Genomic DNA, 56982 nt, shown 5'->3' with positions numbered 1-56982 from the left:
GTGTTGGGGCATCCCGGTAACCGGGGCTTCCCGACGTCTCGGGGCATCCTGACCGTGGTCAGGGTAGGCGAACGAGCCGAGCTCGTCTGGTCAGAGAGGACCGCAACTCATAGTCGGGGAGCACGAGCCGAGCTTGACGGTGGAAGCCGATGGAGAACGAGCCGAGCTCGTCTGGTCATCTAAGACCGCACCTCGACGTCTCGGGCCATCCCGGTAACCGGGGCATCCCGACGTCTCGGGGCATCCTGACCAGGGTCATCATGGCCGTGGTCAGGGTAGGCGAACGAGCCGAGCTCGTCTGGTCAGAGAGGACCGCAACTCATCGTCGGGGAGCACGAGCCGATCTCGACGGTGGAAGCCGATGGAGAACGAGCCGAGCTCGTCTGGTCAGAGAGGACTGCAACTCATCTCGACGTCTCGAGCATCCCTTTAGCCGGGGCATCCCGACGTCTCGGGGCATCCCGGTAACCGGGGCATCCCGACGTCTCGGGGCATCCCGACGTCTCGGGGCATCCTGACCAGGGTCATCATGGTCGTGGTCAGGGTAGGCGAACGAGCCGAGCTCGTCTGGTCAGAGAGGACCGCAACTCATAGTCGGGGAGCACGAGCCGAGCTCGACGGTGGAAGCCGATGGAGAACGAGCCGAGCTCGTCTGGTCACTTAAGACCGCACCCCGACGTCTCGGGCCATCCCGACGGATCGGGGCATCCCGTTGTGGCAGGGCATCCCAATATATTGGGGCATCCTGACGTCTCGGGGCATCCCGACGTCTCGGGGCATCCTGACCGTGGTCAGGGTAGGCGAACGAGCCGAGCTCGTCTGGTCAGAGAGGACCGCAACTCATAGTCGGGGAGCACGAGCCGAGCTCGATGGTGGAAGCCGATGGAGAACGAGCCGAGCTCGTCTGGTCACTTAAGACCGCACCCCGACGTCTCGGGCCATCCCGACGGATCGGGGCATCCCGTTGTGGCAGGGCATCCCGACCGTGGTCAGGGTAGGAAGGCGAGCCGAGCTCGTTGGTCAATGGAGAGCGCACCACGAACTCACGTACATCTTCAGGGAGTCCACGCAGGTACTCTGTCATCCCGAAGCATCGGGGCATCCCAACCGTGGTCGGGGGAGGAGAAACCTGGCACCGAGAGATAATCAGAAAAATAGGTGAGCTTAAAATAGGTTCGTAAACCATAAGTTTATTAAAAGATGAAATCCATAGAATGAAATTCAATAATTGAATAATGAAGAACCCCTTGGGGTTTTATTGATGGTAGATGCGGAGATTTTCAGAGCTCCAGCTCCGCGGAATGAGGGTCCCGTCCAGAGACTCTAGCTGATATGTCCCGGGTCGGCGGATACGCGTGACTCGGTATGGTCCTTCCCAATTAGGGGCCAGCTTCCTTTGCTCAGTCGGTCGGGAGGCTTCAGCTCTTCTGAGGACAAGGTCTCCTGGTCTGAAGGATTTGACTTTGACCCTGGCGTTGTAGTACTGGGCTGTCTTTTGCTGGTACCTCGCCATACGAACTCGGGCGGCCTCCCTTGTTTCCTCGATCAAGTCGAGGTTGCTTCTGAGCTGCAAAGAGTTGGAGCTGGCGTCGTGGTGCTCGACTCTTGGAGAGGGAAGCCCGATTTCCAATGGGATGACGGCCTCTGTCCCATATGTCAGGTTGAAGGGAGTCTCGCCGGTTGGGACGCGGAACGTAGTCCGGTAAGCCCACAGGACATTGTATAGGTCTTCGACCCATTGTCCTTTGGATTTGTCGAGCCTGGCTTTGAGGCCCTGCAAAATAGTACGATTTGTTACCTCGGTTTCTCCGTTCGTCTGAGGATGTGCGACCGAGGTGAAGCGATGGTCAATGCCAAGCTCGAAGCAGAATTCTCTGAAGTGAGTGTTGTCGAACTGGCGGCCGTTGTCAGAGATGAGGATGCGGGGAAGCCCGAATCTGCAGATAATGGACTTCCAGACAAAATCCCGCATCTTTGCTCGGTGATCCGGGCGAGGGGCTCGGCTTCCACCCACTTGGTGAAGTAGTCGATGGAGACGACCAGGAACTTTCTTTGCCCGGTGGCCAGTGGGAACGGCCCCAGAATGTCAATCCCCCACTGGGCAAAAGGCCAAGGGGAGCTAATAGAAGTCAAAGGAGCCGAGGGCCGGCGCTGAACATTGGCGTTCCTTTGGCACCGGTCACATCTTTGGACGAAGTCCATAGCATCCTTCTGGAGTGTCGGCCAATAATATCCTTGTCGCAAAATTTTGTGGGTCAATGCTCGTCCTCCCAGATGATTTCCACAAACTCCTTCGTGGACCTCGCGCAGGGCATAATCAGCTTCCGTCGGGCGGAGGCATCTGAGGAGGGGAGAGGTGAAGGATTTCCGATAGAGCTTTCCCTCGTACAATATGTACCGGGTGGCGAGGCGCTTGACCCGGCGGGCCGCTCGTTCATCAGCGGGGAGGACTTCATCTTGTAGATAGCTGATGAGTTCGTCCATCCAGCTTGGCTCGAACTCGGTGCAGAGGGTCTGCTCGGGCTCGTCTGTACTGGGCTTTTGGAGATACTCCAATACTGCCTCCTTGGGAAGCTCACTCATGCGAGAGGACGCCAGCTTTGATAGCTGGTCGGCCCTGAGATTCTCCGCCCTGGCAACATGTTGGATGTGAAAAGAGTCGAGGGTCGAGGTGAGATCCCGCACCTTTTGGAGATACTTCTGCATGATCGGGTCTCTGGCTTCGAAGTCTCCCATAATTTGGTTGACGACGAGCTGAGAATCACTGAAGGCCTTCAAGTCCTTCACTCCTAGCTCCTTGGCTAGCTTGAGCCCGGCGACAAGTGCTTCATACTCCGCCATATTATTGGAAGCAGGGAATTCAAGGCGCAAGGCTTGCTCGGCGACCACCCCCTCCGGGCTGGTGAGAATGAGCCCTGCTCCGCTACCTCCCGAGTTTGAAGAGCCATCGACATGCAGAGTCCATGTCAAACTCGGGGTCTGCTCCACTGGTGGCTCAGGTTCAGGCTCGACCTCATCCGGTATAGTGCATTCGACTATAAAGTCTGCGAGCGCTTGTGCTTTGATCGCCGGTCTGGGTCGGTACTCGATGTCGAATTCTCCGAGTTCGATAGCCCAATTTGTGATTCGGCCCGCACGGTCTGATCTCTGCAGGATTTGCTTGACCGGCTGGTCGGTCAATACAGCCACTGTGTGGGCTTGGAAGTAGGGCCGGAGCCTCCGAGCCGAGATGACCAGAGCATAGGCGGTCTTCTCCAGCTTGGAGTATCGGGTCTCGGCGTCCCTCAAGACCCGGCTGGCATAATATACTGGCTTCTGGAGCTTGCCCTCCTCTCGGACCAGGACCGAGCTTACTGCAATAGGGGAGACGGCTAGGTACAGACAGAGGATCTCACCCTGTTGAGGCTTTGTGAGCAGGGGAGGGGAAGCCAGTAGATGCTTGAGCTCTTCAAAAGATTGTTGGCACTCGTCCGACCACACAAAGTTCTTCGGCTTCTTGAGGGCTGCAAAAAATGGAAGGCAGCGCTCGGCCGAGCGGGAGATGAATCTCCCGAGGGCTGCCACTCGGCCCGTGAGCCGCTGTACCTCCTTGACCGTCCTGAGAGGCGTCATCTCTTGGAGGGCCCGGATCTTCTCTGGATTGGCCTCAATTCCTCGCTGTGTAATGATGAAGCCGAGGAACTTGCCGGAGGTGACTCCGAATGCACATTTAGCTGGATTGAGCTTCATCCGGTACTTTCGGAGTGTGGAGAATGCTTCATTGAGGTCAGCTATGTGGTCTTGCGCTACCTTGCTTTTCACTAGCATGTCATCCACGTAGACCTCCATGTTTTGGCCTATTTGGTCTTTGAAGATCCGGCTGACCAGCCTTTGATAAGTTGCCCCGGCATTTTTCAAGCCGAATGGCATCACCTTGTAGCAGTAGGTTCCCCCGTCGGTGATAAAGGCTGTCTTCTCCTCATCCTCTGGCGCCATGCGGATCTGGTTGTATCCGGAGAAGGCGTCCATGAAGGCCAACAGCTCATGACCTGAGGTGGAGTCCACGAGCTGGTCGATGCTGGGAAGTGGAAAACTGTCCTTCGGGCAGGCTTTATTCAGGTCGGTGTAGTCCACGCACATACGCCACTTCCCGCTGGCTTTCTTGACGAGGACCACATTGGCGAGCCACTCCGGGTAGGCTATCTCCCGGATGAAGTCGGCTTCGAGGAGTTTGCTGACCTCCTCGGCTGCTGCTTGCTGTCGTTCAGGGGCTGCGCCTCGCTTCTTCTGCCGCACGGGCTTGCTGGTCGGCTTTACTTGGAGCCGGTGGACCATGATCTCAGGATCTATCCCCGGCATGTCAGGCTCTACCCGCTCTTTCCGTGGGTCGTTCCGTGCCTCCATAACCTCAGTCGAGGGCCGATCAGCTGCTGGGGCTGGTATCTCGGCTGGTCGCCTTGCCTCATGGGTCGCCAGGTAGCATCGCCTCGCCACCATTTGGTCCCCTCTAACTTCGCCGACTCCCTGACTAGTGGGGAATCGCATGAGCAGATGGTGGGTCGAGACTACTGCTCGGAGGGCGTTGAGTCCTGGCTTTCCAAGGATGGCATTGTAAGCCGAGGGCAAGCGTATCACAAGGAAGCTCATACCCACGGTGCTCTCTCGAGGGGCGAGCCCGGCTGTGACCAGAAGGTCAATCTCGTCCTCTACTGGGACTGAATCCCCAGTAAATCCAACTAACGGAGCGTTCATCCTCCGTAGCTGTTCTTTGGTCATCCCCATCTTACAATACGCACCAAAGTACAAAACATTTGCCGAGCTTCCATTATCAACTAAGATGCGTTTTACATCAAATTTGTTTATGATCATGGAGATGACCACGGCATCATCATGGGGAGTTTCAACTCCCTCGAGGTCGTCATCTGAGAAGGAGATGGCTTCAGAGGTGCGCAGGCGCTTCGAGGTTTCTCCTTCTGAAGCTTCTCCAGCCGAGGGCCTGCCTCGGATGGTGTTGATGACGCCGGCGATAGGCCTGTTGGCATTCGATCCTTCAGGCTGCGCCGCTCCTTCGGCCGGCTTCTTCCCTTCACGCCGGCCTTGTACAAACCGATCGAGCACCCCTCGGCGGATGAGTGCCTCGATCTCATTCCGGAGCTGGTGGCACTCCTCGGTATCATGGCCGTGGTCCCGATGGAAACGGCAATACTTCCGGGGATCACGCCGGATTCTGGTGTCTGGCTTCGGAGGTGAGAGCCGAATGTGATCCCGGCTCTCGATCTCCATGAGGATTTCGGCCCGAGGAGCATTGAGAGGAGTGTAACTTTCGTACCTCCTTTCGGGCGCGCCGGCCTGTAGTGGGTACCTCGGGCGGATTGGCGACCTTTGCTGTGGTGGTCCCCTCAACCGGGGTGGATCCTTAGCTCGTCGCGGAGACGGGCTTCTAGGCAGGCCGCGCTCCTCGCGGCGTCTCTTTTTGGGGTTCTGCTCGGCTCCGCCCCGCCTAGCTGCCACGGCCTCTTCCGCCTTGGCGTACTTCCGCGCCCGGGCGAACATTTCGGTGAGGTCCGTGGGGAAACTCTTCTCGATCGAGAAGAGGAATCTGTAGGACCGGGCTCCAGTCTTCAGTGCTGACATGGCGATGGACTGGTCAAGCTCCCGGACCTCCCACGTTGCGGCGGTAAACCGGTCCAAATACTCCTTGAAAGACTCCCCCTCCTTCTGCTTGAGGTCCAAGAGGGAGTCGGATGTCCGCCGCTGGGGCTAGCTGGCGGCAAAATTGCCAGCAAACTGTCTGCCGAGCTGCTCAAAGGAAGAGACAGTACTCGGCTTCAGCCCGGTAAACCAAAGCCGGGCCGGTCCTCGGAGTGTCGCCGGAAAGGCCTTGCACATCATGGCCTCCGAGGCTCCTTGCAGGGCCATTAGGACCCGGTAACTTTCCAGGTGGTCCAGGGGATCAGTCTTGCCGTTGTAAGGCTCCACCTGGGGCATCTTGAACCGTAGCGGGACCGGTTCATCTTCAATCTCCTGGGAGAAGGGTGACTTCGTATTGAACTCGAAGTCGCCGGTATGCCCCGACTTCCTTCCGTGGAGTGCCTGAATTTGGCGCTCCAACTTCTCGACTTTCCGGTCGAGTTCATGGTTCTGGAGGACTGCCGCCGCGGTTTGCTCGGGTGCTGGTTGTCCTGGAACCGACTCAGCTTCTGAAGGTTGGGGCCAGCCTTCATGACCTCTGGCCAGGTGCTCTCTCCAGAGGGAGGCCTGGACTCGAGAGTCCTGACCTCGAATGGGAAGCCCGCTTGTAGGAGGCTCCGGTTGGACTGGAGCCGGAGGAGACGGTGCTGCTGGAATGCCCCTGGGTTGCAAGCTTTGGACGGCGGTAGCCAACGCCTGCACTTGCTGCACCAGGGCATCAAATTGTTCCGGTCGAACTTGAGGTGCTGGCTCGACCGGAGGTGGTGAGTTCCGAACGGAACATTCTGGACTTGGTGGAGGACGTCGAGAGGCGTTAGAAGCCCCTTTGCTTCTTAGCTTCATGGCAGCGAACTCGGGCCCTTCCTCTAGCGCCAACTGTTGCTGGAAATTGGACCCGGGGGCCGCCACGGAGCCGGGGAAGGAGGAGCTCCGCTGCTACAGGGGGCGGACGGCGGTGCGCCGGCCGGCCGCGTCCTCCACTGGCGGGGCGCCGGTCCTGCAGGAAAAACCGGTGGCCGGGCTCTCCGGCACCGGCCCTCCGATGCTTAAGTCAGAGGGGGAATATCTGGAGAGAGCAGGGGGAGAGAGAGAGTATGTGGAGAAGACCGTGAACATGTGGATAAGGTGAAGAGATTTTATGTCATCAATTGTGTCTGTGCTATTTACTTCATGTGTTCTTCCTCCTCTTGGGTCCATCCCCCCCCGTTTCTTTCCCCCCAGGTTTCCTTTTATAGTGGGATTTTGTGTTACCTGGGAGGTAACGGGGAATTTGTCTCTTTTCGTCATAATTGGGCACGATTTGGCCTATCAATGGCGTAGTGGAAGATAAGGCCGGATCAGACCGGGGTCAGGGAACTGTCACGGTCGATCGGACCTATTGGAGTGGTTGAACCGCCGGCCGTAGTGGGCCTAGGGTTCATGGATGGTAAGTGCATTAATTGCTGAATGAACCGGCGGTCAGGGAGAGCCATACGCTCTGATGGTTCAGTGATCCGGAGATCGTCTTGAGCCGTGTTCATTAAATGCCTGAGTGCATCGGAGACTTGGGTAGGTCTCGTGCATTAATGACAGGTCGTGCCGAATGCCTGCGGAGATCTTATGCTTTGATGGCTTGAAGATAGCGGCAGGCTGAATACTTTTGAAGGCATCGGCTCGGCAGGGGTGCCGAGCCGAGCTGGTTGCCCGATAGGGCGCCCTGTGGCGGGGTTGCTTTTGGGTACTCCTGGTCGGTGCCCTTTGAACGAGCATCCTCTAGCCGAGCGCCTTTACTTGGCGCTGTCTCTAGAAAGCGCCTTCTATTCGAGCGCTTTTCTGGTCGGTGTCCTCTGGTCGGCTCTTTTTAGCCGAGCAGCTTTACTTTGGTGATTCTAATCGGGCGCCTCTCCCTGGCGCTCTTTCTGGTTGGCGCTCCTTAGTCGGACGCTCTCGGTCGGCACTTTCTAGCCGAGCGTCCGTTGGGTCGGCGCCCTTCGGCCGAGCGCCTCCCTGGTCGGCGCTCTTCGGCCGAGCACCTTCGTAGCAGTATGACTTGGGGTTTTTCCCCCAACACTAGTGATCTAAAACTATCTTAGTGATTCTATTTAGGTTGCCAAATGCTACCCGAAGAAAGATAGGTAAATATTGTCGCTCGAATAAAAATAAAGGTCAGTATATTCCGTGTCCTTTTAAGTTTACACATAAAAGATTTATATTTAGATTTGAGGCCACCTGTCCATAAACTCAAGCATTTGACCCCGATTACAAGCCGATGAATTATTAGCAAGTAGAAGAACTCATTGTCGTGAACTAAGACCCTATTTGAAAGAGGTATTGGCAGTAGAGTTTTTGAAAGTAGAACTGTTGAAAGTAGAGCTTTCTGAAGTAGAGTTTTTATAAAAAGCTGTTTGCTGTTTGGTAACTACATTTCTAAAATGCTGTGGCACTTTAACATGTGTTTGGTAAACAAACTGAGAAAGTACTTTTGTATGACAAAATTACCATAAAAGATATTGCATGGTAGTATACAATAGATCATAATAAAATATAACATTTATTAATATATAAATTATGATATAGTATAATATTACTATAATGTAATATAATATTATTATAATATAGTAATATAACATAGTATATTATAGCATAATAATATAATATAATATTAAATTATTTAACATAACATATCAATGTATTGTGATATAATGTAATATAATGTTATATTTATAGTATAATACAATAATAAAGGTATAAAATATTATACTTATTAGCGTACATTAATTTTTCATAATATAATATAATTTTAAATTATTTAACATAATATATTAATGTATTATGATATAATATAATATAATATTATATTTATAATATAATACAATAATAGGAAACAAGAATATTTTTTCTTGCAGGGAAAGGAGTCTGATCCACGGCTAGGGTTCTTTGTTACGGCTCCAGCAGATTTTTAGGTTTATAAAAGGACAAAATATGTAATTGCTATATTTTATTATTGGTATTTTAGTCCACAAAACAACTTTCCGACAAAATTTAAAATAGCTTTTTCGGAAAGCTTCAAAATGGAGCTTCTTCCAGAAAGCTGTTAGCTTTCTGGAAAAGCTAAAATAACTTTTTGAAATTTTTACCAAAAAACATATTTTTTCATCCAAAAATATTTTTGGAGGATTAAAAAGTACTTTTTGGTCCTTCCAAAGCTTTATTTTTTGGAGGGCGGAAAGCGTAATCATATACTCAAGGTTTGGGAACCTTCTTTAGGTTCGGTCCGCAACACAGCTAGGAAGTCTTATCTCCAATATAATAGTAAATAACACTTTTGGCAGGTGTAGGCGTGTAGCCCTCCCATTCAGTGTTTCAATTTCCAGCCAGCTGCAATAAGAGATCATCGCACTATTTCCATGGAGGTCATAATCTATTCGGCGAGGTATTGGGTGGTCCCCTCTGAGCTTGGCAAAGAGATGCCGATCAAACTCACCGAAGCCATCTCCAATATATATAGTAAATATATATATATTCTCTCTTTTTCCGTTTTAATCAAATTAATTCATATACATTATATATATATATATATATATATATATATATATATGAATGAATGATAGACAGAAAAAAAAATGTTTTAATTTGATTGAAGTTTTTTTTTTTTAAAAAAAGTAGCTTTAGAATTAAAAAAAATATGTGGGATATATAAAAAATTCAATTTCCCCCAAACAAAAATGAATATTTTTTTTCCGAAAATGCTCTTAAATTTTTAAATAAAATAATATTTTTTTCTTTATTAAAGACATAAATACTTGTACGCAATTTTCTGAAGAAAGCAGGTTCAACTAAATATAAATTATTTTAAAATATGTTATTTTTTATGAGCAATCAAATATATAAAAATGATCTGACATTAGTTTTTTGCGAAAAATATTTCAGTTTTTATTTTTTTGTGAGAACTGGTTCCACATTTTGCAGACGCAGGATGACAAAATCCACAATTTGAGAAAGCGGCTGTCAGGCTGGGTGGGTTTTTATTTTGCTTCTCGGTACAAAAGGCATAAAGAGGGGTCCCGATCTCTACTCCCTAGACTGCATATCACCAATGCGATCAGGTGCGGTCCAGCCTAAAGCACTTGTGATCGAAAATTTTGACTTACTGCTGACCCAATCTTCTGCTTTGATTTTGGATCTATTGTCACTAAGTTGCGTTTAAACTTAACATGGATATACCAAAGCCACTACAAACTATATGTCTGATTTGAGTTTCTACCAACGTGTTGGGCTTTTTTTTTTTTCCTTTTTTTTTCTGAACAGGATGATTAATACATTTCTAATATAAATACATCTATTAAAGTTAAAAAATAAAAGGTTCCGAAGCGCTCTAAACAGCTCGTCATCTCCAATCCACGGGGTGCCACCAAAATGACTAGCCACATACGAAGCCATCCAGTCTATGGTCCCATTCACCGCTATAAATATATGCCTGGTCCAACAGAGATTTTTGATTGCCCACAAAGTATTACCATTAGGGTGCGTCATTCAGCTATTTTGACTACTTCACGAGCAACTCGGAGGAAGTCAAACATATATACAAGATGTTTATCAAAAAAAAAAAAAAGTTTCTGATCATCTATTTTCTGTCTTCCTATTTCCTCTCTTATATTATATTAATTTCTTCTCTTAATAAGTCGGGTTGCATAATAGAATTGAGTACAAACTATATCTCTTCTTTGAAGCTCTTTTTTGTTAGACTCTTAGGCCCTATTGGGGGAGCTGTTAGTAGTAGAGCTTTTGAAAGTAGAGCTGTTATAAGTAGAGCTGTCTGAAGCAGAGCGTTTATAAAAAAACTGTTTGCTGTTTGGTAACTACATTTTTAAAGTGCTGTGGCACTTTAACATGTATTTGATAAACAAACTGAGAAAGTATTTTTGTGTGACAAAATGACCATAAAGGACATTACCAGTATTATACAACAGAGCATAATAAAATATAATACGTATTAATACATAAATATATGATATAATATAATATTAATGTAATATAATATAATATTATTATAATATAGTATTATATCATTATGTATTATAGAATAATAATTTAATATAATATTTAATATAATATTAAATTATTTAACATAACTATCAATGTATTATGATATAATGTAATATAATATTATATTTATAGTATAATACAATAATAAATATATAAAATATTATAATTATTTGTGTAAATTAATTTTTCATCCTTCTAATGACCATTTATCTTCTAACAAATTTTCTAGCTAGGTGATAAAATTGGTTAAATAATTACTAATATTTTTATTTATTTATTTATTTAGATCAAATTATTTGCCACTCACTCATTATTATTTTTTATTTATTTTATTTATTATTTTATTTTATTTTATTGAAATATAGAAGGGTCGCCGACCATGTGTAGTGGCCGGCATGGTGGCTGCCACCGTGGGTAGCCACGAGCTCCCAAAACAAAAAAAAAGAAAAAAAAAAGAAGAGGAAGAAGGAACAGAGGCGGCAACGTTGAGAGGAAGAAGAAGATAGAGAGGGAGAGGAAGAGGATGGGTGAGAGAGGAAGAGGTGAGATAAGGGTTTTGGGGAAAAAAGTAAAATTTAAATGGGGATATTTTGGTCCAAAAAATAACTTCTCGACAAAGCTGAAAACATTATTTTTGGAAAGCTTCAAATTGGAGCTTCTCTCTAAAATCTGTTTTTAGCTTTCAGCAAAAGCTGAAACAGCTTTCTGAAAATTTTATCAAATATTATTTTTATCTAAAAATATTTTTTGAGAAATAGAAAGTGTTTTTTGGCCCTTCAGAAGCACTTCGAAATAGGATCTGCCCTTGTTTGGGTTCAATTGGCACTTTTTATGGGCGTGCGCATGATAGTGATACAAGTCCCATAGCTGGGTCCGGCCCACGTGAATCGTACGATAAGATCATGACAGCCAGTGGAGGAATCACATGGTGGATCCCTGCCGAGCCGCTGCTGCTCGACGTCTAATGAGAACCCTATCGCTAAGGGAGCGTGCCTCCAAAGCTTTGTGGTACTTTCTCGTAGGCCGGAGCGGGATCATGGTTTTCTGCTACTTTATAGTAAGTGTTCGTGCCTCTGGATAAGATTACGAGAGCAAATGCGGGAATACCGACATACATGGGCATTGGCCAGTTGGCACGTGTACGGCATCTACTATTCGTATGCAAGGCCATCATCATGTGGAGCGCTTAGTAATCGTACTGTGCCGGACTGCACTGCCCATGGAGGAAGCCGAATTTACAAACGGAGTCACTTCGTCGCACCCTGCTTCAATTTGAATCATTTGATTGCCGCGTAGATATTTTAACAAAGGACATTTTATTTTATTTTATATTTTATTTTTGGTGAATCAGTTGCTCGTACTGCCCTAACGTGAGCACAGCCACTGCATTATAAGCAAAAAAACTACACAAAGCAGAAAAAAATGAGGACGGCTGAGTCCAAAAAAAGTCTTCTGAAGGTGAGCAGCAAACGAGACGACCTAATTAGCAGTTTTGTTCGCTTCTCGAAGGACATGTCTGATCTGAATAGCCCGGTACTCTCTCAACATCCATCGCATATCGTCTAGAAGCGGGTGCTCCACCTCCTTCCGCCCTTCCTCTCGAAGACGCGCGATCAACGAGCCCGAGTTTCCCTCCAGAATGATACAGCCAGCTTGCAGAATATGTGTCGCATAGGAAAGCCCCTCCAATGCTGCCTTGAGCTCCGTCCCAAAAGCAGAGGCTTCGAAAGAACGACACCCCCTACTACAAGCACCCTAGCAGCCTGATCTTTGATAACAAAAGTCGCTCCCGTCCAACCACCGCCAACAGGCAAGCTCCCATCAAAATTTATCTTTAGATGGCCAGAAGCTAGGGACTCCCAAAAAATAAGAATAAATTTAGGCGCTATGGAAGTGAAATGGGAGTTCCAGATGTCTCTAGCCATCGCAGTGAAAGGACATTTTGTTACGGGAAGGTCGTGCCAATGAACTAAATTCTGCGCTTCCCCACCCCGGCTACTGCCCGAAATCCTGCTTTGGTGGGCTTCCCCCAAAGTGACGTGGAAGGCCTACTCTCTTTCGTGCGCTCCTCACCTCCTCCATGGGAATGATCCACTGGATTCATTGTAACACCGCGAAGCCGAAGGACTAAACAATAAATATAATGAATTTCGTTTTTTTTTCAGTAAAGCGGATTTCTCCCCAAGCGGCGGGCGCGGGAGGAAGAAACCTAAGAGAAGACGCTCCTCTTAGGTCCCTTTTTCCAGTGAAACACACAAAAGCGCCCTCTTTTTGTCATCCCTGCAGCTTCCTTCCCATTTCCTGATCAAGAGTATGGTTGCCAGCACTCTCCTACTTTTCGCTCTTTTGAGATTTTTCAAAAGTGATTTGTGTTGCGTTTGCTTTGGAACTTCTCCGTGGCTTTTGGATATCTTATGATTTTTTTCCTCAAAAGAAAAGGCATTTATAAGTTTTTATTGCACAACTATGAAACTAGCCTTTAAAAATTAATTATAAATCATAGTTTATTAAAAAAAATTTATATTTATATGGTTTATTAAAAATTTCATGGGCATTTTCTAGATGATCTATTTTACAATCAGTTATGGTCGTGCTTCTCCTAACATACTGGTATCTCTTCTCCTTTCTAATCCTCCTTCACCACTGAATAAACCATCTGCATGATTCTTTTTTGGTGCAGTGGTATGTTTGTTACGTAGTCCACACTAACTTATAGATAAAACTAAAAGATAAAAAAAAAAGAATATCGAAACCAATCCATCTAAATGATGATCACAACCTAAGAGGAAGAATTGATATTCAGAATAAAACCATCTGCCACATTTATTTGAATAAAATATTTAATTTATCAAATATATCCAATCAAAAAATTATTTTAAATTATTTTTTTTTATTTTTTCATTCATTTCCGATGGATGTCTCTTTCTCTTAATTCCTTCCAGTGAATGATATGAATTATCTATTATAATTCTTAAATTTGAATTAAATAATTATTCTCTTCATACCAAAAAATCTAGCTCAAATAATTACTCAAACACTCACACCAAAAAATAGGAAATGCAAAAGTTTTTGATCAAAAGTTTGTCATGAAACCAAGAACTAATGAGATGGTGGATGTAGGTGAAAAAGCCAAGTAATGCATTATAGGGGCAATTTATCTGGTCAAAAGTTTGCTTTTTGGCTAGAAAACTCAACATGATGCTACCTGACTTTCTACCATAAAAAAAAGATGCTACTTGACTTTCAACCTTCAAAGCTCGAGCATATAAAAAGCCAAATAGGTAAACGAGTATAAAACGCGTTTTTCTCAAAATCAGCTCCGATGATGAAGGATGAGAAAAACACATATGCGCTCTTTTTCCCCTGTTCTCAGTGGCCCCATCGCCCGCAGGAGGCTAAACGCGGACACGAACAGAAGATACATTTTATCTATTCTACAAAATTTTGTAACCTATGTTTCATTTCTTGTACTAAATAAACAAATAATTTAATAATTTTTTAGGGGATAAAATGGATCGTTCAGCTCACAACAAAAGGAGCACCCAATTTCGGCCCAATAGACACCAACACCGACCAGATGTGTCCTCGATCCGGCCCAGAATCAACCCAACATCGAATTCCACCGAAAGCTCCTTCGACCTCGGATATTCGCCGACTCGCCCGACCAAGTTCGAGGCGCCTCCTGTATTCGCCGACTCGTCCAACCAAGTTCGGGGCACCTCCTGTATTCGCCGACTCGTCCGACCGAGCACGGGGCACCTCTTGTATTCGCCAACTTGCCCCAACCGAGCTCGAGGCGCCCTCTTCAGTAATACACTCCGACCCTCGAGCTTGGGGCGCTCCACCAAGCACACCTCGAAACCTGTGATGCTAGGCTGGCCTCAGCACCCGTCTAGCCGACCTCGCCAAATGCCTGATGTGACCTCTCGACGAGCTCGGCCTCGCCAGCGGCTGCACCCATGTGCATGCCTTCGTCCTCCTACGTGGCCGTATATTGCGACGCTACCACGACGTGCTACTCTGGCCATGCCCTGACACGGCTGTCAACGTCTTACCGTTCCCAAAACGGACTCCACCACACACCACAATCAAGCTCTAGCTGCACGCCACTTCCTTTCATGATGGAAATGGGCCAACCCTGTCACGGCTGTCAACATCTTACCGTTCTCAAGAACGGACTCCATCGCGCAATACAATCAGGCTCTGGCAGCGCGCCACTCCCACTCATGATGGGAATGGGCCATACCTCCGCCATCTAAGCGCTCCTATCGGAACCATAAAGAATCCTAGCAGGTGACGCCTAAGGGACTTTTGGCTGGACCTACTACCCTCCACTCTAACTTGATCGTCGGAGAGCCCTTACCGGAAACATCCGTGAGGCTTTGTGCAGGTATATCGCCGACTGCAGGAGATGGCTCTCATCCTCTTCCTCCACGCTCCAGCGGCTCCCCCGACTCCTCCAACATGGTCACCCCTAGGCCAGATTTGAACCACAACAATTTTATATAGATTTTTCCCTTTCTCGGAATAGATTCGAATACGAAGCAAGATCCAGACGGATATTATCCAATTCATCTTCATCCTTGACATTTAAGAAGGTAAAGCAGATGCAGCAGAGTTAAATTTTTTCAGCACGAAGCACATTAAAATCTGAGATATTTAGATAAGGGTAAAGTAGTTGTTTATTTTTCTTTGACGGATATGATATTAGTCGGATGTTTGAATTTTTATTTTTATCTGAATAAATTTGAATATGAAGCAAGATCCAGACAGATATTATCCAATTAATCTTCATCCTCGACATTTAAGAAGGTAAAGTAGATGCAACAGAGTTAAACTTTTTCAGCACGAGGCACATTAAAATATCAAATTCCAAGGGAAGAAGTTATACTCGAGTTTCCAATTTGAATATTATCCAACTGTTGAGCCTAGGTCTCTGGGGTTAATCACGCTAGTTGGATAATACTACAACCTCTTCTAGGTCTCAAACTTATTTCATTAGTTTCACATAGTTCATGCGAAATGCGCGGTTTTCCTTAAGCATATTCTCTATGTACCTCAAATCAACTGGCTGCTGCAGCCCATAAAAGACCAAAGACTACAAGAAACATCTTCATGACTCTGCGTGCATTTGATCTAGTTAATGCAACGTGCTATTTGCCATGGTCTTTCAGAAGGAAAAATAGGAAGTTCAGTCGCATCTCATTGGAGCACGGTTTAAAGCGTCACAGGGCTCTACGTGTGCAGGTTTGATCTGGTCCAAGTTTGGCGTGCATTGTGGCAGGACCTTCATGGGACTTTTTGAATGAAGTCATGAATACAAAAATTTCCAAAAAGGCATCCACCAAATGTAATAAGATTTCTCCGGGATCAATACCAACCAAGCACCCTCAATGCATTTAGAAGCCTAAGGCGGACTCACTAAGAGGGATCTTTTTTTCTTTCCGTTTTATTTTTGAAGCTTTTCCAGCACTGGGCCGGCCTAAAGTGAACTCTCTAGAGTAGGCCTTTTTTGGGCCGGGCCTTAGGCAACCGCCTCAATCACCTAAGGGTTGGATCGGCCCTGCCAAGCACTCAAAAACAAGCAGGTGGCTAACAGTTTGAACTTTTCTAAGTAATCACAGAAAAATGAGTATATTTCTAATGGACATGAATACATTGATTTTATATTTTTCTTCCCAGTGAAATTTTATTTGGAATATATCATTAATCAATGATAATAAAAAAAATGCAACGGATGGTTAACTCTGGGTCCTTGTAGCTGAGTACAAAGCCCAGCCCACTGGTGGAGATCTTTACAGCCCAAGCCTTCTTTAAAATGGGATGCATTGTTTAGGCTAAACGGCCTAGCCCACCAGTTTCCCTGGCAACTGTGATATGGTGAAAAAGAAGTTCAGGCGGTTGCTATTTCTATGTTGCAGCATAAGTGTAAAAATCTATGCAAACTCTAGTTGGCTCTCAACATTACTATCTATCAATCTGGATGTTTTTGGAAATTGTCTGAATAGAACCTCCAGCTCGATATATATAGAATCACAAATATTTGGTTTTATTTTTTCCAGTTTGTATGACCAAAGCGTCCTATACCTCTTATGTAGCCTAGCACATTTGATTAGTTAGGAATGTCTGAATTTTCAATAGTAGCATTCAGCCACCAATATTTATTTTGAAGAGGGCACTATCACCAACATCGGAGATCATTCATCTACCTAATGTTGGAGAATTTTTGACAACGAGGGATGCTTGGGACTCCTCTTTAGCAATAACTAAGCCCCAGATGCTCTTAATCGCTTAAGAGCCTCTACCTCCTAGCATCCTTCAGGTGAACTTCGATGACAGTTTTATTGATGGTGGTGGTAGAGATGGTGCATGGTTTGTGGTTAGAGATCTTGACTACAGATTCATTGTTGCTAGGTTTATGACATCTTTATCTCTAGAGTCGAGTCGAGAGAGGTATGGAAAGGTATTAGCTATGCAGAGTTCATTCTTAGCGTCGAATTCATTTAGCTTGAGAATAATTTAGGGGCAACGATGGAATAGGAAGACAGCACTCATGTTTATCCTGAAGCCAACATAGCTGTAGATTTGGTGCTCCTTTTTTTTTTTTTTTTTTGGTAAATCGGCCGCTCACACATGACGAGCGTGAAGCTGGCCTACAAAATCAGAAAACAAAATGCTACGCAAGGACGCAGGCACAGCATCGTGGCCTGTCCAAAGAAAATCTCCCGAATGATGAGCCGCGAAGGAAGCAACCCAGTCAGCCGCACCGTTTGCCTCCCGATATACGTGCGAGGCTTGGTAGGAGGCAGTCTCCCCCAACGCTCTACGAATATCGAGAAGCAGCGGCCGGTCGTCGACTGAGTACCCCCCTCCCCGGATCCACCCAACCACCGTGGTCGAGTCTCCCTCGAGAAGGAAGTGACCCTCACCAAGTACCCGCCTCGCATAGGAGACACCCTCCCAGGCCGCCTGAAGCTCTGCGGTCGCCACTGATGAGTCAAAAATCCTGCGTCCACCTGCCGCCACAAGTCTGGCATCATGATCCCTAATGATAAATCCCACACCTCCGCAGCTCCCATCCGCTGATACACTGCCATCAAAGTTCACCTTGAGAAAGCCAGGGGGTGGGGGCACCCAGGATACAAGTATCGTCCTGGACGCTGCAGTAGCAGGCGGAGCCCTTTGGAGGGATAATGTGACTATTTTTAATGATATATTTTATTTTTTGATTTTATGAGATGTATTCAAGCATACGGCTCTTTCCTCTCTTTTATTATTATTATTATTATTATTATTTTTTAACTGATGGGTGCGAGGCTACAGTTTAGATGTCCAACGACCTTGCAATGAAATAGGAAAGTAATGTTCCTCAAACGTCAACGACCGCCATCTCGTAACAAGAAGGTCGCCGATCGGACAGTCAATCTGGCCCACGATAGAAAACAAGAAAAAAAGTCTCCAACCTACGTGCGTTCAACTACTTCAGGGCACCAGGCAACCATTCCCCGCCTATTATTCAGCCGACGTTTCCGAATCCAAACGGTTTGCTTTTCTTGGTCAGCTCTCCATCCTTCGTCTTCTCCCTTCCTCTTGACTCTCATCTCCCTGCGATCGCAATGCTGCTGTTGTCCCGCGTGTCGATCTTTCGAAGACCTGGAATCCTACGGCCAAGGTTCGCTCTCCCGTTCTCCGTCGCCGCTAGAGCGGCCCACGGCGAGAAAGACAGCCGGCCGTCAAGCCGCGAACTCGGGGCCTTGGTGGCGGGGATCGTCGCCTTGGGCGGATCGGGCCTCGGGCTGTGGTTCCTCCCCTCGCCGTCTTCTCCTCTCGAATCCTCTGTCATCTTCGCCGACGCTGCTGCCTCGGGGCAGAGCGATCCGGAGCAGCAGTTCGTCTTCGAGGATTCGATTCAACAAAAGAAACCTAGGTACATCCTCGGAGGTAATTTCTCTCGTTTCTCTTTTTAATCTCTTTATTGTTATAATAATTTTGTTATTATTATCTTTCTTGGTCGTGTTTCTTTAAAATTTTTATTTTGTTTAATCAATTACTAATTAGTCTTAAAGATTGCTTCTTGATGGACAAGAAAAAGGTTAAAACGGTGGAAAATTTGGGAGAATGGGTTGGATATTTTCAGAGGTGTTGTGGTATTGAGCCGTATAGATACTGTTGGTTTAACATTGTGATTGTTACCATAGTGGATAGTGACCAACTTTTGTTTGGTTTATCTCCTTGAATGTCTATCCAACAGTTTCTTAAATCTTTTCTTAAAGCTAGCTTAGTTTTTATGCAGGTCTTTTTCTTTTTTTCCCTGCTTATGGAGAATCAGAATTAGTGCTAAAATCCCAAGTGCTCTAGATTTATGACCTAGCATTATCTGGTTTTGCACTTTAAGGGTCTGGTTATTCCTATATGATTAAGCTGAAAATCTTGTAGGATTCATGGATTAGGCTGTCCATTTAAGCATGGCCTCCTGTATCAACCAAACTCCACCCAGCCTATTGTGTGGGAAGACAAAAAAGATCTTCATAGGTCGTTATTTTCTTCCTGCAGTCCAAATGCTAGGGTCTGGGCTGGGTTTAGACAGGTTTTTAGAAAATAGAAGCTAGATGGGCCAACAGGCCCGATTTCTACAGGATTTTCACCCCCCGAGTAGTTTAATAATCTTAAGGTGCTTATGTCAAAAGTATATACTTTGAGCTGAAACTAGTATGCCCACCCACTCTAAGTTATGAACTTGGCTTGCTGGAAATCTTTAGTTGAACCTAAACTCCCAGGCTAGCTTAAGTTTCAAGATCAGCCTACAATGAGGTCTATTCGACAAGGAGTAGGGTATGAATATCAGGCATTGGACATGTGTCCAAGTATCAGACCGTTTGTAGATTTAGGAATTTGTCCTTATGAACTTATACCTGAGTGTCACTTGTTAAGCCCGATATGTATTGTTGACCCTTTCCTTATCAGCTTATGCTTTTTGGATCTAATTGTTGGTACTTATTGCTTGTCTAAAAGGTATGCTTATGTAGACTAAGGTAACGTCCACAGTAATATTTGGTCGTGTGTTGAATTTCCAGCTTAAACTGGACATACTTACTGTTAACAAAGGCTCCCAAAAGAGAAAGCACTCAGGTTCAAGAGCTAGGATGAACTAAGTGCTTAAGTCAGTATTTGGCCCTAAGGCTTCTTTGGAAGCAGAATAAGTTAGAAACTTTTGTAATCAAATGGTCGAGGAAGAGAAAATGGAGGAGGCAACAGTGAAATCTCTCTACCTTTCGAGGGAGAGAGTTAGGTTTTATAGTGCAGCTAATGTTGTAGGTGATCACCAAAATCTGTCATTATATACCAAGCATTGGGAGGCGCTGGTGCAGAGTTCTATAAACAACGCAAATTTGGGCGTAAACATTGTAGGATGGATCATCTTTCAGTGATCAAGTTATAGCTATATATTATAACATGTTTCTTCTGGCAATGGCGTGCCCGTACCTCTTGGAGAGTTTGTCCCGTAGGAAGTTGTATTCGTTATACTGCGCAGCTGCTATGACACACATGTAGTCCAGGCCATCTGCTTCAAAAAAGATGAGACTTCTTTGAAGGTAGCCATGTATAGGCCTTTTCCGAATGGGTCTTCGTAAGCTTCTATACAACCTTCTTTCTATGTTCACTATATCTGTAACTTCATTATATATCTTTTTCTCCAAGATCCAAATGGCAAATGAGCTGACGGGGATTATGAGTCCTCACCACAAAAGAGAAACAAAAAAAGAACCTCCCCTCCAATCATCATCACACACACACACACACTCACACAGTCTTTCCACATAGTTCAATATGCGATCACAGTTTTGACTAAGAAATATTATATCTCCACAATACACTGCAGTAATTGATTTTTCTGTTATCTCAGATTCATATCGAAGAAGGGTGTTCTTTAATTATGAGAAACGGATTAGGATGCAAAGTCCTCCTGAAAAGGTATTTTACTTTGTCAGACTTTTAGTTTCAAGTAAGGTTTGGGATATCCGTCAGTCTGTCATGACAGAAACAATAACATTTATTTGCCCAGTCAAATTTTATTTGATATTTTTAGAATTAAATAATTTCCATTGTTCGCAAATATTATGTGAAATACTAGAGAATAACAATAAAAAAATAACATATTTTCTCAAGTCAGCAGAGATGAAACCAAGAAATATTTGTAATTTTTCTGATGTTTATGATTTTGATAGAAATATTTTAAAAGTAATGTCTAAAGTGATATTAGTTGATGCAACTGGGCTATTCCTTTTTCTAATGATGGCATCGGTTCTTATAGAAGTTATTTCTTTAGTTGTTTTCAACAGAGTAGAATACATCTTTTTGAACTCGTATAGAAATTTGCTTTAAAACTAATCTTTAATCTGATGAACAGTGAGGTTATCAAATAATGGATGTTGCATTTTACGTCATCAGGACTTAGGAGATTTTCCAACTATGGCATCTTAATAAGTGGAGTGATGTTTTTTGTTGACTTTTAATTGAATGACCTTTTTTCTTAAGGAAATATCTGATAATGGTCTTTCATTTCCCTACATTTCGTGTTTATGAAATTTGTGTTTATAGGTTTTATGGTTATTTTCAGTTTTTCTTTTTCCTTGACTTGGATTATTTCTCCTTACTGATTGTTCAATCAATAGATATTATTATTTTTTGCGTTGATAAACTGTTTGTTACATGTTCTTTTTAGGCAGCGGTATTATTATCTGATTGTACCCATGTACTTGTTCAATTTCTTTTGTTTTAGATTTTTGAGTACTTCGCATCTTTCCAGAGTCCTGATGGGGAGATGTTCATGACACCGGCAGATTTAATGAGAGCAGTTGTTCCTGTATTTCCCCCATCCGAATCAGATAAGGTGAGGGAAGGAAATCTAAGAGGGGAGCACCATCGTGGCGATTTACATTGTGCACCATCAACTTTTTTTATGCTCTTTGATACTAATAATGATGGGCTTATATCATTCCCAGAGTAAGTGACCTATCTTTCCATCTTTTAGTCCAATCAATTCATAGATGTTGGGAATTCAAGTGATGCATCTATATATTTTTAAGATTATGTGTTTTACATCTCACTTTTAGAGTTTTCAAATCTTTGTGAACAAGATGTCTTTATTTTGCACTGTGACAGGTATATCTTCTTTGTAACATTGCTGAGCATTCCTGAATCAAGTTTCAGTGTGGCATTTAAAATGTTTGACATTGACAATAGTGGGTAGGTATTGTACTTAATTGCACAATCTCCATCTTATGATACATTTTCTTACTCAAGTTATGTTCATGTATTGACATGAATAATTTCACCCCTATGCATTTATATTAGGTCTTTTGGTTTCCCACTGATCATTTACCTTTTTGCCAGAAATATGCTTGTTTCACCTATGCTTGATGATTTTTTTTTTAAAGTTTATTGGCTTCAGATCACTTACTGAATATTATTGTTTTTGACCATTCTAATTGAAGCAATAAGATGTATGAAATTTATTCTGCAAATTCTACTGCATGTTTCCAATTCGTAAAATTTGGAAAAGCTTATAGTAATAGAGCATGTAGTCCTTAGTAGGAATAGATTGTGGAGAGGGAATATAAAACAAGTTCAAACTTTAATGGGCTTGTTTGTTATGGTCATTGTCTATTGAAATACCTGAGTTCTTCATTAGAATCACAGTCCGCTTATGTTGGCCGAAATGTTATGTTCAACTAGCACACACAGCATGAGAATTGCAATTTGAAGCACAAAAAAATCCTAAATTCTTTTGGCTGGGTATGAGTCATTACATCATGTTTTACGTCCTTGGGTAAGGTCAATTTTGTGTAAATCAGTTTTTTTCTGGCTTAAGTTTATCTGATTTGTTTTATTGCACATTCATGTGACACCAATTTTATTGTTATTTTAGTATGGAAAATGATCACATCAGGTTTATAAAATATATCAAATCATCAATGAAGAAAAAGGACGCCAATCTTTCTGAAGGCCATGGTCCATCATTGTATCTTGAATTCCAAATTCTTGAGAAAATGAGAACTCCCCATGTTACAACATGTTATCACAAGAAAATATAAATGAGCATGGCAGTGAAATGCACGAAGTGGCTTTCTTATCATTTTTGTCTTGAATGCTTTTTCTCTCCACATGAGGTATTGTGTTAGTGATTGTTGTTGGGTGATTGTTTTATTCACTCACCAAGATTTCTATGAATATGTTCTCTTTAATTTATTCTTGCAGATGAAACAAATATTTCTCACGTGTCTCTCCCCTTCTCTTCACTCTTTCACTCTGGCACTTGTTGGTCTTCAGCAACATAACTTAATATTTCTGTGCTTTATACAATTTGTCAGAAATTTGAGCCTCAGTGAATCATGGTTCATTCCATGACCATTTATTCAAGTCTGTAGAAATGTATCAGTTTCTAGATAAGGAACTGAATGAATTTAGTCAAAGGTGTAAGCCTGTCAGGGGATACAACATGAAATACCTCTTTACATGTGAAGGAATTCAACTTTGGGGCTGAGCGGTAGTGGATGTAGTTGAATTACAATGAATTGTTATGTGATGTTGGGCCTGTACTCAATCAGACTACTCAACTCTTTTGCATTCCCCATAGCTCAGCTGGTTTAACTCTTTGACATGTTCTTGTTTGCTTTTTCATTCAAATGCAGTTTGGTACTTCTAGCCCATATTAAGACCTGAGCCACATGAGCAGATACGGTCAACAATATTTATTAGTTGATGGTTGAAAGGGGTCCTGAAACTTTCTTTTAGGTTTTCTTTTATTTTGTCATTCCGTTGATATTTATTGTTCAATGTACCTGACAGAGAGATAGAAATGGAGGAATTTAAGAAGGTTATGGCGCTAATGCGGTCCTATAATAGGCAAGGAGCCAGTCATAGGGATGGACTACGTACTGGTCTTAAAGTCAGCAAGTCTGTGGAAGATGGGGGCCTTGTTGAATATTTTTTTGGCAAAGATGGCAACGGATGTCTTCAACATGATAAGTTTGTTCAATTTTTGAGAGACTTGCATGACGAGGTAGTTTTGTTGTCCTCTGACCGATTTACTTCTATAATTATCTTATGATTCTTATCATTGTTCTGTAGTTTAAAAGTTACATTCCTAATTGTGAATTTAATATAATGGGATCATAATCTAAAATGGTTTTGCATGCTTAATTCTCTCTCCTCAATCCTTAAGTTCAAGCTCTTACACATCCTTGAGGCTCATGGTTGTGGCTATGTAAATTTAGCTACGCATATAACTAAAAGAAGTTGCATATTTTGTATCCTGTTTTCAGCTTTTTATGGGGACAAACATACTAAAATTTAATTGTTTCTACTGTTGATTGAAAAGGTAAGATGGGTTCTTTGTTTACTTTTTATGGATGCTGTTTAAGGATGCAAACACAAAATTCAGTTATGGCAGGATATAATACCAAAATTCAGTCTTGGACATATGGTAGGATACATCAAAGATGCATTCTTCTTTCAGACCATGAAATTCTGAGGAACTTCATATTGTTCTTAACTTGTTATCATTTCTGCAGTCAAAATAGGCCTGTAAGTTGGTTCTCTGGTATGTCACTTATATCAATTGGAGTAATAAGAAGAAAACTTGTGCTATTGAATGGATCCTACCATTTTATGCATAACGACAGAGATGTGAACTGGGTATTTGATTATCTGATGGTGAAGCAACCACCATATGCTTCTTCCCTCAGTAACCAGACTTAAAACAAGATTTTCGAAGTCAGCAACAAAAGTTGCAAACCTGAGTCTTTCTTACCTAATCTAGATTCTACTATTTGTCAGAGCCGCAAAGATTGGGCTTAAAGGGTCTCAATTAAATAATTTTAGGGGAAGAAGTGAGTGACTCACAGGTGTTAACACAATCAGTACTAATATGTGCTGTATTTCTCTAGTTTAGATGAACTTTAGAAGACCCATCCAAATACTATTCATAATAAAAAAATCACTTTAACGGATAGATTCACTCCGGTATGAAATATGTTTAGACCAATGTATGGCGGTCAATTTAACCAGGGCTTAATTTTTATATCTAGGTTTCAGTTAGTTTTGATTTTGATAAGTCTGTCCAATAAGATCAATAATGAAACAACAATTTTGGAGCAGGATGAACCCCATTTGGGTGCTGCCTGTGTTTATCATCTCTCACGGACTAGCAAATTAAATTTTCTGTTGCATTTTGGTTCGTGATATTAGTGATGCTTGGTAAAACAACAATTTTGGAGCAGGATGAACCCCATTTGGGTGCTGCCTGTGTTTATCATCTCTCACGGACTAGCAAATTAAATTTTCTGTTGCATTTTGGTTCGTGATATTAGTGATGCTTGGTAAAGCTGAAGTTGTTGACCAAAGTTTTAGAACTACATGATTCAAGGTTCGCCGTACTGTTACTGGACTCATACCAATGCCGCACTAGCATAGGCATACCGAGTGTTGGTACGGTACGGTATGCAGTACGCGGTACGCCAGGCGTACTGATATTGGCATACCGGTACGGTACGCTCGGTACTGACCGGTACAGCATACCATGATATGATCTAATTACTCTTAAATTCACCTAGAATTCTATATGTTTAATGTGATGTTCTATCTCAATTGCCTTGAATAGATTCTTGATAATATCTAAAAACTTTAAGGTTTAAAAAGTTATTTAAAGACGATCTTCTCTGCTGTGCCCACCATCAATGCACATGGGCTCTAGTATTTAGGTTTTCTGCTCTGAGGTTTTTGATGCTATCATCTTATACTTCGGGTCATTTCTCACTTTACCTTCCTTTTTCTTTTTTCTTTTACATATATATAGATAGTGAACTTGGAGTTTGCTCATTATGACTATAAATCAAGAGGAACTATTTCTGCCAAGGATTTTGCATTGTCTATGGTTGCTTCTGCTGACATTAGTAGTGTAAACAAGTTCCTTGATCGTGTAGATGAGTTGGACAATCACCCACATCTCAAAGATGCACGTATTACCTTAGAGGTCAGACACTTGTCACTGCTTGTTTGCATTTTTAACCTTGTGATGGTTTCTCATTTGTTTGGTTATGGAACTTCAGGAATTTAAGTCCTTTGCCGAGTTACGCAAAACTTTGCAACCGCTGGCTGTGGCTATCTTTAGCTATGGGAGAGTTAATGGTCTGTTGACAAAGCAGGATTTTCAGCGAGCTGCATCCCATGTACGAATATCTGTTTCCCTGTTTCCTTTCCCAGTTTTACGGTTCAAGTTGAATGCCTGACGTCAAATAAAAGCCTGTCAGATTAACATCCAGATGATGCGGCATTTTTCAGAAGCGGAACTATCTAATGAAAACTTCAGCAATAAATTTTATATAACCTTCCACAATTTCTGAGTAAAACAAGGTTTTTTGTACAGGCAAGTTTATCTGGTTCAGATACATGTCAGGTTTTTGCCCCCATTAAAGGGTGCCTTACCAAAAATAACAATATGACAAAACATGGCTTCAAAAATCCCATCAAGAAAAGACCTGGGTGGAGTGCAGTGACTAATATTTTTGAAGTTGTTTACTGTCATTCCATTACCTCTTCCCTTGCCAATCAGTCTGTTTGGATTAATGCATTTCACTTGGAGGTTTTACTTGTTTGTAATGAGACCAAGCTTTTTCAGGCATCGAGATGATACCTCTTGTGCAGTCGTACTGATGAATTACTTCCATCATATCAGGTTTGTGGTATCACTGCGAGCGACAATGTGGTTGACATTATTTTCCATGTATTTGATGCAAACCGTGATGGAAATTTAAGCTCGGATGAGTTCCTGGGAGCTCTTCAAAGATGGGAGCGTGATATTCGCCCACCAACTGCAATGAATACGAGGGGGCTTTTTTCATGTTGGTTGAGTTGTGTAAAAACTTCCTCTTTCACAAAGAGATCTTTATAATCAAGCTCTTTAGCCGACCTGGTTATTTAGACTTTAGGACAGTCTTGAATCATTACAAGCTTCAAGTGGATGTTCTACGAGAAACAGAGGTAGGTCATGGAAGTTGATTCCTTATATTCTGGCGGATGGTGAAGTTATAATAGACTATGCCAAGGTATGAGAAACTAATCACTCAATATTCATGATAGTCCCAAACATATACTCCCTATGCTCATTCTTATCCATATAATATTATTCAGGGTGAAGGAAATGCTGCTTGCAGCAAGAAGACCTCCTAGGACACTTTATGTTACTTGTTGCAGATAGCTGTTTAAAATGCTTTCCCTGGTGCTCTAGTTTAGGTGTGTATATATAGGCTGCTTCCAAGTACTTGAGGCAAGTTCATTCGTGGCAATACGTATTTCCTCAGCAGTGGATAATTTGAAGCCTACATAATGTATACTGTTTGGCAGCTTCGCAAACTGTTGGGCATGTAACTTAGCCTCTTTTTCTTCAAATGTGGCAATTAATGACCGCATCAGCTTAAGAGGGAACTTTTTGTTAGGACTATAATATCAACTGCTGTATGTTTAGTAATCCAGGGTCAGCATTGAAGGATCACAAAAAAGTTCCTCATGCTGACATCTATCAGCATGGCTCATCCTAATTCAACCAATACCTTGTTAATCACAATAAACTGCTTGAGTCACACCAATTACATCATGCAACGCCAGCACGAGGGATAGTTTGTGTGACAGAGCAGCCCCATAGCCTTATGAGGCAGTCTGAACTTTTCCTACTTGTTTCTGGCACCAATAGCTCCCTTTTTTCTGTAAATCTTTGATTGCTGTTTCTGGAATTGAACATGTATGACTTTTAAAGAGTAGATGTTTTCATTCCCTCAGGGCTATGTTATATTTGTCCAACAGTGTTCTATCAGCAAGTTTTTGAAGATATATTGATCAAGAAAATCTTTTTTTTTTTAAAGAAATTAGTTAAGAAAGTCTGATTTGCAGCAACTAAATGGGCATGACATGGTTCCTAGTCACTATTTGCGGTACAATGATCACCCATATCAATCAAGACCTCCCCAAATTAGGTTGTTGGAGGGGGAGAGTTATGAAGAGACATGTTAAGCCCAAGTGTCTAATGTCTACAAATTGTGCATCAACTCAAGCAAGAACAGAGACCATTGGTTTGCTATGTGGATTAAAAGATTCTCTGGGTTAGTCATGATAAGCTTGTTGTTCTGCTGAATCAAGCCTATGAATCTGCTTTTTCATAGTTCACAAAGAATAATCTATTCATTGTTGGAATTGTTTTCACTTTTTTGCATTTCTGAATTTTCTTTTTGTTGCCTGCAATTGGAGGTGCAGCAGCAAATTTGATTTCTTTTTTTTCTTTTGAAGAGAGGGGTCGGAGGAAGCCAATGCACTGTTTACATTTTGGATTCCTACTGAAGGCTTAAGAGGCTAGGAATTGGTTTAAGATAACTCCCTTCTTTACGAATTATTGATTTTGTATAAATTCATGTTTCTTTGCATGACAAACTATTAACTGATACACTCCTAGAGCATGGTGGTAGATTCATCCTCCCAGGTTAAGCTTGAACTCTGCAACTTTTTGTTGACCTAGTTCAAGGTTACCGCTGATTTCCAGATTGCAAGCATACGAAATTCTGAACAACATGATCTCATCATTCAGTATCAAGCTATACATAATCCACCAGGCTTGCCAAAATGAGCTTAGAATGGAAAAATTAGTGTCCACCAATGGTGTCAAATGTAAGTGGTGGAAGAGATGTAGTAAAGTCGTACTGAGATGCCTGCCACTTACAAGAACATAATCAGCTAGCAACATGAAATTTAAGAGACTCACATGAAGAGATATATGCCCCATCATATTAGCTATAAGGTGAAATATTTTTCCCAGCTTTCCTCCACCCAAAACCATTAGTTCCAGGGTTAGCCTGCATCAGATTAGGCGTGCTCCTAGCTTTATGTTTGACAAGCGTTTCACCAATGCTATCCGGCCACAAATTTGAACCTGCTTGTTATAGAATATTGGTGGTATGGCAAGTAGAACTAGGATTAAGGAACAACAAGAGAAGGGAAAAATTAGGGAGGAAATGTGGGTATTTTTTTTTTGTTTTTGTTTTTGAGGGAGGTTGGGGGGGTGGAGAGGATAAAAACATGCTGAAAATTCAATTTCATGAAGTTAAAATTCAGGATGTTATGGATACATAACTTCTCAGTAATGAAGTTCACATATTACTGATTACCAGATAGTACTGGGAATCTCAGGATCTCCTAGCATATAGGAGTAGTATGTGTTCTCTTCCATGCTATGCCAAGATAGTCCATGTTATCATAGCACCCAACCACCAGCAAAACATTAACTGTGAACTCGATTTCATTTCTTCGACCAAAACAACTACTTGTGAGGAAAAGTCCCAACATCTAGCTAGGGGGATATGGGTCTCGGTAACAGTCCTCGGTCTATAGCTGATGCGCTGGGGTTCTGTTTAAAGGGATCAGGCTACGCTATTGAGAAAGCTTAAGATTCAGCAGTGGGGCGCTCTATCGTGGAAGTAATGGCCTTGAGGCGAATAAGGAACCTGGTGTCAACCCGTCACCGAGAATGGCCTATGTTCCAAGAACCAATGCTACCAATACGGTCAGCACCTACCACTGAAACGATGCCTGCTGCTGATAATGCGGCTACTGTTCAAAATGCACCTGCTGAGGTGAATGCTGGTGTGGCTGAAGCGGCAAAGAATGCTCCGGTTTTTTTTCATGCTAATGACCCAACCAATCCAGAAGGAGCTCTTAGCTCCTCCTCTGTCGGAAAAAGGGTTGGCGTCAGATTTGGCGGCATGGCCAAGTGGTAAGGCGGGCAGTTGAATCCTCTGCATGAGGAAGTCACCTCTATATGACATATCACCTTTCATGGGAACTCCCATATTATGGAGAATCGCGAATTTCAACTCCTTAACAAAATCACCCACCATGATGGCTACATCCGGTTAGATAATCTCCTATTTGTGTCCAGCAATTCAAAGCATCACATACCCCCTCAAATAGGCTCTCTTATACTCATGGGAAAGGGCAAATTTTCGAGTGCAATTTAAACTCACAAGTCCTAATGAATTAGTTGGTCGAACAATGAAATCAATGATGAGAGGTAGTTCACCATCGAAAATCACATTGTTTAAATTAATAACCATTTTGCACTTTACACTGCATGCATCTCTACTCTTCTAACTCGTATCTGTCCCCATAATACATTATCTTAACGATGTCAGCCAGAATTAACATGACCATTGTTTTTTGAGCATACAACAGTAAACTATAACTAGTAAGCATGAGGAAGATATGGAGCTTTTACGTTAATATGTTGCTGTTGCATAACAGTACATGGTCGGATTTGGAGCATGTGCTCACAATGCAACAATGTTTTAGCACATAGCTTACAAAACAAGAAAGAAATAAGCTCGTAAAGAATGAATGGTGCTGCCAAGCGATAGAAATGGGAAGATTTTATTCAACAAGTATTAATATAAAAAAAAAGTTATAGCAGCCTGTGACTTACTCTGATGACCAAGACTCCAGAGGAATATAATGCTCGACCAATAGACTAGTGCCTCAATTCTTCCTTTCAACATGCCCCAATTCCATTCTAGAAGCATGTCTGCATGTGAACACCACCTGAACTGCTACTCCAAATCTTAAAGGACGAATCTTGAACTCAGGAACATGAAAAGAAGTCTTGCATCTGTATAAATTCCTCGGTTTGAAAGACAGTGTCACGTAAATCCAATACCTCATATCTCCTCAATCTGTTCCCTGATATTCAAGGCAATGATAGCTGCCAAGCTTTGCCTCTCATGGTGGATGCATGAAGAAACACCTCTTGCAAAATAATCAGCATACTGTTTTCAGAAAAGTAATAATCAAAGATTCAAAATGGTTGTTGCAAGTATTTATCAACCAGAAAAAAAGGGTCACCAATCACAGCATATCCAAACAAATTCAGCAAAATTTTGCCATCATCTATCTACTGGAAAACCTGATGAGTTATGTAGGCTAATCTGATCTGCTTCTGAGGCTATAAATATTGCCAATTACTCCAACAATGCTTTGACATCATCTATCTACTGGAAAACCTGAGTTATGTAGGCTAATCTGATCTGCTTCTGAGGCTATAAATATTGCCAATTACTCCAACAATGCTAACAACCACTGCCAAAACTAACATCATCCATGATAAGAACTTTTCTCGTACTCCCAAATTCTTCCCTTGCTTATCTAATCTTAGAGCAATGAGAGCTGGGAATATAAACCCCAGTGCGAGTCCGGTTGTTGCGCCTGTAAACTTGAAAGCAACCCAGATATTGGGTACCGTGGTAGAACCAAGATATATAATCGCCAACAGCACTGCTGTCAAAGCCAGGATCTTCTTCCTACTTCCAGTAGCCGATCCGGAGAAGACCAATGCATCCACAGTTTTCCTCAGAGAGAAATGAACGACAGGGAAAACAAGAACCAGATGAAGAACATACCCAATCCTCACCACATAGTTCAGAACTGAACTGAATCTGATCCCAAGATCCTTGTCGAAATTTGTCAGCACATCCGACTCGGTCTCGTCTCCGAACAAGAGATAGCCCGAAATGGCCGTCGAAGCATAGACGACGACGCACAAAACCGTGCTAATCCTCCCCACCCTATTCATCTTCCGAGGTGTCCTCCCCTTAAGCTCATTGTAGATCGGCTGAACATTAAAGTGGCAAACGTAGGCGTTCGTCATGATCGGAATCACCACCAGCAAGTCCAAGATCGCAGCTTTCGACCCGAAATCCGGCCCCATCCTCGGCGTCTTGATCCGGCGTTCGGCGAGCTTAACAAAGGCAATGATACACGACACGACGACAAAGACGACGGCGAGAGCAACAGAGGCAGCCGAGGTCAAGCTCAAGGAATCGATCTTTTCAAGAGCACAGAGAGGAGCTAAAAAGATTACCAACACTACAAGGATCACCAGCTTCCGGTGATCCCACGATCCATTCCCGAGCAGTTGGTCGAAGACGCCGATATGCTCGGAGGAGCCCGACATCACATCCCCTATGATTATGAGATAGACGACGAGAATCCCCGCATTGTTAAGGATGATACAGATCTCGGAGACGATTCGGGAGGGGCGGCCGAGGGCGGATTGGACGACTTCGCCGTAGGAGGAGGCCTTGCAGTGGGCCGAGAACCGGACGAGAAGCTCGATGCTGATCTCCGACAGAATCCCCATCAAAATTATCGACGCGAAGCCAACGGCGACGCCGAGGACCTTCATGGTGGCCGGGAGGGCCATGATCCCAGCGCCGATGATCGACGTAGCCAGATTGAAGACGGCACCGGGGATACCCGACCCGGCAGAGGCGGCGGCGCCGTCGGCGCCGCCCTCGGCGTCGAGAATGAGCGGGAGGTCGTCGAATTCGCCGAATCCAGCGCCGTCCTCTCCATGGAAGAAGTCCTTGGTGGAATCTTTTTCAGGGGTCGGGGATTGGAGTTCGATGGAGGAAGAAGTGACGGGGAGGGGGGAGTAATGGGAAGCCATGGGTCAGGGGATAACGAGGGGTTATCGAGCCAGAGTTATTCGCGCATAAATTTAGATGAGAAGTTGCTGAGAATTGTGGGAGGAAGGCCGGCGCGAGATGGAATTACCAAGAAATAGGAGCTTTTCGCTGCAGATCTGAGTCGGGAGATTTGGATCAATGAACAAACACTTGGTGGGGTTTTTCCCTTTTTTTTTTTTTTGTCGCACCGCTTCCCTCGCCTCTCTCCTTCTCGTTAATTTGAGAGAGAGAGAGCGCAGAGGGGAAGCCCTATCTTTGGGGGCAAGATGGGAAGTTTACTAATTGGACGAGGGCTCGCATGCTTCGCCCGTACACTTACCGCCGCCTGGGATGAGGTGGATCTCCTCCGGTCTAGTCGGAGCATAGTTAGCGAGCCAATAGGATAATGAAATTTGGGTTCAAACCTTATTAATATCATGAAATTTGGGTGTTAGGCTTAAATTTTAATCTAATAGGATAATGAAATTTGGGTGTAAATTGCATAAGTTCCAACTATAGAACCTCTTTCTGTATATGTAGGGATGTACATATGCATATATCAATACACATAATATGTAATGTAATATATAATTTGCATACATCATTATATAACATTCTTGTCAGCACATGAATTAATGCAAGTACTTACTTACTATTCATGTTTTCCAACAAAAAGTAATTTGGAAGCATCTGAAGGGACTTTCCTTTAATACTTCTATTTCTTTGGGATATATGTAGTTACTTCCATCTTAAATTTGAACTCCTCCAACATGAGTTCACACTTTGACACGAGAGACTCACGAACAGTATCTTCCTTTGGCAGGGTGTAGTACATATTGCAATGCAAGAAATATAGCTATCATTCATGTTTTCCAACAAAAAGCAATATGCAAACATCCGGAAGGGCTTTTCTATCATAATTTATTTCTGTAGGAGATATATGCAGTAATCCATCTGAAGTTTGAAAGAATTCACACTTTTATACAAGAGAATCTTAAAATATCTTCCTTCGATCTGGAGTTGAACGTAATAATCATCAACTTGGCACTAGTCACGGCTTGCAGCTTTTCGTGATCGCATTTAATTTGTTGCCAAAAACTGACAAAGACTGTTTGGAAACATGAAGATCCAAACCCCCAGTCTGGATCCGTTTGATTGGACTTGTGGTCTAATTAGCTTCTGCGGATCTAACTCAGGAACTCGACTAAGCTTCTGGATGGATCTGCGGTCTAATCAGGCGCGGTTTCTGAATGGAAAAATAACTTTATAATCTCTGTATCTCGTGTTTCATATTGTATAATTGTATCATACTGGTATCATTTAGAGTTGCCTAGGCGTATATGCTCACCATAATCTGTAATTTAACTAAATTTCTAGGGCAGTTCTTCATCTTCCCAAGTTTCCACCTTAGCTGCTTATCCTACCTAGAAATGGTGGGGGAAGTAGTTAGTGGTTAGAAGCATGTAAGGCCAAGCTTAGATGTTGGGGAAGTAGCCTTCGCCATCAAACATCATTATCCATACAGGATCAACTTGGGAAAATATCTCGTCTTAACTTCAACACTTTGATTGAGTAGGAAAGAGAACAAACAGTTGGATGTGAATTGACAAGGATCATCCCTTAGTTGGCCAGATTTAATCGGCAGTTTTCATTTTCTAATCTCCCAGTCCACACAGCAGAAAAGGAAATTGAACAACAGTCAGTGGAGATCCATCGATAGACAATTTCGTATAACCAATATCATACAATATGTCGATGAAGCTCCAAATTAGATAGAGGTCAAAAACAGTTGTCAGAAATCTACTATTTTTTAACCCATTGAAAATCTCTGTAGTCCATCTCCTCAATGTCTTCACCTATGGGGTTGGGGGAATCTAAACTCAAGTTGCGCGCCGTCCAGTTTCATCAGTGATTATGGTAATCTGTGTGCCTTTCAGGCTGTCCTCTACCGATGAGTCTTTGATGTCTCTGGCATCTCATTGCAGTGGATGGTGTGCCATGTTGGCCTTTCTTGTTGAAATATCCTGCCATGGAGATCACAAGAGCAATCAAAATAAGAAATGTGCTTCCCATTCCAGGTTTCCAAGTATATTACCAATTAGTCGCTGTTTCCCCAATATTTTAACGCTCGACTTTCTCATACAATCACAAAAGCAGTTCAAAGCAATCTACTGGTTTGGAATCACACGAAAGGACATTATAAGGGTGTTGAGACTTACGGGTGCTTGCAAAGCGTTGGGCATTGAACAGTGACAACATACTTGCAAGTAGAGATCTCTTTGATTGAACTGATCACTGCCGCAGGCTCCGAGCATACAAACCTAACCTGCAAAGAGAGGAGAGAGTATATGTGAGAAACAAGCCAGAGGAATTACACAGATTATTATGATGCAAGCTGAGCATTTATGTACCTCAGTTTCTCGAGGTTGATTTATAAGGTCACAAATGGTTCCATTTGTATATTGATGAGCAAGATACCTGATCAAATTTTCTAAAGGATCAGCTGATCATTTTATTTTCCTCTCATTTATTTCATTATTTTTCTTCTCCTCTTCATTTTTCTACTTGAACAAATAAGGTGGGTCCAACTTATAACATCAAGACTGCCCATAAAGGAAGTAGTTCTACCTTTGAGCAGCATCTTTGGAACGAGGATCTTTAAACATGGAAACACCAGAACGGTTCTGGTTAAAAGCAGCTGTTGCCTCAGGGTCAAAGACACCCAAAACAAATTCTTGAACAGCCTGATAAAAGGAAGCAATTTATTTCATATAATTTTGAGCCAGCATATACAGTCCCACGTTAAGAGAAAATGTTATTAATAGAGCTTACAGCATCAGTTACATGGTGGCATCTATTGGAATTTGTTTTGGATGACATAGAAAAGAAAAATAATAGCCAACTTAGAGAAAAATGACCAAAACTGTGAGGACCTGAATTTTAATTTGGTGAGAAGCCTTCAGTAATATGATTTATAAGCTATATAAAATTATATCATAGATCACAAAAAATCACTTTGATGAACAGAAATTTAAGACCAGCACTGAATGCACCAGGGACAAAGAAATATAACAAACATACAGTAGAGATGAGGCCACATAACTTCCATCTGAACGTTGCAAATTGATACACCTAGAATACTGAAATACGTTGCATCTCAAAACTGGCCAACCATGAACTGATACGTCAGTTATTCTTTACTCACGTGAAAAATAATTGTGGGTTCTCCAAGTGCAAGTGGTCTTAACAAGGCTGGGTTACTACAGTAAAGGACAGTTCTGAGGCTAGAATTGAGACGACTAGTAAACATCGCTTTTGGTGACTTAACAAGACAGGGGCCTATCAATAAATAATCTCATGGTATGGGTAGGGCATGATTTTGACCTTGCTATATAATTATGTCAATTTGTAAAAGAGCAGAGGAAAGAACTTAACAGAATCTCTGGTGCATCCATTTGACATTATTTTTCTGGTCCCACACAGGAAGTTTTTTGATCTAGAGAGCTCACAAATACCACAAGAAATCAGCAGCTTACTTTATCATCTTCCACATGAAGCTGTCGCAAATGTTTCTGGTAACAGATTTCATAAGACCACCAACCTTCATGCTGCAAAAGACATGATAATGTAAGAAAATTTTTAACAAAAGCTCTGTCCAAAAGAATTGTCAAGATATCTATCTAGGGAACCCTCACTCTGTACAAGCACTTGTCTTTTAGAACATCAATTAACTCATCTGGTGTCTTCAACTTGACCCACTGGTCACTTTCTAAAATGATATTGCTTGAATTCATTGGGGCAATGGACCTCCCTGTTTTGGTTTCCTCAACAAAAGGCAAGAAACACATGTAACTTTGCCCCTCCTTATTGGACATCATCAACGACACCTGGTCATTCTCCTGCACAACAATCTCATCCATATCACTATTTGTCCTAGCTACTAACATAAACGTTTTTCTAATGAAATTGATCTGAACAACACAGTCAACATCTCCCAACAAAGAAAAGGAAAATATGAGCTTACAGCAGTCTGGTGGTAAAATTAGGGGCCAAATCATAGTAACCCTAATAATTACACAGAGGAAAAGGGAGGGGGGGGGGGGGGGCATGATTTTTTCAACAAAACAATTTCTAGCTCTTGACATAGGCAACACGTCAATAACAAGCTTGAAAGGGCTTTTCCGGTATATATAAATATCAATTATTCACTATCAAAAGAACCAGTACTCATAACTAACTATGCAGACTATAATATATGCAGTACTGCATAAGATAAAAACCATCCTCTTTTACCTCCATGTCTTCACCTGGAAATTCAGATTGTAGGATATCAAATTGCAACTTCCCCCAGTGCATATAATCCAAACTCAAAATTTTACTTTATTTGTTTCATCTATTAATTACTTTAACTCATCCCAAAAGGACAATGAAAACTTATAGCCAAGCTTCAGGTTTCAAGAATCTCAATTTAATTTTCACTTACATATTTTAATTCATCGTTATATATTTGATTCCTATCTGCTGAATAACTTCTTGATACATGTGAAATAAAAAAATATGACATGAAGTATTGAAAACAAACGGGATGATTCCCAGTTGGCATATATGACACCAATTGGTATCAAGCTAGAGTAGAGATACAATTATCTTTTCCAACAACTGTAGACAGACTGCATAATTTATAGTTGATGTTCAAATCATCTAAAACACTGAACTAGCGAAAGCTATATAAATATACTCACAGGATGAAAAGGGGACTCTGCTGTATGAAACTCAACCTTGTATTTTGGCTCACGAGAACTCCGACCAAATGGAATACCTAATAGGCAAGATATAAAAAGCAATGAATTAATCTCTATGAACATGCCGCATAAAACCTATACTATGGTAGAAACAGTGATGATGTCCCACATAGACATGAATATGGTTATCAGACATGAAATACTCCAATTTCCATCTAAAAGAAGCATGTATTTGTAATTCTGGTTTGTGTTTCCAAGTATGAACACAATCAAACTGATATGAGGGAGCACATTTTTGAACTAAAATCATGAGAAATTTAAAACTAGAACTACATTTTTCATCTCAAATTCTAGGAAAAATAAACATTAAGGACACGTTCTCAAGCAGAAGCACAGTAAAATCAGCTATACTTAATGTCACCAAGAGACATTGTTCGTTAGCTCAAAGACTAGATCACTTCCATCTGAAACTCCAAATATGTACTTAGCAATAATATCTTGCGGTGTTGTTAAAAGCTTACCTAGGCACCTAATTTGGTCAGACTGCATAGGCCAAGCCTGCTTAAATCCTACTTTAAGAGTTCCTTTTCCCATTTTCTTTCCCTATTCAAGCCTCATATAGGACATGTGGGAGGCCAGTGAAAACTACCATAAACCTAGTAGCAGCCATTGGGCTCATCAACAACTACTAAGGACAGCCTAGCAACGGCTGCAATGGCCAGCACTAGTCCTAATGTTGTGTAATTTTTCTTCTTTCATCTCCTTCTTCAGACCAATCTTCAACTTCTTATTCTCCTTCCTCTGAATTTTTCATCTTCTATTTCCTATCTCCTCTTCACCTAGCCATCCTTTCCCCCTTTTTCCTCTCTCTCTCTCTCTCTCTCTCTCTCTCTCTCACCTAGCCATCCTTTCGCCATCCTTTCCTATCTCACCTAGCTCCTATCTCGGTTGCCTCCTCCTTGACGGTTGCTGGCTGCAGCCCTGTAGCTTGTTCGCTGCTGATTCCAGCCATCATCGTCCTCCTTTTAGCTACCTAGCTATGTTCTATAACTTGTTGGCTGCTGCAATGGCTGCTCTCCTTCTTGTGGATTTTGATCTTTGGATGTTTTAGTACAAAAAACAGGTTTCATGATACTAGATATGGTAGAAAGAAATAATCTATGTGAGATATATGGGCATGCTTATTTATGCATATGATTAAATCTATGAATATTTAAAAGCTTGGAGCGCTATCCTCCCTAGACGGCTGCTTAGACCGTATAGGGAGTCCACTGATTAGCCTCGCCTCAGCAGTTGGACAGGTATCTTGACAATTCATTCATATATCATTTTGCAATAATCATAGTAAACTAATTCAGAGTACTTGGTAATATGCATATCTGGAAGAAAAGTCATAAAGAAGGCATAAATGGTCATTGCATGCAAATACCAACAAGGCAAGCAAACACATCCAACAAATTTGACAATATAACTAAAGAAAGACCAAAATGAGTTACTTGCAACTACTCCAAGTGGAAATCCTTGACCTCATGATTGCAAACAATATTCTCGAATGTACTACAGGGTCAACCTTTAGTCATATTAACAGTTTAAGCAGCCCAAATGATAGTCCAACATGTGGCAACACTTTCAAATGATGACTATAAAAAGGAATTTATTAGGAAATGCAAAATATAAGCATGATGCAGTCTTAAGGAACTATTTTTGAAAAATTAATTTGATTCAAATTTCCTGGTACTAGGAGCACAAGGGGAACGTACATAAAAAAACATGGGAAACCATGGAAAAACAGAACTGCCTATCAATCAATGAAAAATTGGGATATGGCTTCTCATGCCTCTCTTTCACTTCAACTTCATCCTTTGCTTTGAGAAAATAAGGTTGATAAAAAAGGCCACTGCCTCAGCATCCAGGCAAACAAACTACCTAGGGCCTTGTGCTTTCCAAGGATTTCAGGTGAGGTGGCATCCTAGAGAACGAGCTTGCCCATGGTCCACATTTTTGGTACCAGTTACCATGCTGGTTGGTAACCATATGATATAATACCAAACTGTACCATAACAACACTCAGCAGGGTTTGCATATCGGTTCAATATTGGTGCATCTTTTCCAGTTTTTCTTTTTTTTGTTTTGTTTTGGAGGATTATTTTAATGTTTATGGTTGTTTAAATGATGATTTCAAGGGTATTTTGATGTTATTTTATGTTTATATTGACCTCGATAGACCGTATGATGGTATAATGAATGTAATTACAATATAATTAACATAGATAATGGATATTTCTGATCTTGAAAATACATATATAAAATTGATTTGAACTACAATATATGTACCGACATCTAGTTCTTCGTGGAGTGTCTATGCCACTCATATATATTGGGTTCTTAATCACAGTTGAAGCCCGGGATCTGACTCCAACCTAGATACTTTGCTCATCCCTCCATGCCATAATCCAAACCTTCTAGATAGCCACCCTAATACTAATCCTGTATCTGATATTGAGCTAGCCATCCTATCTGAGGGAAGATCACAGCAGCGAAATTTGAGCCATCATCTAACTAATACTATGGAGGGCAGTAGTTGCTCGAAATATGACGTTAGATAAGGAATATCCATATTGATCATACCCTAGTTGTGCAGAATAAGATCCAATATACCATGCGGATCCAAACATACCTAGGGAATCTACTTTGCATGCTAGATCATCTAATAGTAACATCATGTCTTGAACCACCTCAAGGGACCCATCTTTTATATGCTACCATAACCTCACGGGCTCTACATCGTACATCATAGTCTTTATTCAATGTGGCATGAGTGAATTGTGATTCATTGATAAGTTGACTAAAATCATAAGGACATTTCTTACAAGCAGCCACATCGGAAAAACCACCAGCTACATACTGCTTCAATCTCATCATCCCTCCCCCTCCACTTTGCATTGCTTTATTTGCACCACCAGTGGTACCAACTCATGAATGTCAATCTCCTTTTCTATCTTCCTTCTCGGATCCCTTTCCACAAGTTTGACGAACACACATCATAAACCATCTCATTGACTACCATAAATTATGTAAAGTGAATATAAACTTTTTTAAAGAGTAAACAAAATTTTATATTTTCAAAAAAATTAGTAACTTTGTAATTTAATTTCACTTCAAGTATGTAATAATTTATAATATTATGTAAAGCTAAGCTCATTTTCCTAGAAAATATACCCGTCACCAATATATTACCATAATTTTCATGATTGTTAGATGAATTAATAATTTTTAATTAATAAATTATATAAAAATTAAATTTATATTGTAATGCAAAAAATAGTTGTGTTTTTTGCATGAATATCCTCCTAAATATCGAATTTTGCATGAATATTCTTTCAAAATTGATATTTGCACGTATACCCTGGTAAAACATTTGTTTTGTTATTCTACCCCTTTTTTATCCATATTTTTGCATATATACCCGTGTCATCTAACGTTGTTAAAAAATTAACGGTTTCAAATTAAAATGACTAAAATACCCTTAATAGGTAGATGTGCAAAAAGAAACATTTGTAAGCCGATCGCGATGGAGGACAAAAAAGTAATTTCAAAATTTTATTTTATTTTTAATTAAAATAAATATGATTTTTATTAATGGTGCTAGAAAAACCGTTATATTAGGGGCACTTGTGCAAAAACAGTGTTTTATGAGGGTGCGGAAAAAATATAAATTTTAAGAGGATATTCACGCAAATTTGAATTTTTAGAATGGTATTCATGCAAAAAAACCCTAAATAGTTGAATTGCTTCAAACGATATGTCTGCATTATATATATATATATATATTACTAATCTTTCATAAATTTCAATGTTTTAAAATATTTTTAATTAATTTTTAGATGATAAATTAATATTTAATTATAAAATATCTAGAAAATTAATTTTAATTCGGATTAATGTAGAACCTATTAAGGGTACTACATATATTTTTTCAGCTTATGAGTACGCATTAATCATCACTAAATTTTGAAATTTATTTGAATCCGAGCTTAGATTCGGGTAGCCATAATCATGCCCAAATTTAAATAAATTGCTAGCAAAATAACAAAGCAATATGATACTCTCAAATATGCTACCATTTTTCAGATTTTTTTTGAATATTATTTTATTTATTATTATTTTTTGATCAAAAAATATGTTTTAATATGAAAAATTACATAATCACCGAAAAATCATGATTTCTTCTTCAGTGCAAAGATCATTCTTAAATCTACAGTATATCATGATATGATTTTCCTTATTTTTTCATTTTTTTACCTATTTTAGGTATCAAAAGGAAAAAAGAGAATGGGAGAATAGAGGGGGTTATACCTGATCTCAGAGGAATTTAGCCTCAAATCTAGCAAGAAAACCCTTTCCCCTCCATTTTATCTTGGATTGTTTTCCGAATAAGATAAGGTAGAGAAGGCACGAGAGGTCTTCTCTACCTCCCTGCCAATAATTGGGGTAGTAAGGGGCCCAAACTATCCTTAAAAAAAGTGGAACCAAGTGGTTCCATTTGGTTCAGCCTGGTTCGAACCTCTTACGAGCCAAACCACCAAATCGTCCAGGTAACCAACAGGTTTGGTACTGCACACTCTGAACCAGGCATTTCAGGCTGATTTGGCCAACCTTGAGCTTGGCCCTTGGGTGGTATTTGGCCAACTAAAGGCTCAAGTAGGTTCCTTGATCCTTGGTTAATTTAAGAAATTAAATTTTTAACTCATTCCTACCAACTAAATATCTATTAGTGGAAGAGAGACAAGAGCGAAGAGCATTATTATAAAGTGGAATGCATTTATCTAAGATCACACCGACTTCATCTAATCGATCACAATCATTGATCAATACTTGAAATTTTTTTTGTTGATTCCCTTAACACTTCCATTATGTGATTAAAAAAATGGGTTAACATAAGGAAAGAAGCTTGGGGGAGGGGGAAGGGAGAAGTTGAAAACAACGGGATGAGCATTCTAGCAAGGTTTGTCCAGTCTTTTGTCCCCCGCATCTGTCTGTTTCCCTATGAAACTCCTCTTTTTCTTTCCTTTTGCCTTTTTGATCCCTTGTCCATCCCTCTTGCTTGGTTCTATCCCCTACAGTCGCTATGCTACATGTAAATATTAACCAATTGGTAAGTCACTTATCAACTCCAATTATCCACCACCTTCTTTTTATTTTTCCTCTTTTGTCGCCTTAGTTTCTTCTTTATGCATCTGCATATGAAAACATACCAATTTTCTCCAAAAAAACTAATCTTATTATTTTTATGAATTTTTTTACTCAATTAGCCAGCTTGGTTGAAGAGGCATTGCACCTAGTCCTCCAGGACTAGACAACTTCTTCACAAAGGTTGTCGCTCCCTAGGGCAACCTAGCCAGTTTGACAACTTCTTATCTTACTTGCATCCTTCTTTGGTATCAATTATTGTTTTCATGCCTACATTCCAAGGTATAATGGCTATTGACTTTTCTTCTTGTTTGTTGTTTGTTTGTGGGTTTATATAAATCTTAGAATAAGTATCATAAAGATAAGTAAGCACTTCCCTATTACTTATAAATCTTACAATAAGTACCATAAACATAAGCAAACACTTTCCTATTACTTCACACAAAACAAACTTTGCTCGGATGCAAAATATACCTCAAAGGCAACTCAATATAGTTCGACTGCATATCTTTTGATCAGGGCCAAGTTTAAAACTTTTAAAACCTACAGTTGCAAAAACATTTTAACATAGGTGAGGAGTGAAGATATCCTTAGACAAGCTCTGCATATTTTGGACCATAATTAACAGCACTATTAGAACAGCAATCATCTATAATCTTCTGGATTAGAATGTTGATCATAATTTTGCAGAGTAAGGTACTGTCATAATTTTGAATTGGACACTATGACAGAAGCACCATAGTCACCCTCCCAATTATTCAACATAGTCATGAGCTGGGGTGCAATTAGTTTACAAGGGTCCTATACATAGTCTAGTTCAGTCAACTAAGAAGTTTAGGACCTTCAAGGCACAAACTTCTCAATTAAGATTTTCAAAGTAGTTAATATAAAAGTGATATTTCTTCTATTTAAATAAGTAAAGGCTGGATAATCTACTAGAACAGGCAATACTTACAAAGTAGGAGAATTGGTGCTTTGATAGAAATGACTTTTCACAATTAGAAACAGCATGATGATTCAAGGGACCCTCTCCATATTCTTAGTAATTTAGGTGGTTTTTAGTAGATCCATTCTAACAATTTAAATTTATATGCCTATAATGTATACAACTAGTCGTTCAGTTTTCTTGCTCTATGCCATTGATTTGGATGGCAACCAAGGTAATAAAAGTGTATCACTTTGTGGTACTTTTCACGAGAGTGAATTCTTGAATTAACCTAGAAATAGAAGTCTGATGGAGTTATTACCCAAAATTGTGTGCTTATTTCCTCCCAACCTCCAATCATAAACATGGCTGAAATAAATTTCTATTTGATCATGTACAATGGCAGCTATTTTGATTACAAATTCCAATTATGATTATAATTCCCAACATAGAGAAGCTTCGGTTCAAAATCGAACCTTACATAAATCAAAGCTATCATAGATAGACGCCCCATAGCACATCAAAAGCCAAGGAAAATCCAACTTTGCAAAAACCAGTTCAATTCTTCCGGCAGAAAACCTTTTCTCATAGGAATTGAAATCTAACCGTTCAAAGTATATAATTTAAGGGGAAAGGAAGGCATGAAAAGGGTTGAGCGAACACCGGAAGTCGATACGAAGATCCCTGCGGAAAGAGTGTTGCAGAAGAGATCGTAGGGCGAGAGAAGGAGAAAGAAGAGGAAGCCGGCGAAGAATGTCGCGGCTTCCATCGAAGGGAGAAGAGTGCTTCTTGCCTCCGGCTTCGTTGGGATCTCACTTGGCGACAGGGCGTCAAAGCCGCGAGGTGGCGGCTGAGGTGGAGTGGATCAGCGGCGGAGGCAGCAGCGGGCCAGCGGCGGAGGCGGAGCAGACGCCTCGGAACCGGAAAGAGGAAGCCTCGTGAACGCAGAGGTGGTCTTGGGGATGGAGTCAAGGAGGTAGACCGGCGAAATCGGCGAACGCCGCCGACTTATTATGAAGACTTATATCTAATTTGGTTTTTTTTATATATTTACATGAAAGCCATGAATTCCATTCTAAAATTGGTATTTGCATATGTACGCTCTTAAAATACTTATTTTGATATTTTATTTTTTTTATTCTTTATTTTGCATATGTACCTACACCATGTAATACCATTAAAAAGTTAACGATTTCAAATTAAAATAACTAAAATATTCTTAATGGATACAAGTGTTAAAAAAAACATTTATAAAGTGATTGTAATGAAGGACAAAAAAATAATTTTAAAATTTTATTTTATTTTTAATTAAAATAAATATGGTTTTTATTAACGGTAGTTAGAAGAACTGTTATATTAGGAGCATTTGTGCAAAACAGTATTTTATGAGGATATATAAATAAATATAAATTTAAAAGGGTATTCACGCACATTTGAATTTTTAGAAGGATATTCATGCAAAAAAATTCTATAAATTTCTACCGCCAACTTTATAACTTTTTGCCTCTTCGGGATCATGTATTTAATTTATGATGGTAACCACCAAATAATTATCCTTGATATAAAAGCGAAAAAGTTGTATTTTATTAAAATATAATATATAGGATACATTAAGTATTAAAAATAATAATTCTTTTTGAGCTTTCTAGATATACGCATGCCCATTCGATGTGAGCTATTGCTTATCAAAAACAAATATTAAGAATAATAAATAAATAATTTTGGAAAAAACAGATATAGCATGCATCGTGACGCACATACTATTTAGTTTTTGCATATTCTGGATGGGCATTGGTGCTTTTGGAAGCAGTGAGTTCGAGTGTTTAACTTAAACTCATGAATTTATTTTGTAAAACATTGAATATGATTAACTAAGCAGCATTTAGTTAATTTAATAGTTTTGATTGTTTTAATAATCAGGCCTAATGATCATGTAGCCACCATTAGTTTAGCATCTCTCATAGCTACTATATTGAGAATGACTATTAAAATTTTAAAATTTTAACAATAAAAATCAATGAAGGCAAAAAGAAAGTAGATACAAGTAGATTCTCCCATCTGCTAACCTTAAAGTATACTGTACAAGGCTAATTTATAAGATACAATTTCAAAGTCCAAATACACTTAAAAATAAAATATGTTAATAAATTTCTAAGAAAAATAAAAATATAATAATATAAAAAAGGGGCATCTCCAGAAAGTATGGAATGTCTCACCATGTCGAGTGCCAGAATAAGACAAGATGCAGTGCATTTTGTTCCATGAAAAATCTAAGACAGTTCTGCCTAGCAAGATATGAATATTTGATTAAAATAAATTATTTATCAAAATTTTAAGACAAAAATACAAAAATATATGTAAAAAAAAGCATCTGAGGGGCATCTAGATCTCATACCATTCCGGGATGAAACTGTTATGGTCGGTAGCAATATTTAAGCTCTTGATTGAGCTTGATATAAAATAGGCAATAGCTTCCTGTACAGGACACACAAGATTTTGTTGCTTAAATGCAAGATTCAGTTGGCTTCTGCATTAATCTATGGCCATTTTTCTTCTCTTTTTTTGGGTCTATTTCACTATATGCTTTTTGTTTGGTGACATCCATAAGCTTTTTTTTTTTTTTTGGGTACAAATAAGCATGTGATTAATGGTTTGTAGCTTTGCTACCCATAGATGGAGGAAGCAGCAACTCTTTTAATTTCCTAGTTACAAATTGCTTGTCTTAATTTCAAACACTTTGGCCAAGCTTCTTTGCTCTACTATGTTGCTTATACATGCATTCAAGAAATACCGTACCATGCCAAACCGTTTGATTTGGGGTATACCAAACTATACCAGAGTGATTAGCATGATTCTACCCCTTAGTTTGAGAAACCAGTGAGGAAGAGGAAGGGAGGCAGGGAGAGGAAGGGAGGCAGGGAGAGAGAGGAGGGGCGAGAGAGAGAGAGAGAGAGAGAGAGAGAGAGAGAGAGAGAGGCTTAGTTACATATATTGTTTTATTTGAAAACTCTCAGTATTGTTTATACATGTTCTAAATTTTGCTTCTTAAGTTTTAAATATTACTTACATAGGCTACTGAAATAAGAACATTGGTGAGTATAACAGTGTTGTTTGGGTTAAGTTTATTTATATTTAGTGGTAAAAAAATATCTAATTCTTGTGAAAAAGGAAAAAAAGAACTATATTGAAATTTTATATATTGTAATTATTTTTCTTGCAAAATCTCTATTTTTAATTAACTATATAAGCATGATATAATTTTGTAAAATAGTGTTCTTATAATACAATTAGACACAATGAAATGATGCCATATAAATATCACTATATAGTTAATTTGAATTTAGGCTTCCTAACTTTCCCAAGCTTTTATAGATCACATGAAACCCTATGCATCACCTCACTCTTTATTCAATGAATTAGGAAACCTATGCGTGAGTATGATTTATTGAGGAGTATGTTTTATTGATGTCTCCCATATTTATTGGGAAGATAATTGATGATTCAAGAGGATCTCTGATTTGATGTGAACCATTTTGGCCACTCTGGATAGGATTGGACAGGGTCAGGAGCGAGATCCGCCATATCGGGCAGCCAAGTTGTAAGACAAACTTCTGGATACCATAACTTAGTTATATAATATCCAATTGAGATGATCCTTTTTTCTTTTTAAATCAATCAATTTTTCAAGATCTACTATACAATGTCTCGTTTTTAAGGGGTGGCACCTTTAGCGATTAGGCTCAAATTCCATTATTTTGAGTCTAAAACGGAATGGTCAAACTGAAAGTTTTCTTTTGGATAAGATTTTGATTGAATGTATCTTCCAATCTTAGAAGAATCAAATAGAGCGACAGAAGGCAGAGCTAATATAGAAGTCGAGATTTACCTTCTGAAGAATTTTAGCTTTTTCAAATTTATTTCTACTAGTCTATTTTAGGAAAGAGTCTTATTAGAACTAGAAAAAAAATTCAACTCAAATTCTGCAAAGATGGACCTCACTATTATAAATAAAGACCGTGTACTTCGATTTTAGATCATCAATAAAAGAAAACATGACTTAAGCCGTACTTCCGCAATTCTTTTATCTTCATCCAAATTTCTTTTAAGAGATTCGAGTTGAGTGGATCGAAAGAGTTCTTCCTTCTTCTAGATCGGATCAATTGATGTCTTGAGCTTCTTCCTCGAGAAAACTAAGGCCTTGTTTGGGGGAGCTTTTGTAAGTAGAGCTATTGGAAGTAGAGTATTCTGAAGTAGAGTTTTTATAAAAAGCTGTCTGCTGTTTGGTAACTATATTTCTAAAGTACCGTGGCACTTTAACATGTATTTGGTAAACAAACTGAGAAAGTACTTTTATATGACAAAATTACTATAAAAAATATTGCATAGTATTATACAACAGAGCATAATAAAATATAACATATATTAATATATAAATATATGATATAGTATAATATTACTTTAATATAATATAATATTATTATAATATAGTAATATAACATTGTATACTATAACATAATAATTTAATATAATATTAAATTATTTAACATAACATATCAATTTATTATGATATAATGTAATATAATATTATATTTATAGTATAATACAATAATAAATTTATAAAAATATTATAATTATTAGCGTACATTAATTTTTCATAATATAACATAATATTAAATTATTTAACACAACATATTAATGTATTATGATATAATGTAATATAATATTATATTTATAGTATAATATAATAATAGAAAACAAGAATGCCTTTTCTTGCACAGAAGGGAGCCTGATCCACGTCTAAGGTTCTTTGTTAGGGCAACAGATTTTTAAGTTTATAAAACGACAAAGTATGTAATTGTTATATTTTATTATGGGTATTTTGGTCAAAAATAAGCTTTCCGACAAAGCTCAAAACAGCTTTTTCGGAAGCTCTATTTTGGAGCTTCTCCTAAAAAGTTGTTTTGAGCTTTCTAGAAAAGCTAAAATAGCTTTCCGAAATTTTTACCAAATATTTTTTTCATCCAAAAATACTTTTAGAGGGCTCAAAAGTGCTTTTCGGCCCTCCAAAAGCTCTTCCAAATAGAGGAAGCTGTTAACAGTAGAGCTTTTGAAAGTAGAACTTTCTAAAGTAGAGCTTTTATAAAAAGTTGTTTACTGTTTGGTAACTATATTTCTAAAGTGTTGTGGTATTTTAACATGTATTTGGTAAACAAACTGAGAAAGTACTTTTGTATGACAAAATAACCATAAAGGACATTGCATAGTATTATACAATAGAGCATAATAAAATATAATATATATTAATATATAAATATATGATATAGTATAATATTATTATAATGTAATATAATATTATTACAATATAGTAATATAACATTGTAACTATAGCATAATAATTTAATATAATATTAAATTATTTAACATAATATATCAATGTATTATGATATATATAATGTAATATAATATTATATTTATAATATAATACAATAATAAAGGTACAAAATATTATAATTATTAGCATACATTAATTTCTCATAATATAACATAATATTAAATTATTTAACATAGCATATTAATGTATTATGATATAATGTAATATAATATTATATTTATAGTATAATACAATAATAGGAAATAAGAATATCTTTTCTTGCATGGAAAGGAGTATGATTTACAGCTAGGGTTCTTTGTTAGGGCTCTAGTAGATTTTTAAGTATATAAAGGAACAAAGTATGTAATTATTATATTTCATTATAGATATTTTAGTTAAAAAAATTGCTTTCCGGTAAAGCTCAAGACAGTTTTTTTGGAACGCTTCAAAATAGGGCTTCTTCCAAAAAGCTATTTTAGCTTTCTGAAAAAACTAAAACAGCTTCTCGAAATTTTTACCAAATATTCTTTTTCATCTATAAGTACTTTGGGAGGGTTAGAAAGTGCTTTTTGGCCCTCCAAAGGCTCTCCCAAACGGGGCCTAAGCATTTGAAAGCAGCTTCAAAAAGGAAAAAAAGAAAAAAGAAATTTCTGGTCCAACTACTAGAGTAAGCTCAAGATGGTAAATTTGATTGATTATATCAAGCTTGCATCCACCCAAATTATTTTGGGAAGTATGCTTTGACCATAGCAGAGATTAACCACAATCCACATTAGAGAGCACGAATCAACCCGATTGTAAGCCTAGCTTATAGTCACTAGGCATTGATACCAGTAACGCCATGAACGGAGCTAAGTAGAGACACGCCAACGTAAAACCGACCCAACCTTAGGAGTCGCGTCAAATCGACATTCAACAAGCTTGAAAGCTTAATTATATTCAGCCTCCAGTTCAAACTTCAGACATAATGTTGTGGTTCAAATTTGGCCCGAGGGTGACCATGCCGAGGCAGTCGAGGGAGCTGCCGGCCAGAGCGGATAAAGGAAGGCCATCTTCCGTGCGCCGGCGTACCTGCACAAAGCCTCACCGGTGGTTTCGGTGAGGGCCCTCCAATGCTCAAGTTAGAGTGGATCTTAGTTAGTCCAAAATTTCTTTAGGCGTTACCTGATGGAGCTATTTATAGTCCCCGTAGAGGTGTCCAGGTAGTGGAGGCATGGCCCGTCCATATCATGGGAGGAAATGGCTTTTAGCTAGATGGCGCATAGCTAGAGCTTGCTTGAGGCGCACGGTGTAGACCATTCTTGTGAACGGTAAGGCGTTGATAGACGTGGTAGGGTATAGCTAGAGCAGCATGGCGTCGTCCTTGGTTGTCGTTGGCCAACAAGCAAAGCAAATCATGGCATGGTGAAGTTGTAATGTACGGCCACACACGTAGGTATGGGTGCGTACGTGGATGTGGTCATGGGCGAGGTCGAGCTCGATGAGAGGTCGCATCATATACTCAGCGAGGTCGGCCTAGTGGGCGTTTAGGTTGGGCTCGCTCGGAGGCCGCGACATATGTTTAGTGAGGTCGGCTTGGCGGGTGCTGAGGTCGGCTTAGCTTCCTCGATTCTGAGGTTTGCTTGGCGGGGTGCCCCGAGCTCGAGAGTCGGGGTACATTGTTGAATAGGGTGCCTCGAACTTGGCCGGAGCGCGTTGTCGAATATCAAGGGCGCCCTGAGCTCGGCCAGGGCGCGTCAGTGAGTATAAAGGCGCCTCAAACTCGGGTTAGGCCGTGTCAGCGAATATAAAGACGCTTCGAGCTCGGCCGGGGTGCATCGGCGAATATAAGGGCAGCCCGAGCTTGGTCGGGGTGCGTCGTCGTATAATCCTGCGGTCGAAGGAGCTTTTTGGCTCGCAGCCGATGCAGCAGGACGCCCCAAACTCGGGCTTGGAACGTCATTATTAGCATAAGAAGGGGTTGCTGCAGGTCGTAGCAGCAGAGAGATCCGGCCAAGGTCGGCTGAGCCTTCGGCGAACTCCGAGATCGGACTGGTTCTTAGCAAGGCCGAGGTCTGGCCTGGTCGGTATTGAAGTCTGCCCGACTGGAGTGGGATGATCCCTTGTCTTGAGCAAGACGATCCATTTTGCCCCCCATCACATACATAAATCGATATTCATGTGGGACCAATGGAGTCGGTCCTCGTCAAGACCATCGTATGCATAAAGATCGTAAAGTTCCTCTTTTACGACGAAAAGCAAAAATGCATCAACATTATAGCCAAGCATGGTTGACACACCTTATCCCAATTCTGCCAGGACTCTCTAAAGATCTTAAGTAATGCAGTAAAAAAAAAAAAAATCCTTCCTCTTTTTTTCTTCAAATTTTTCATTTTCCAGTGGCGAGTAACGATTATGATAGACCTTCCATCATGATCTGATTAGCCCATGCTCAACTGCAAAAGCATGTGGCATTCCTTCACCTTTTCCAGAAGTCTTCACACTTCCTAGATAAGCAATTCTTAAATTGTTTGGCAATGGGCAATCACAAGGTATAGAAGCATTTTATTCAAGTCATTTGGACCATATTTGAACATTATTATGGTCCACATTTCTGGGATGTCTAAAAGCAAAGCAAAAATCTTTTAGATCAATTTGCCAAGTCAAAACCACACCAAGTTATTTTAGACAAGGACCACAAAACATGTCACCAGCAGCAAAACAGGAAGTAGTACCTACTACGACCCAAAATGTAATGACCGTCATAGCACAAATTATCAGTACCAGCAATTAGTCACTTAAAATCTTTGAACTTCAGGCGCATGATAAATACTTGCGATCTACATATCAGATATTTCAAATATAATCAAACTATAAATTTCTTAAGCACCAATTCACTCTGTTCGTATACTCCTACTTTATGTAAAAGATAGTTACAAATAATCACGACACCTTGCTAATAAATATAAAGTACAGAACTCAAACACCACCACCATGCATCATAGTAATGAAGGGGTAAAGAAAAATCCTCAAATCTTGTGCAAACCATCTGAAACTGAAAAATAGGAACTGATAAGCTGCAGTCCGAATCCAAAAGGAAGAAACTTATGCTTCTCTGTATCACCAGCATATAGGAAAATAATCATATGTTGCAGAGGGATTCTCAAACTGAGCCCAATGCAAAGAATGGCTTCTACAAACAGTTCTATAGCTATAAAATCCAACACTCTCTTTTCTATCAGCACGTATAAATCCAACATACCAACCCAGGCAGCAAAAGAATCTGTAGATAGAAATCAGCCATCTCTTGTTAGAGAATTTAGTAAGAATGACTATAATATTCCGAATGAAACAACATCCAATTATCTGCTTAATATACAGAAGTTATTAATACTTTCATATAAAAAAAATATAATAAAAATAATGAGAAGAAAAGCTAAAAGGCTACCACCATCCAAGCCAACTCATGACCAACGTCTTCATGTTCATAGCAAATAACTGAGTGCAGATGCAGACTCCAACTAAGATTCTTGGCATGCCATTTCATGGATTCAGTTGTCAGGCAAGATGGAGTTGTTCAGAGAACATGGTTTGTGTTACAGTGCCTAAGACAAGGTCATCCTAGTGAGTTGTTGCTTGGAATTTATTAGATCAATAAATGAAGTTTGGGTATCTGCAAAGTATGCATATCGTGGCTTCAGGCTTCACTATCTATTTGTTCCGTCTAGTTTGGTCGGTTAGTTCATCTGATTTTCTAGATTTTGCATCTAGTAATACACAGAAGGTGTTTAACCAGAAGTTCCTATGATGGATCTATGTTGAACTGGTCTATGATGACGCCACACATGTTCAACAGCACCATTGAAGCAGAATGCATGCTTGATTTGGTATCAGAGGTAAATTTTGAAGAGGATTAACATCACTCCTATACATTGTTCTGTGCTGTTCTTATAACCTAAAGCTTCAATTCCAGATGGAACAGTGGCTCTGTCTTAAACAGCACTCTTGAAGCAATTCAAAGCTGTCAATGGAGACATATACCCACCCCAAGTCAAGAACCTTAGACTGTTGTGCATGTAATATCCTGCCAAGAGCCAAGATCCCATGCAAGAGACATAAATTGGACCAATGAATGCCCCAACACTACTGCATCATGTAAATCAAAGCATGTGTGGACCTCTATGCTATGTGTTAAATATGGACAGAGAAGGTAAGATCTTTAGGATTATAAATGAATGACGCACAGAGCTTTTAAAACAAGGTTGATTAAGTTGTCTGATGTTCTAAATAAAATTATGAAAACAAAAATATCCTTTAAGCAGAGGATAGGCATTTGCAATACCATTGAGAGAAACCAGGCAGCATTGCAAGACTGCAACCACTTTGATGTTAAGGCCTTCTGACTCATACAATGAACTTAAGGATGATGGCGGAAAAAAGTTCAGAACAACAAATCATTGAGCAGTTTGGCCCAGGAAGGTTAATCATCGAAGTTTTATGAGACAATCACCAAAATATCAACAAATTTTAACAGTACAAACTTGTTTCTCCCAACTATAAGAAAGCACATGAGAGTACTAAGAAAGGTAATTTGTCTGGCATTGGAATTAGAAGGGCTTCCCAAAAAAATATATTGACAGAGTCAAAAGCATGCATGATATCAAAGACAGAAATCACAACTAGTTACAGAAGAATTAATTGAAGATTAGGTCTACTACACAACTAGTTACACAGACAATGCCAGTTAAGATTATTTAGATCTTCACTTGCGCAAGCATGGAGTATAGTGGAGCCAACTTCGTCCATGTCTTTTTTTTCTCCCGAAGATTACCCAGGCCCTGTCGGCCAATGCTATCAACTTCATGTTAGTGCCACATTTTTATATTGAAAAAACATGCCAAGAATGCTATGTTTACAGGCTACATCAAGATAAGCTACACAGTGGAGGCATTTTTTACTCGTTGAATTTATAAATAGTGAAGTCCACCTTTCAGTCTTGACTAATGCAGATAGAGGGAGGGCACAAGACTCACTGCGCATGTGTACCATGCCTGTACATGCACGCACGCACACACATCTGTGCCAAGGTTCTCACCCCAGTCAAGCTCTTGGCTGATTTGTAGCTTATCAGCACTTACCCAAAGTGTGATATAGAAAATCTTGGCGCTTATCATCCCAGCCAATATAAACAGGAACATTCCAAGATATCAACCGCCATTGTATTCGAGATATCAGGCAATATTTTTCCGATCATATTTCTTTACTTACTGAAACAATTTTTTAATATTAATAAATTGTCAAAATCAATGCCCAAAAATTGGTTCTAATCTCAGATTTACCATAACAGCCAAGATTTCAATATATAGGTTCTAAAATATCGACCAAGATCTCAGCAAAATTCAGATCTTCCAAATTTTTTCCCACCACCTGTCTCGGCTAGATAAATAGACTGAATCTCATACCCTAAAAATCTCGACCTGTGCATCTCCTCCCCGTCTCCAGGTCACAAAATCCGATGTACTGAAAGTTAAGCTACTATTTCCTATTTTAACAACTTGAAAGAATTCATATTAAATTTTTCAAACAATATCGCACGTCCAATATCTTAATTGATTCATGTCACTCGACAGAAACAATTTTATATTCTTAACTTTCTAATAAAAAATTATTTGAACAAAAGAAGTTATTATCATGTTTTGTTTTAGTTTTGAATCATTAAAACAAGTAGTAGGAACAAGCCACTTGACCAGAATAAGGAACATGAATTGTTAGTTCACAGAATTTCTCTTTTAAATGAAGGCCAGTTGGTGATGCTGCGATGTATGAAGTGTCACAAAACACTCTTGGTGCTTGCTCTGCCCACGACATGTGCATGCATGCACAGGCGGTGTACATGTTGTGCCAAAACCAGAATGACTAACCAGCAAACCTCTCTATTTGGGGTTTAAACCTATGACCTCATAGCTTCACAAACTTAAGTTCTTATTAAGAAGCTAATGCATATTGATATAGAAAAGCTCCTAAAAGTTAACAAAGTTATTTCTTTAAGGGTATCAATATGTGGTTTTCACAAAGGAATTTTCATGGTCTGAGCTTTCTTTCTTGGAAGTGGCCATCAACCTTCAACCTTTTTCCAACCATATTTTTAATTTGCTACAAGTTGTAGCCATGGATAAGATTTAGTAAGAAAGGACAAGGGGCCGCACACAGTGACAGCAAGTATGGCCTCGATAAGAATGCCTATAGACCAAGGAATACATAAACCAATAGTACCTGAGACCAAATCCATGGGATAAGGCTTGATTGTAATTTTATGATATTTATGGTTATGTTTTTACTTAGTATAAGGCACAAGTTTCCTCTATAGGCAACGGCTATGCAATATTACAATTTTTCAGGTAAGTAAGGCAATTACGCCAGCTATCATATGCTTGAAACATCTGCACCAGACACATGACATATGGACAATAACACAAGGTTGGGCATCAAGAGTCCAGAAAACAGTGTGAAATGCAAAACTGATGCAGATTTGCAAGTAAAATTTTCCAGATAATGATTATCTGTGCACAAATTACTAGTAGTTAAGTCCCTCAATTGGAATATTACTTCAGCGGTAAATCACATCTACAATGATAAGGCTGAGAGCATTAACTCATAATAAATAAAGAGTTTTTAATCTTAGGGGTATAGCAAAAGAAGGAACATAAGCAATCAGCATAACATTTCAGCAATTAGAGCAAAGTAACACAATTAGCTTAGTGAAAAAAAAAACGGACCTCAGATAACATAATACCAAAACCAGAGTAGCTGGTCTCCTCAGTGCTCACTGATTATGATTCCCTGCTGCCTCTAGAGACTTTAAATAAATCATACATGCTCCAGTGCATGATGCAGTTTGGGGACTCTCCGCCGAAATAATGGCTCAAGCCGAAAAGATGAAACACCCGTCATCCACCTTTTAGCATCATACATTTCATTCCATGCCTGAACTATCTCATCAATCTTAAAGCCCAACCCTGCAATTAAAGAATATCTATTAGAAATCTGGAAAGCAATGCCACGGGCAGCCACCTAGAAACCTAATTGGTATCTGAAAAACTGAGGATCGTCTCCAGGTTTCAATTACTATTTAATCTGGTGTTACTTGATCTTTTAAAAGGCAGTGTGGTATGTGGGCAGTCAAGGGACCACATAGTGCATATGCACCATGCAGAATGCATATGTGGATGCATATATAGTTAATACTATAAATATTTAAAAATAAAAAATGCATTATATATAATGATGACAGCAATTTTTTTTACAAATCATAGCAATATTAATAATAATTTCTAGCAATTAGTAAGGCTAGAAATGGGCTCGGGCCAGTCTGAAATCCATCAGGCTGGGCTGACTTCGGGCCGGGCTTCAGGCAAGGTCCGAAAGAGTCCATATCGGGTTTGGACTTAAATGTAGAGCCCATTTGTTTTTCGGGCGGGCTCAGGTATGTCATTGGCCTGGCCCGAGCCCGAACAAGGCCCGAAATAGCCCAAATTCAGGCCTGAATCAATTTGTTTTTGTATGTTATTATTTAGAGAGAATAATGAGGAAGTAAATGATACATTAAAACAGGTTTAGCTGAGAATAATGTATCATGTATTATTTACTTGTGTTATAGAAGAGAGCCTATTTTTTAACTAGCTCATTTACTTATGAAGCAATATTATGAAATATTAAACTTTAATCGAGTTCGGGCCGACCTATTTTTGGCCTAGACAAGTAATTCGGGCAAGCCCAAATAGGTAATTTAGGCCGGGCTTGAGCCTAGACTCGGGCCTAGATCATCCAAAAAATTTCGGGGCGAAGCCCGAAATAAATTCGGGCTGGGTTCGGGTAGGGGCCCGGCCCAGCTCAGCCCACTTCCAGCACCAGCAATTAGTGCTTACTACTTAGTAGCCGATCCTTATCAGCAATAGTTATAGCATAATTAACAAAAGTACATTGTTAAACATACAAGCATCTGGCCTGCTTGAAACACATCTAGCCGAATAATCTGATTGAACTTGCCTAATTCTCATGGGCTTGCATAAAAGTGGACACATATATGACCACACAATACTAGAAGGGTCACATTTGAGGTAACACAATGATAAGTATGCTGCATATGCAGCAAGTCCATTCATAAAACATACTTACATACAGCCTTTTTGGCCCATATGTGGCCCAACTGCATATAGTAGCCACATATAGGGTATGCAGTGAATTTAGGGGACTGCATATGCACACACAGCTGCATATGTGGCCTTATGCATAAATAATGGTATTACTATCAGTCTTTGCATTATCATTAGTTGCAGAACATCAGCATCAACAATGGCACATACTTGTATTAGTACAGGAATGACACGGTACCTCTATAACTTAAAAAAATCAACAATCTTGTTAGCACCAAGCACTATCTAGTGTTTGCCATTAGTACTAGGACAATTATACAAAAACTAATTTGTCCTATTGCTACAGTGTTTATACCAATACTAAACAAAATATGGCTGCTATTATCAA

At 40.3% G+C, this 56982-nt stretch overlaps 3 protein-coding genes and 1 pseudogene across 5 annotated transcripts in view; 1 reads left to right on the top strand and 3 right to left on the bottom strand.

Moving 5' to 3' along the window:
- Positions 1–18175: 18175 nt before the first annotated feature.
- Positions 18176–27543, top strand: LOC120111687 (calcium uptake protein, mitochondrial-like). Of its 2 annotated transcripts, none has more exons than XM_039129502.3 (9): positions 18176–18636; positions 20600–20667; positions 21503–21699; positions 21859–21942; positions 23545–23758; positions 25553–25729; positions 25806–25925; positions 26432–26801; positions 26887–27543. In XM_039129502.3, the coding sequence occupies exons 1-8, from the start codon at positions 18312–18314 to the stop codon at positions 26645–26647; spliced, it is 1401 nt and encodes a 466-aa protein (XP_038985430.3). In that variant the 5' UTR covers positions 18176–18311; the 3' UTR covers positions 26648–26801; positions 26887–27543. The 2 variants fall into 2 exon arrangements, with proteins under 2 accessions (XP_038985430.3, XP_038985426.3); XM_039129498.3 differs by having other exon boundaries at positions 21476–21699.
- Positions 23080–32492, bottom strand: LOC120111686 (amino acid transporter AVT6E). The gene is made up of 2 exons (XM_088715931.2): positions 30218–32492; positions 23080–25981 (listed from the first exon to the last, which is right to left on the bottom strand). The coding sequence occupies exon 1, from the start codon at positions 32234–32236 to the stop codon at positions 30806–30808; it is 1431 nt and encodes a 476-aa protein (XP_088572057.2). The 5' UTR covers positions 32237–32492; the 3' UTR covers positions 23080–25981; positions 30218–30805.
- A 1366-nt stretch (positions 32493–33858) lies between these two features.
- Positions 33859–44083, bottom strand: LOC120111695 (protein OS-9 homolog; annotated as a pseudogene). Its single transcript, XR_015975323.2, has 8 exons — positions 43755–44083; positions 36977–37053; positions 35930–36133; positions 35771–35842; positions 34863–34978; positions 34646–34712; positions 34454–34560; positions 33859–34258 (listed from the first exon to the last, which is right to left on the bottom strand). The product of XR_015975323.2 is annotated as a protein OS-9 homolog (transcript).
- A 7212-nt stretch (positions 44084–51295) lies between these two features.
- The window catches only part of LOC103711466 (protein PHOX1), an 8602-nt gene continuing 2915 nt past the window's right edge, over positions 51296–56982 (bottom strand). Inside the window, exons 2-3 of the mRNA XM_008797603.6 lie at positions 55218–55457; positions 51296–51724 (exon numbers count right to left, since the gene is read on the bottom strand). Coding sequence (XP_008795825.2) covers positions 55309–55457 — 149 coding nt within the window. The 3' untranslated portion in view covers positions 51296–51724; positions 55218–55308. The remainder of the gene's footprint in view (positions 51725–55217; positions 55458–56982) is intronic.

This window comes from Phoenix dactylifera, chromosome 2 (assembly GCF_051530095.1).
Source record: "Phoenix dactylifera cultivar Ajwa chromosome 2, Ajwa_hap1_PhDact_Kaust_v1.1, whole genome shotgun sequence".
Classification (NCBI taxonomy): domain Eukaryota; kingdom Viridiplantae; phylum Streptophyta; class Magnoliopsida; order Arecales; family Arecaceae; genus Phoenix; species Phoenix dactylifera.
Note: the sequence above shows the minus strand (reverse complement) of the source record. Positions and strands in the feature narration are given on the sequence as shown.

Excerpts from the sequence above, each read along its gene's own strand:
- LOC120111686 (XM_088715931.2), bottom strand. The coding sequence starts at position 32,236 with ATGGCTTCCCATTACTCCCCCCTCCCCGTCACTTCTTCCTCCATCGAA.
- LOC120111687 (XM_039129498.3), top strand. The coding sequence starts at position 18,312 with ATGCTGCTGTTGTCCCGCGTGTCGATCTTTCGAAGACCTGGAATCCTA. Across the intron at positions 21,943-23,544 it reads TTTGACATTGACAATAGTGG|AGAGATAGAAATGGAGGAAT; the intron begins GTAGGTATTGTA and ends TGTACCTGACAG. Across the intron at positions 23,759-25,552 it reads TGAGAGACTTGCATGACGAG|ATAGTGAACTTGGAGTTTGC; the intron begins GTAGTTTTGTTG and ends ACATATATATAG.